The 70,230-nt window shown below is 32.4% G+C and overlaps 4 protein-coding genes and 1 long non-coding RNA gene across 7 annotated transcripts in view; 3 read left to right on the top strand and 2 right to left on the bottom strand.

Annotated features, from left to right (window-relative positions):
• Positions 1–647: 647 nt before the first annotated feature.
• Positions 648–1,202, bottom strand: LOC140179397 (probable arabinosyltransferase ARAD1). Its single transcript, XM_072218271.1, has one exon. It carries the CDS (start codon positions 1,200–1,202, stop codon positions 648–650), a length of 555 nt encoding a protein of 184 aa, XP_072074372.1.
• Positions 1,203–13,212: 12,010 nt separating this feature from the next.
• On the top strand, positions 13,213–17,056 carry LOC112751159 (uncharacterized). 3 transcript variants are annotated; one of them, XR_011872488.1, is made up of 9 exons: positions 13,213–13,430; positions 13,511–13,657; positions 13,930–14,013; positions 14,156–14,263; positions 15,280–15,450; positions 15,550–15,585; positions 15,680–15,936; positions 16,050–16,416; positions 16,718–17,056. It is a non-coding gene; the product is annotated as an uncharacterized lncRNA (long non-coding RNA). The 3 variants fall into 3 exon arrangements; XR_011872487.1 differs by having other exon boundaries at positions 15,269–15,450; XR_011872486.1 differs by having other exon boundaries at positions 15,263–15,450.
• Positions 17,057–48,590: 31,534 nt separating this feature from the next.
• Positions 48,591–51,600, top strand: LOC112747227 (cell number regulator 2). The gene is made up of 4 exons (XM_025795195.3): positions 48,591–48,793; positions 49,350–49,421; positions 50,252–50,461; positions 51,227–51,600. Exons 1-4 carry the CDS (start codon positions 48,691–48,693, stop codon positions 51,301–51,303), a joined length of 462 nt encoding a protein of 153 aa, XP_025650980.1. The 5' UTR covers positions 48,591–48,690; the 3' UTR covers positions 51,304–51,600.
• Positions 51,601–58,360: 6,760 nt separating this feature from the next.
• On the bottom strand, positions 58,361–58,945 carry LOC140179396 (uncharacterized). The gene has a single exon (XM_072218270.1). It carries the CDS (start codon positions 58,943–58,945, stop codon positions 58,361–58,363), a length of 585 nt encoding a protein of 194 aa, XP_072074371.1.
• A 5,362-nt stretch (positions 58,946–64,307) lies between these two features.
• Positions 64,308–70,230, top strand: part of LOC112751156 (protein CASP) — a 9,668-nt gene continuing 3,745 nt past the window's right edge. Inside the window, exons 1-11 of the mRNA XM_025800212.3 lie at positions 64,308–64,709; positions 65,021–65,131; positions 65,326–65,504; positions 66,025–66,174; positions 66,998–67,086; positions 67,616–67,725; positions 67,927–68,021; positions 68,774–68,829; positions 69,199–69,364; positions 69,819–69,911; positions 70,021–70,149. Coding sequence (XP_025655997.1) covers positions 64,625–64,709; positions 65,021–65,131; positions 65,326–65,504; positions 66,025–66,174; positions 66,998–67,086; positions 67,616–67,725; positions 67,927–68,021; positions 68,774–68,829; positions 69,199–69,364; positions 69,819–69,911; positions 70,021–70,149 — 1,263 coding nt within the window. The 5' untranslated portion in view covers positions 64,308–64,624. The remainder of the gene's footprint in view (positions 64,710–65,020; positions 65,132–65,325; positions 65,505–66,024; positions 66,175–66,997; positions 67,087–67,615; positions 67,726–67,926; positions 68,022–68,773; positions 68,830–69,198; positions 69,365–69,818; positions 69,912–70,020; positions 70,150–70,230) is intronic.

Genomic DNA, 70,230 nt, shown 5'->3' with positions numbered 1-70,230 from the left:
ACCACTTGCATGGCAAAGTTTTTTCTTCTAAATTTTCACATAAATGTATATCTAAAATTCAAGTCTACTAGTTAGTACCACTCTGATCTGTTGTCAACTGAGCTTTTGATAATAACATTAATTTAAGGTGATTGCTACGGTACGATAATAAATTCATACGTATCGATACGTTTAAAATATGGACAAATAACAATAAGATATGTGGAATTTATTTTCCATGTCAGCATTTTTTTTTAAATATATAGTATATCTCCACTTTTACTAAAACACCCTTTTAATTAAATAAAAATAAAAAATATTTATTTATTTAATTTTATAAAAAAATTTAAACATCTTTTTTTTATTTGATTAGACAAAAATACCCTTTTAAATTAATCAAATTTTAGAATTCAATTAATCCTAATTTTATAATTTCAAATAATTGAAACAACAAAACAAAAACATATTAAAAAAACAAAAAATCAAAATTGTTCTTCATTTGTGTTAAACATATTAAAAAAACAAAAAACTAAAATTATTCTTCATCTGAATTTAAAAACCCTCTCGTTCACCACATCCTATGAGGGTAAGGAACCACCACATCCTTCACCAGAGAACCCTGATCCCTGTCAACCTCCCAAACCCAACCACAAGAAGCACACTATTCTTCACCTTATCCACACATGCAACAGCGACTTGGGGTCCGCCGCCGTGAACACGTGGTCCCTCCCTCCATTCCTCTGCCAGTACTTCTGCCCCTCCAGCCACTCCACCAGCGCTTCCTGCGTCTCCTCGTCACTGTATGCCGCCTCCGACCCATCGCCTTGTTGGCTCGTCGACACCAACTGGCTCAGCGACGAGAAGAACGGCAGGTAGAACAGCTCCGCTTCTTCCGGGTCCATCACCCGGGTCACCGGTGACCCTATCCGATCTGACTCTGGACGGTTCATGTCCAGGAACAGAAACCACTCTCCCATGTGCTGGTGTCCAGGGTAGCTCAGCGAGGTTAGATTCTCTGGCGTGCCGCCGCCTCGGGAGGCGGATCGGGTGGCGATGACACCGTAGGTGAATCGAATGGGAAGGTCATACATGTAGACCTTAATGGCGGAGGACGAGGAATCTGCAGTGGCTATGGCGGCGGTGTCGGAGCAGGGTTGACTGGCGGAGGCAAAATTTACTGTCATGTCAAAGGCGGAGTTGTCGTCGGATTCAGATTCTGGCATGGTGGTGTGGCGGTTCGGGAAGGCGTTGAAGAGTGCGCAAGTGACGAAGATTACGAAAAAGATTTTGCGTTTAGGAATAAAAGAAGAATGTTTAAGTCTTTTTATAAAATTAAATAAATAATTTTTTTATTTTTATTTAATTAAAAGGGTATTTTAGTAAAAGTGGTGATATACTATATATTTAAAAAAGAAAAAATTAAATGCTGATGTGGAAAATAAATTCCACATATCTTATTGTTATTTGTCTATATTTTAAACGTATCGGTACGTATGAATTTATCATCGTACCGTAGCAAACACCTTAATTTAATGGTTAATTAATAAATGATATGGTCAACATATTCCAGGTTAGATTTTTATGCTAAAATTGGTAACTCTAGCTACGTGCGTTTGCTACATATCATATAGTAGTTAAGTAGCTTCTAAATTCCTTGACCAAAATGCCCTAGTTTGGAATTTACTTATGAAACATAATCATGTAATTGTTCTATCATACTTAGATTGTTGTATTAGGAGAAGGATTGGTATGTGTTCACAAGTCCAGATTTAAACATTAAATTTGTTAATATTGGTTCATGGATTTTATACTAATAATAATAATTTTGAAATATATACTTTTCTGTTGTTCATCATCAGGGATCTTTAATTGCAAGTACTTATCCTTCTGGTGGAGTGTCCTCCTATAAAGCAAAGGTATGATAATATATATATAATGGTGGAGATCACAATACATCTTCATCCCAATAATGATTATATTTAAGTAGAGAAACAAATCTTGATCCGTTTCCTATATATTTCCTATTAAGAAGCTTGCACTACAATTATGAAATTTAATTATAAAATAATTTAACATATATTTTTTTCTTTTTCTTTTTTTATTTTTTATTTGATTTGTGAAATAGGCCTACAGGAAAAAATCGACACCATTTGAGTAAGTGTATCCTCCTTTATTTTACCTCTACATTTTTGCTTAGAAAATCAAGCAATGCAAGAAGAAGCTAAGTTTCGGATATATTTAGATGTAGATGATGATCTTAATATTATCATATTTAATTTACAATTTGCCATCCCATCACCTATCGGCTAGGCGTATTTCAATAAAATTGTAGCAAAATTAGAATATGCCAATGACCCACACAACTTAGGTGTCAAATAATTACGAATAAAATAATAAAAAATAATATTTACATAATTTTTTCTCATTTCTTATAAATCATTTTTAATACTAAACATAACTATATAAAAAAATTATACAAAATTAGTGTATATGATATAACTCTAAAACAATTATATATATGTAGGGTGCTACTTTTTATTTGCTCCTCTTAATTTTTCAGGCTTACTGTTCAGTGGAAGACCAAGATTTTCATAAGCAACTATATACCACAGAGGAATGTTGAACATACAAAGAGGTGATTTTAATGGCAAAATATTGCTCATTATGAGATAAACATTTTTTTTTAGTTTGTTTATTAATGTATCCTTGTATGATATGGAAAAAATGTTACTCACGTACTGCACAATGTGCCTCCTAACTCACACATACATGACAATATATTAATTGAACCTTTTTTAAATAATCAATTAACATTTTTGGGAACCCATATGTATTATTTAGCATTATTCTTTATAGGGATTTCTTATATTATATATATTCACATGCATTTGAAAAGCAGAGTATTGAAATTGAAGCCAGATTCTGTGTTCTTCCATGTATCCGAGTACAACAATCTTGACTTATATAGTCTTCTAATTGGCAGAAAAGTGGTGAGTTGCACACATAAATTAAAATTAACTCATTAGCTTCTCTTCAATATTTTTTTTTATTTTTTTATATATATAATTCTTATATATATATTCTTTTGCAGTATGCCAAAATTGATTTACCGTCACAAATATTGATGATAAGCCCAACAGATAATGTATTTTTATATGAGGGAATAGTTTTTCCTGGGGTGAGTGAAATTTCAATATTGATTATATATTTCACATTGTTATTATCCTCTTTTTTTTTCTTTTTTTTTTTTTTATCTTTCTTTCAAGTAACCATGCATCATTTTAAATAATTGAGCAACAGTTGCTGAAATTTCGTTGCTTTTTTTTTTTAGTTTTCATTATTTTAATTTGATTTTAATTAATTTCGATTGGTGGTCTATGAATTGCAGGATACTTACTTTATTGAGCCACCTTACTTTTATTAGTCGTCATCATTCATGCATTATCTATCCGATCCAATCAAGAGGGAGCAATGCAAAATCATGAACAAAAATGATGCTGAATTATATATTATGGATCATAAGGTGCAGAATAATGTAAAGATTCATGGATTCCCTGAACATATGAATTTCACCATGGAAACTTCCTCTAATAATTACCAACTGCTTAGTGGGAGAACTTATTAGTGAAATATATCACCTTAAAATACATTTAATATATATATATATATATATATATATATATATATATATAGTATAAATCTTACTAAATGAAGTTTGGTTTTAATTTGGATATGCTGGTTAGTAATTAATTGGATTGATTAGTTAGTTTTTAAACTTTCTGATGATGATAATAGTTAAACTTAATGGAAGGTTTAAGTAGTACAAATTTTGTGGTGAAAGATAAACAGAAGTTTAACCAACTTGGGTTGGTCGTCGAGTAGTAGTCAACTTACTCGTTTATTTAGGTAATTATTGGGAGCTTATTTCTGCGACAGATTAATCCTTAATTTGTCGAGTTAAGAAATATCATGGGCAATAAAAAAAATAGGCCAAACTTTATTGATGGGTGAAAAAAATTACAAATAGGTTCTATAGAACAACAAGCATGTAAAACTTTGAAGAAGAATATGAATTTCAAAGTGCACTGTTATTAGAGAGGTAGCTAGGCAATATATATGAAATCTCATAAGAGGGAGGGAGAGAATTAAACACTATTAGGAATTCTTGCATCATTAGAAGTGTCAACTGAAGAGGTGAATTGCTCTTAAAGACCTTGTAAAATAGATAGCTAGTGTTCTTTAATAATATAATCTCCAATAACTTTGATTTGCAAGGAGTGCTAGCTAGGTTCATTGCTTTGATGAGGTCTTTGATGGTGAGACCTCCTTCGGATTTAGCTTATTGGCAGCAAAATTCACTTGACATTCTACGCAACTCTTCAATCAAGGAGTTAGAAAATTTAAAACAAGAGAAAGAGTAAATAAATAGGAATTACTTTACGTACGGATTTTATCAGAATCAAAAATACTATTTATAGATTAAAATTAGTCATCAAAATTAATTGCTATATATATAAAAAAGTAAAATATATTTAATTTTTTATCTTTAAAATTTGTCAAAAATTTTAAAATATCTCTAAATTTTATTTTATTTCAATTTTTTTTTAAGTTTTTGATTTACATCAAATATAATTCTAACAGCTAAATTTTTAAAAAGTTTAAGACTAATCCAATAATAATGCATGACAATAATATCTGTTTTACTTATGTTAAAGGTTGTTCTTGTAAAATTGTTGTTGAATTAATTTTAAATTTTTTGAAAAATTAGCTGTTAGAAATATATTTGATACAAATAAAAAAATTTTAGAACAAAAATTAAAATAAAATAAAATTTAAGAATATTTTTAAAATTTTTAATAAATTTTAAATACAAAAAAATATATTTTATTCTGTATAAAATTATAAATATATGTATAATTTAATTTATTTTTAATATATATATATATATATATATATATATATATATATATATATATATATATATATATATTCTACCTTTATAACTCATTTTAGTGTATATGCAGTATAAGTGAGTCAAATCTTCTCTGCCGCCCATTAATTCCAACCTGGGACTTTTCTGAGCCACTTTCGCGCATTGATAAAAAAAAGTTTTTGCATTCGTCGATCCGTGACCTAAGCACTATGGATGGGAGTGTTGGATTTTTATGAAACTTTGTGGAGTGTTGGATTTTTATGAAACTTTGTGGAGTGTTGGAGCTGAAAAATATCACTAATTTGTTTAAATTGATCTCTTTGTCCATTATTCCTTTCAATTTCATATGTGCTTATAATGTTTTTTCGTTTTTTGGTGAGTGGATTGGACAACCCAATTTTAAGTATCCAATAAATTAGACAATCTACAATCTTAGATACACAACACACCCACACATTCCTCACACATTTATTACATTTTTCCCCTCAAATGCATCCTCTAAACCTTAGTGGTGGGAAGGGGTGAAACGCCACCTGAACTAAGACTCTTGGGCTGCTCATAATGTTTAAGATGTGTCTGATCCTCTACAAAAAAAATAATTGAGTTATTCGCAGATAGTAAATGTTTTTTTTGTTTTTTTTTGGGTCATGCAAATAGTAAATGGTTAACAATAAGGTTCTTCTTATGGGCTAATTTTCAATTCTCATATACGATCTTGTTTGCTTTGTGAAGAAGGAAAAAAACTTTCGCACATAGTAGGAACAGATGTGACGATAGCTAGAGGGTCTTGTAAGGATGTTTCTATTCGATTTGGAGAAACTACATGAGGTTAACTATCTTTCCATAACCAGATAATAACAAAACTAATGAGAGACATCCATTCCATTATATTCAACATGTTCATGTGTCACTAAATATTATTCAAGTTTTTTCATAAAAAATTCTAAATAATTCATCTCATCTAAAATTATCAAAAATAAAAATAAAATTATTATTTTTCTAATATAACTTTCATCTAAGTATATATGATTATTAGAATAATAATTTATATTATTAAATAATATTTATATAATTACTATAATCATCATGGCATAATTTTACTAGAGTTTACCTATATATGTATGGGCAGTGCTACGATACTGAAGGCTTTTTTTTTCTATACATGATGAAAATATGTAGCTGAAATTATTTTTATACATATGGTTTCTATGCTGAGTGTAGTAGAAACAATTACTGAATCAAAGACAGAAATATGATGAGCTTGTCACTTCAGGTGTTATAATTAGCAGAAGTTAATGCTAATGTTAACGGTGTAATTTGTAGACCATTTTTGGTGGGCCTAAAAATTTTGTACAAAGTGGTTATGGATCTTTTTTTTCCTTTTAAATTTAAAAATAAAAGTGTTATGGGTAGTTTTTTTAATTCAAGAAAGAGGATTATGGATAGCAAAAAGTAAAGAAAAAGAAAATCTATTGCTGAAAAATAAAACAAAAAACACTTGTTCTTGTCCCAAAAAAAAAAAAAAACCATGATGATGGACGTAACAGTGATGACATGAGCTGAAAAAAAGTGGCAATTATAGGAAGAGTAACACTAGCAATAATAATAATAATAATAATAATAATAATAATAATAATAATAATAATTAGAGAATTATGTTTAAGATTTAATAAACATCACAAATTGTTCGACTTTTTGATTTAGGATTTAGAGTATGTTTTGAGTGTGATAATTTTTGTGGAAGAACAAATTTTTGTTAGATGATTTTAGAAAAAAAGTAAATGAATATTGTTAGGCAGAGATAATAATAATTTATTTACTCCGTTAAATTATTGAATTTGATCCCATAATAATTTGTTATTCAACTTTTGATATTTAATAGTCAATTTAAGAATTTTATATTAGATGTCTATTAAAATGATCAATTCTCAGTTTAAATGAATTGGTGTTGTTTGTTAGAAATTAATTCGAAAGAATATTATTTATCTTCTTTTGAAATTAGCTTGAGCTTTTCCGGTAGTAACTGCATTAATTTAAAGAACTTTTTCAATTATGAATATTAGTAAGAGTTAGCTTCTAATTATATGAGAAATAAATTTCTAAATAATTATTTACTAATATGCATAGAAAAAGAGACATTTTGATTGAATTGTTAAAAAAAGATTACTCAATTTTTTCAAAATATAAAATCTAAAAAATAAAATTCTAAAATATATGTTATTATTTAAATCCTAAATAAAAAATTTGTTCTTCCACAAAAATTACCACACTCAAAACACACTCTAAATCCTAAATCAAAAAGTCAAATAATTTGTGATGTTTATTAAATCTTAAACATAATTCTCTAATTATTATTATTATTATTATTATTATTATTATTATTATTATTATTATTGCTAGTGTTACTCTTCTTATAATTGCTACTTTTTTTCAACTCATCTCATCACTTTTATGTTCGTTATCATGTTTTTTTTTTTTTTTTTTTGGGACAAGAACAAGTGTTTTTTGTTTTATTTTTTAGGAATAGATTTTTTTTTCTTTATTTTTTGCTATCCATAATCCTCTTTTTTGGATTAAAAAAACTACCCATAACACTTCTATTTTTGAATTTAAAAGAAAAAAAGAGACCCATAATCACTTTATACAAAACTTTTAGGTCCACCAAAAATAGCCTACAAATTACAATGTTAACATTAGCATTAACTTTTACTAATTATAACACCTGAAGTGACAAGTTTATCATGCTTCTGTCTTCGATTCAGTAATTGTTTCCACTGGACTCAACATATAAACCACGTGTATAGAAGCAATTTCAGCCACGTATTTTCATCACGTACAGAAAAAAGCCTTCAGCACCGTAGCACTGCCCTTAATATCTGCTTTTTCAATTTTTTTCTCATATTGTTAGTTAGATAGTTAGCTTGCTAATTATAGAGATTAGTTTATCATAGTCAAATTAGTAAAATTAGTTATTCACACATACATATATGTATATATATGTGACAGCAGAATTTGTAATGGTTAAATGAAATGTATAAAAAATATACTGAACGCAGTTTTACTCCCAATCTCCTCTCTCTCGAACTGTCTCCCTCTTACCTTCTACAATCTCCTTCTTCTTTCAATCAACGATTGATTCAGTCATGGATGCAGAACACAACAATTTTAACATAGTGCGATGAGTGTTCCATGGATTGAATTCTTCATTTCTTTTCTATACTCTCTTTGTCTCTATGTACTCTCTATACTCTCCTACCCCTAGCTTTCTTCCTTTTCCTTAAACCTACACCATAGAGTTTGATCAGAGTTCCTCACTCCACGATCTTATGATTTCGCTGCGGTGAGAACTCCAATCAACGGTACTAAGGGAAGAAGATTCTAAATCGGTCATTTACTAGATTCATTGATCAAAGATTTCAATTCCTGCTCCAATGGATTCCAATCACACCCCGAATCTTGGAAACATTCATCTCCAACTTTTGGCCCAAATTGTGGCGCAAATCACTAGTATGCAATCCGCATTGACGAAATTAACTGTGAGCCCTCATCTTGATTTGGCTCATCCAGCAGACAGTCCATGTAACCCTTTGATTTCTAGGATTCTCAATCATCAAAATTATCATAGTTGGTCACACTATATGCTATTAGCGCTTAAATCAAAGAATAAACTGACCTTTATTGATGGTACTCTTTCAAAGCCACCCGTAGATGACCCGTTGTTTGAGGTTTGGGATCGTTGCAATACTTTTGTTGTCTCCTGGATCGATCCATCTTTCTCTGAGCAGTGACATTGCTCAAAGTGTAATGGAGAATGGTATAGGCAAGGATCTATGGCAAGAACTCAAGAATCTATTTTATCAAGGGGATGTCTTCAAGATTGTTGAGTTCCAAGAGAAGTTGTTCTCAATTAAGCAAGGTGATCTCTCTCTGTCACTCATTATTTCACCAAACTCAAAGGAATTTGGGAAGATTTGGAAACTTTCAAACTCCTCCCACAGTGCAATTGCACACCAAAATGCACCTGTGTCTTTGACACAGTTAGCAACTATCGAAAGGATACTTTTGTGGTGCAATTCTTGAGGGGCCTCAATAAACAATTTGGAGGTGCTCAATCAAACATTATGCTCATGAACCCTCTTCCCTCCATTGATTCTTCCTATTCAATGATGTTGCAATAGAAACGGCAACTCTTAGGAACTGACATTGCTGAGCCGAGCCCTTTGTTGAACACTGCTTCATCTAACACTTTTCAATCTCGAGGCAGGAGAGGAGGTCAAGAATGCGGTCCAGGTGGCAGAGAAAATTTTAAGCTCTGTGCTTGCTGTGGTAAAACTGGACATCTCATCGACACTTGCTACCACAAGCATGGCATGCCTCCACATCTCAAGAAACAGAACCAAATCAATAATCTCACTGCTGAGGATGATGATCGCAGTGAACCAATTAGCTTGTATGAGAATCAGGAGGAATCTTCACATGCAAAGTTTACTCCAGAGCAAAAGGATGCACTACTGGCCCTTTTGTAGCATCATGGAGCCAAGGTCAATCATAATATGAATCAAGTTGCTCCAGCCAATGACCCCACTCCTGGTGAGCATCACTATGTTGTCATGTCAATTTGTTCACAGCACAATGACTCTTGGGTCATTGACACTGGAGCCATGATACATGTGACATATAAGTTAGATGCATTTGATTCGTACCATAAAATCAAGCCAGTAAAATTTAGATTACTAAACAACCAAATCATCATTGCATCTATTGCGGGTCGTGTCATTTTCTCAAAATCTTTATACCTTACAAATGTCTTATACATTCCATCTTTTGCATACAGTTTAATTTCTGTTTCACAACTCATTGCATCACTTGACTGCCAATTTGTTTTTAACAAATTTGGTTGTGAGATACAAGACCTTCCAACATGGAAGATGATTGGAGCAACTGATTACTTTAATGGCTTGTATACACTAAACACCAGCACCACCATACACAATACACTTCAATGCAGCTCACATGACACCACAATGCACAACACTAAACTATGGCACCTCAAATTGGGCCATGTTCCTTTCAATAAATTGCAACTCTTACATGATTTGTTTCCTTTAATTTCTAGTTCAAACTTTAATAAAACTGTGGCTACAAAGCCGTGCGATTCTTGTCAATTTGCTAAACAAAAGAGACTCTCTTTTCTTACTAGTCATAGCATTGTACACATTGATATCTACGGTCCTTTGAATGTTCTTTCTACTGATGGTAATTAGTATTTTCTCACTATAGTAGATGAGTACAGAAGATACACTTGGATATTTTTTATTAAATTAAAATCTGAGGCAGAAAGACTGATTAAAAACTTTGTAACCCTCATTGAAAATCAATTTCACAAGACTATAAAGTGCATTCGGGAAGGAGTTCTTAATGCATGACTTTTATGCAGCCAAAGGCATATTGCATCAAAGGTCATTTGTGGCAACTCCATAACAAAATGGAATAGTAGAACACAAGCACCAGCACATACTGAAGGTGGCTCGATCCATTCTATTCCACTCTGCTATCCCTAATTGCTATTGGGACTTAGCCGTCACCCATGTTATCCATTTGATTAATAGATTGCCAAGCTCCATCTTAGAAAATAAAACACCTTTTGAAATGATTTTTAACACCAAACCAGATTTTAAACATTTAAAAGTTTTCTGTTGCCTCCCTTATATCTCGACACTTGCAGCTAGTAGGATGAAACTTGATAAACGGGCCAGGAAGTGTATTTTTTTGGGATATAAAGAAGGGACCAAAGGTAACATTGTTTTAGATATACAGAGCAACCAATTGTTTGTGTCAAGAGACGTCGTGTTTTTTGAGTCAAGTCTGCCTTTCACTGAGGCAGCACCTCCCACAGCTCCTATATCTTACACAATATGTGCTAAGCCCGTTGACCCATTTCTATACACTGAGGCTTATGATACCACACCACAACATCACTATAATCACAATTCACCCAATATTTCATCACAAATGTCTCTCATTTCACAAAATTTATGTCATCAGATCACTCACATACCACTGAGGACTCACACAAAGGCTCTCACACAACCTCCTACGTTAACTCCAGTACTCCACTTAGGATGTCCTCAAGGATCCATAAAACACCATGCCACCTAGCTGATATTCAATGCATGCAAACCTCTAAACTTCTTATTGCACAATCATCATCTTCCTTGTATTCTCTTTTACATTGCATATCATACCATAAACTTTCATCCACCCACAAGGCACTGTCATGAGCTATTTCAAATGTATCTGAACCTTCATCTTATGAAGCTGTAACTCACCCCTCTTCCTCATGGCAAGTCTAAAATTGGTAATAAATGGGTTTTTAAAATGAAATTGAGGCCTAATGGATCCGTTGAGCATCATAAGGCCTGGTTAGTTATAAAAGGTTAATCCCAAACTCCTGGTTTTGATTTTTTTGACACATACAATCCCGTTACAAAGATGGCAACCCTTCGGACTCTCTTGGTAGTTTTAGCAGCTAAGAACTGGTATTTGCAACAACTCGATGTCAATACGGTATTTTTACATGGCAATCTAGATGAGGAGGTTTATATGCGAACCCCTAAAGGCCTTCATCTACCAAGACCAGACCTAGTCTACAAACTCAGAAAGTTTCTTTATGGCTTAAAACAAGCCAGCAGGCAATGGAACGTGAAACTGACTTCAATGTTAGTTAGTTTGGGGTACAAGCAATCCATCAATGATTACTCTCTCTTCACTAAACAATATGTCCAGTCTTTTACTGTTGTTTTGGTTTATATGGACGATTTAATACTGACAGGGGATGACCAAGATGAAATAAGAAAAACAAAGATGGCTCTAGATAAAGTATTTAGCATCAACGACATAGATGATCTCAAATATTTCTTAGGCTTGGAAATATCTAGGAGCAACAAAGGTATCTCTGTTTGTCAAAGAAAATATGTCACTGATTTGTTGAAGGACTATGACTTGAATGATGCCAAACCAGTTAGCACTCCCATAGAGTATACATCAAAACTATCCAGATCAACTGCACCTCTATATAACAATATTTCGGCATATCGCAGATGGGTTGGGAGATTGGTGTATTTGACCACGACAAGGCCAGATATTTGTTAAGCAGTTGGCAAGTTAAGTCAGTGTTTGGATTTTCCCACAACAGCTCACTATCAAGCAGCAATTTGTGTGTTGAAATACCTTAAGCATTCCCCTGCTATTGGCCTTCTATTCCCTACCTCTTACAACTTTTGTCTAAAAGGCTTCACTGATGCTGATTGGGCATCTTGTCCAGATATCAGGAGGTCAATTTCTGGGTATTGCTTCTTTTTGGGTGATGCTTTGGTCTCTTGAAAAAGTAAAAAGCAACCTACTGTAGCGAGGTCATCCTCCAAAGCTGAGTATAAAGCCATGGCAGCTGGTGTGTGTGAGGTTCAATGGTTGTCCTATCTTCTACATGATCTTAATATTTCTATTACTTAGCCTATTCCCTTTTATTGTGATAACCAGTCTACCCTTTATATTACTGCGAATCCCGTGTTTTATGAGAGGATTAAATACATTGAAGTAGATTGCCATGTGGTGCGAGAAAGAGTCGTGTCTAGATTAGTTAAATTGCTACCTATCTCAAGCAAAAATCAAATAGTGGATATTTTCACGAAGGCCTTAGCACCTGGTCCTTTTTAGAACTGTTTTAGCAAGCTAGGCCTGTTCAATGTGTATGCTCCTCCATTGAGGGGGAATGGTACCAGTGATTTTGTTACTTGATGATTAACATCTTCTCTTACTGCAAGTTAGTGATATGGAATTCTCTATTTTTCCAACTTAAGGGGGAATGTTAGTTAGTTAGATGGCATCATAGTTAGACTACAGTTTTTACTCCAAGTTAAATTATGACAGTATGCATAACTATCAACTTGAGGGAGAACGTTAGTTGGATAGTTAGCTTGCAAATTATACAAATTAGTTTGTCATAGCCAGGTTAGGAAAATTAGTTATTCATACATACATGTATGTATATATATGTGACAACAAAATTTGTAATGGTTAAGTGAAATGTATCAATAATGTATTAATTACTGAAGGCAGTTTTGTCTCCAATCTCCCCTCTCTCGAACTGTCTCTCTCTCACACTACTAGAATTTAGACATTTACTAACACTTTTTATCTAACAATTTTAAAAATGTTAGTAATACTAATAAAATTTTATTTTTAGTAACATTTGTAAAATAAATGTTACAAAATATATTTTTCTTAAAAGAAAAAAAATTAGATTTAAATGTTACTAAATGTGTAAACATGTGAAAATTATACTGAGATGTTATCTTTTAATCTCTTTCACGTTCTTCACAGCAGAGAAAACCACTTCCAAGTTCTAAGTTCCAAGTTCCATGGCATTCGCATCTCCTTCCTCTGCACTTCATCTTCTTCCTCGATCTCAATCGCAATCTGAATCATTCTTCAGATTTGGATTCTCCTCTCAATTTTGGTAAGCATTTTCTCTCTTCTTTAACTTTTTTCTATTCACTCAGTTTTTCAATTTCTCATCTCTTACTGATTTTGATCCAGATCTGAATCATGCATATGTAATTTCTCGCCTCTGGTTCATCCTTTCGTCGCCTACACTGTCGTTGTGTCGTTCTCTTCTCGCCTGTGCCATCGTCTTCTCCGCAGTCGTCTTCTCGCCGGTTCCATCGTTGCTCATCCCACGACTTGGTGAGTTCCAGATCTCTTGTTTAGTTATCTTCTTGCTCCTTCAATCCTCTTTAATCTTTACTAGATGATTAATCTGTAATTAATTTGATGTATAATTATTAGTTAATTTAGGTTTTTAATTGGTTATTTAGTAGTTAGGTTTTGAATTTAGGTTTTAATTAAGTTTTTTATTTGAATTTAGGTTTTAAATTTAGGTATAAATGAGTTTAGTTACACTGTCTTTTTAATTATTATTCATTCTGTTTTGCCAATTTCTTGCTTATATTATCTAGCTGTCCGATGCCAACTGACCAGAAGCAACTATTTCTTGCAAGTGTAACATAATAAAGGAGCAGAACAAGCTTAAGCTCTACAAGGTAAAAAGTTTATGATTTGATTAGTTGATTAGAAGATGTTAGCAAAACGTGTTACACTTGCTTTTTTTCATTTCCATCTTTCAGTATATTTGATCCCTTTTTCATCCTCATGTTGAAAATTAAATATCACTTGTAATTGTAGGTCGAACTAAATTATGTTCGCCACATGGTCAAAGATGTGTCCTGTCCTGCTAAGAACCTTGATCTCAGACTAATGCTATGCACCAAAAGAATTATAGCAGCTCCAAAAGTAGGTGTCGTTTTTATTCACTTCTAAAGATTACATCGCGCCAATGTTTTCGTGTAGAGATTTTGGTTATATAGTTTTCACAATCCTTCTGTTTACTTTATTTTTATTACATGTCAAATTGAATTGCTAAAGCATAGTTTTTATCCATTTCTTAAATAGAAAAAAAGAACATAGACAATGCAATTGAACTTACTGTATGTGCTCCTATCCCAGGATGATGAAATTTAATGCATTTAAAAGTTGATTGATTCTGTAGTTCTAGATGAAACAAAGTCATGTAAATAATGCAAAAAAATTAAGGAAATGAAACCATTTTGCTACAAACAAGCTGCCATCAGAGAGAAAATGACTATAATTTTTAAGAGCTATTCTTTAAGAATTATTCTTTCCTAATAAAGACATGATGGACTTTAATTTCTTCACCACATGTGGTAAATACGCCATTCAGTTCACAACATATTCTCTTTCTTCAAATATCTTGGCTGCTTCGTTGTTCATAATATATATCACTTTAACATTTTTGTATGAATTGAAGAGTGTGCTCATGAGTTACAAAAGAAAGAAATAGAAGGTTTAAGATCTTAATTTCTTTTTACGAGTTTAAAATAAACAACAGAAATTTAAAAATTTTGTTATATACTTTTATAATTTTATCATTTACCAAAATATTTTAGATAAATGGTAAATAATAATAAATAGGAATATAGTAATTTATTGGAATAAAGAGGTAATTAATTTATCAATTGTTCCCTATTATTCACTTTGATACTCTGCATTCTACAATGTTTGAGTGATCAATTCATCAAGCATGTGCTGTGCACTCACCTTACCTCATCTTCACAACTCTACACTTAAAATCAAAATCATTCATTCCCTGTTTGCAGCTTCTTGTAACTAATAAAAATTATTACTACATCCAGATTAATTGATAAATTTATTATCTAATATTTGCTCAACCTATTTAATTTTGGTTACTCCTTTCAATTTTTGCCACATAAGTTTCAGATTTTACACAGATTCTATTTCTGAATTACCAAGTCCAGAGAGAGATGGACTGACGAAGAACACGACAAGTTTTAGTTTCTCAAAATACGCTGAGTTTGGCTATGCATTGGCTCTTAAGTTCACAATGATTCTTCAACACACACACACATGCACAGATTGGGATCAACACACTCTAAGAAATGGTGAAATTGCACTTTTATAAGATTAGATTGAATGAATAGATGAATGTCTTTTAGAAATTCTCTCCTCTCTGTTCTAAACTTTCTCATTCTTGATAATAGGACCAGCTTTAGCACCCCAAGCTAATGATAATGATAGTAAGTAATCATGTTTTATGTTTAGTTTAATACTAATAATAAATGTGTAGTATTTTTCGTATAATTGTCTTTTATTTATTGATTCCCATAACAGGACCAGCAACTAAGAGAAAAGGGGTCTGACAAAGGGTCATTCAAATTTCAGTGGGCTTTATGATATTCTTCTCAATGTTAGATGAGTAGTAAACTGTGGGGCAACATTAGTCTTAACTAAATTTACTTTGACAGTTTATTTCATGATTTTTTCTTAAAAAGCACAATATACCTCTTCAGAAAAATTTGGAGCTTTCTTTCCATCAATACCCTTACCTATTTTTTCAGCTGCACACTGCATTCTATTTGGTCTTGTAGGTGAGTATAAGCTACAACCGTTTAATTCATTTCACCTTCAATTTCATTGGAGCCTATCTATGCTTCAATCGTCTATATATCTTTTGATGACAATTGCTCTTTGCATGTTTCAGCTTCTGTGGGACTATCATTTCTGCAGTTCACTAACATGAACTCATTGAGGAACATCCAAACATTGTAGTAACTATTATAAGAGAAGTAATTCTTTGTTGTTAAGTGCTTTTTCAGGTGTTACTTGCATCAAATGTGGGAACTCGATGAACAAAGAACTGAAGATAATGGTGAATGATTCCAGTAGTGAAGTTACTCATCATCATGAGGATGGAGCATTTGTTAAAGGAGAAGCCATGTACTTGATTTTTGATGATTTGAAAGTGCTTTAAAGCTCTCCTAGAATCTTTGTGAAGGAACTTGTCCAGCTTGGCTACAAAGATTTCAACAATTTGACAAAAATTTATCAAAAATGTTGGTTTGAAGGAGGTAACTTTGCTTCTTTTTTTTTTATGAGTAAAATCATAAGTATATTTTGCATCCGTTAAATTTTCATCATCCTATTTTTATTATCGATCTAACCAAAGACTGAAAAGCATATGTAATGATTGATGAAGGTGCTAAAAACCTTTCGATCAATTTCTTCTATGATGATTTTTTCCCTTTATTGGCATTGTCTCTTTAGATTTTGGAGTTACTAAAGCAAGCATTAACTTGGAACACGTTTTGTGACATAACTACCTGACTTTATGCTCTTGCAATTTATGATTGTTTCTCAAATTATTTTCAGGCATTGCTTAACAAGTGGTCACCAAGATCCTATCTATGTCTGAGATTGTCACATAAAGTCAGTGACTCAACATCTTTTATGTCGCATAAAGCTCTGCACATGAAAATGGGTCTACATAGAGGGAAGCAAGTTCTGTTCTTGTCGAGTCTTCAAGTTTTCATTAATTTTTTTCATCGTTTTATTTTGTGATTTGTATGTTGATATTGAATGAGGAGTGAACCAAGACATGTTTGATAAATACATTTTTCTAGGATTAGTATAATAACCAAGTTTTTTATGTACTATGTATCACTTTTTTTTTTCTTTTTTATATGGAATGTTCATAGAGTTTAAGTGGTATAAGTATTTTTTTTCTTTTCTCATTTTATTTGCATCATAAAGCAAACTTGTACAATGATTATTGATTAATGAAAGAAGCTATAAAATTTTATTTTATGAATTTAATGAAATATTTCATGTTGTAGTAATTAATTTTAGTATATTTATATTATGGATAATATAAAATAAAAAATAGTATAATATAACTAAAAAAATGTTACTAAAGATCTTTTGTAATATTTTTTAAGTATTACAAAAAAATATCTATGGTAACATTTTTTTAAGTATTACATAAAATATCTATTGTAATATTTTTTGAGTGTTACAAAAAATATCTATAGTAATATTTTTCTAAGTGTTACAAAATATATCTATTGTAACATTTCTTTATGTTATCAAAAAAGGTCTATTGTAATATTTCTCATAATATTACTATAGAAGATCTATTGCAATATTTTTATTAATTATTATTAAATCTTTAAAAAAATGTTAGTAAAACTCTTTAGTAATATAGAATATATTTAACATTTGTTAAAATGTTACTAATTAATATATATATATATATATATATATATATATAAATAACATTTTAATATGATTTAGTAATATTTTTTAAATGTTAGTAAAAATTAAGTATATAGTAGTATCACTATCTACACTTTTCTTTTTCTTTCAATCAACAATTGATTCAGTCATGGATGTACACATTTCAATTCCATCTATTCTACTCACCAGTTGAAATTTTGACTGAAAATAAAATATATTTTAAATTTTTCTTATACTTCATCTCCTTCCTTTAATGGTTTTTAATTTTTTATGTCTTCTTTGCTTAACATGGTATATTTGATTCTAGAATCATAGAATGCTACAAAAGGACACGGATTACTATACTATTATGTAAAACAAAGTAATATGTAAAGTTATAACAAATTCATTTATTACAGTTTTGACTTTAGACTTAATTGTAAATTTGTGATATATAGCGTATTTTACGATAGATAGAGAAAAGAAAATATCCCAAAAAAATATTAATTTTTAGTATATTTATTTAAAATGAATAGCAGAAGAAAAATTGGATAAAAGAAAGATACAAAAGGAAAAATTTTATTCAATATAATATTGGCATTTTACACCAAGTGTTACACTATATATGATATAGTTGACTACTTCGGTCACTCTCAAACACGAGTTAAGTCACTTTTATCCATGAGATTGGCAAGTTGCATTGATTTGGTCCTTGACTTTTTAATTGTTACAATTTAGTTTTTTAGATTTTAAAAAATGCACTAATATAGTCCCTCTTCAACGCCATTAGTAAGATAGCTCAAATCTTGCCATATTAGACATATTAAAACAACGTTTTATACATTTTGATACTAAAAGAGCACTAAATGATGTCATTTTAGAATTTGAACAATATTAAAAAGGAGGGGTATAACGTTTTAGTATTGTTCAAACCCTCAAACGACGTCGTTTAGTGCCTTCTTTAGTGCCAAAACGCATACCATGTCGTTTTAATATGTCTAGCATGACAAGACTTGAGCTACGTCACTAACGGTGTTGAATTCTAGCGACGGAAGATATATAAAGGATTACATTGGTGCACTTTTTTTAATCTGGAGGACCAAATTGTGACAATTAAAAAGTTAAGGACCAAATCAGTATAACTCGTCAATCTCAGGACCAAAATAGGGTTTAACTCTCTCAAACACTTACACTGTATTTATTAAATTACTCACCCTCGTATTATTACTTTTGAATGCATATTATACCATTTTGTCATTTTGAATTTCAAATTAAACATTTATTGAGGAGAAAGAAAGTAACAAGTAGTCTTCAAACATGGCATTAATTAAGAACTTTCATCTTAACTAATTAGTATTTCTCATTAAGACAACACTACTATATGCCTTTAATTAATTCTTATATTGACATAAGACTTTTATTAAAAGATTGTAGAATTCTTTTTTTTTCTTGGATAGCACAACAAATGGATACAAATAATAATTTTTTGTAGTGATTGCTACGGTACGATGATAAATTCATACGTACCGATACGTTTAAAATATAGACAAATAACAATAAGACATGTAGAATTTATTTTTCACGTCAGCATTTAATTTTTTCTTTTTTAAATATATAGTATATCACCACTTTTACTAAAACACCCTTTTAATTAAATAAAAATAAAAAATATTTATTTATTCCTTTATTTGATTAGACAAAAATACCCTTTTAAATTAATCAAATTTTAGAATTCAATTAATCCTAATTTTATAGTTTCAAATAATTGAAACAACAAAACAAAAATATATTAAAAAAATAAAAAATCAAAATTGTTCTTCATCTGTGTTAAACATATTAAAAAACAAAAAACCAAAATTGTTCTTCATCTGGGTTCAGAAACCCTCTCGTTCACGCCTCTAAAGGTTTCAGTCTTCTTCATCTTTTTCTCTCCTCTTCCTATCCTCTCTCTCTGTCTCTTAACCTTTTCCAGAAATCTCCTTCTCTGGAATCCGTCCATCGAAAAGTTCAGAAACTTGCCGTCGTTGGAAAATCAACGCTTCTCCATCGTTACCTCGAGGTTCGACTCTAGGGTTCATACTTTGGGATCTGATTCATGGAGAAGGATTCAGCACTTTCCCTCCCCTCTGAAGCACACCAAAACGGAAAAATCCTAGCAATAATTGACTGCATTGATCTCGGTAGCTAGCCACCCACGGAATTTAAGGAGCCTAAAGGAGAATGAAGGCTAAATCGCTCAACTGGGCAAACGATGCGTCTTTCTCCTCTATGGAAGTTCTTTGAATGCCCCTTCGCCCTCCATCGTCGAGCCCCGTCCAGCCGCCATCGTCCAGCACCTCTCCCTTTCTGGCAGCCACCGCGTCTTCCTCCACTCCTCCCTGCACTCTGCCACTCTCTGTCTGCATCATCAAGAATGGAGTCTCTGACTTAGGTTGGTTCTTGATTTGTTTTGGTCTGATTTTTCACTACTTCTATTTGTTTTTTTGTTCTGTTCTTGAGTTAATTCTAGTTTGTTCCTAAGTATTGTAGTACTTGATTTTAGTTATGATTTTTAAATTTCTTGATTCTTGGTTGGCATATTTTCTGCAGTTCTCTAGTATTCTCTTGGTTGCTATTCTTGATTCTTGATTTTTGTTATGATTTTTTAATGCTTCTATTTTTTCTTGTCTGTACTTGAGTTGATTCTGTTCTTTGATTTTTGATTCTTGATTTTTCACTGCATCTATTATGATTCACCATAGCACGCTATTTGATGTTATTTCATATACGAGTGTTTCATTTATATCATAATTAGTAATACAACTCTAAATCTTTGAAGTTTGGCTAATTATAATTCATAGAGCATGTTACAAATCATTTTTATAAAACTCAGAAGAAAATTGAAAAGCTGCATGCCTATTGAAAGTTGAAACCAAATTAATAGTACTGTTTTAACTCTTTCCTAGTAGTCAATAGCAGAAATAAGCATTTGGTTTAAATATGCATGTAATGTTACAAAGAATTTGATCCTTGTTACTTATCTAGCTTAAATTTGAATTGTTTTTACCTTCTTGACTAAACAGATTTTTGTCTCTCTTAATGACTCTTAGTTTATCACTGTAAAATTGATGAGCAAACCAGAGAGTTTTAAGGAACTAAGACAGCGATGAAAGAAAGAAATACTTGCTATTTAATTCTTTGTTGATTGTCATTATCAATCTTATATTTGGTTTAATATTTCTTCAATGGCATAGAACTAATTTTATTTTTTGTGCCTTAAAATACTAGTGAAGTCACTATCATAGTACTAAATATGCTTCAGGGATTTGTAAGGCTACTAGGGTGCTGCATTCAAGCTGGGGAAAGATTGTTGATTTATGAATTTATGAGCAACAAAAGCTTGGACTTCTTCATATTTGGTTTGACTCCTGCTGAACCATACTCTTCTTTTCATTTAAGAATGATTATGCAACTCTTAAAACCTTATCAGAATATTAGTCCAACTCATTTTCTTTAAAATAGATTGTGAGAAGGGAAAGCTACTAGATTGGCCAAAGCATTTTCATATCATCAATGGGATTGCCAGAGGTCTTCTTTATCTTCATCAAGATTCAAGACATAGAATAGTTCATAGAGATCTCAAGGCTGGGAATGTTTTGTTAGATGATGAATTGGATCCTAAAATCTCAGACTTTGGAATAGTAAGAAGCTTTGTAGAAAATGAAAGCGAAGCAAATACAAGACATATTGTTGGAACTTAGTAAGTGGCTAAGTAAGCATTTATATGACATGTTGATAGGAATGAATAAGATCATTTTTTCTTGATTTGAAATTGTATGTTGATATTTTGTGCAGTGGCTATCTATCACCAGAGTACATAGTTGGTGGGCTGTACTCAACAAAATCTGATGTCTATAGCTTTGGTGTACTAATATTAGAAATAGTTAGTGGGAAGCGAAATAAAGGATTCATCGATATTGACCACTACTTTAATCTTCTTGCCGATGTAAGAATTAATTTTTCATTTGCCCCTAATTTTTATTTACATTTCTAATCAAGTAGCATCATCTATCTAGTCAAATTATTCTCATTAGACAAGATCTAATTGTTGTTATCACAATATCTAAATATCTGAATGAATATATATATATAAGGCATGGACACTTTTAGCCAAAGGCAAGTGCTTAGAAATAGTTGATGTATCGATCAGAGACTCAATTAATTTGCCAAAAGTCATAAGAACAATTCATGTCGGTTTACTATGTGTGCAACAAAATCAAGAAGATCGACCAAGCATGTCATATGTGCTTATGATGCTGAGTAGTGAATGGGAACTATCTCAGCCAAAGAAGCCAGGGTTCTTTATTGAGAGAGATGTGGTTGGTGACCATTCTACATTAAGCAACAATGAACTCATGGTTACTCAGGTCCATGCGCGTTAGAATTTGATTAAAAATTTATTCTGCAGGATCTCAACATTAAGCTCAAGGATGATATTGATAATTGGCCAATTCAACTTACAATAAATGACATTTCTCATAACAGTAGCAAAATGCTTCAAATGAAATTTGGTACTACTGTGAAGTGCTTGAATAGGAGTACTTGTAACTATGATTCAGGGATGGTGTGGAATGTTGATATTTTTTGGTTATGAGTCATGCCTATTTGGTTTATACTCTATGAACGGGGTTGAAGTTGAAAAGAAGTGCACACAAAAATATGAAAAGTACCCAAAAATGAATTCAGAGGAAGGAACAAAGTAAAAGAAGGAAGCGTAAGAAAAAGATCCCTTTGGTGGATCCTGAATCTAAATAGAAATGAAACTATATAATAGACAAGAAAGTGCACTCAATGAGGTATAGGTATAATTATAAGAACATGTATAATTATAAGTAAGAACATGTTGTAATGATATATACATTTAGAGTGAACGTTTTTCTTTTGCCTTAAAGTATGTTAAACTCTAAAATAAACTATCTAGCATCTAACAATGTCAGAAATTTTATTAGCTGAATTTACTGCACAATTCCCTGATGAAAAGCTAAACTGATGTGGATAAAAAGCAGGTCCCTTGGCCTTGGTAATGGTTTCTCACCATTCAGCATTAGAACTATGGCTGACATGTCTAGCCTATTCTCTGGTCTCTCTTGTACACATAAAAGCCCTATGTGAATGCATCTTAGCACTTCAGATTCTGCTGCAGCAACTGAGTCAGTTAATGATTCATCTATAAGCTCCAATGGCCTCTCTTCACACCACAGCCTCCATGCCTAGAGCACATGAAAATTGAACTTTTGAATTGTGAGATCACTTTGGAATCTGCAAACAAAAATACAGTGAGATTAAGTTGAATAACCTTTAGGCTTACATGCCCAAGAAGATCAAGATCATTATCATAAAAAAAATCCCTATTTTTGTTAGCAAAAGCTTCTACTAGCCACAGTCTGAAGGAGCATGTTAGAGATATTAGTCAAGTTAGAGAAAGTTAGTTAGAGGTTATGATAGCTGTCACTATACTTTTAAGAAGTAGTTATACATTTGTTTAGTTTGTTAGACACTAATCCTTGTATAAATACACACTCACCAACTTATATCAACTAGTTTTCATTCTTATCAAAAATAGCATTCCTTCACTCTCTTTGTTCTCTCTCTTCAATTCCTTTCACTCTCTGATACCTTCAAAAATAAACAGGATATTTGACCTACAATTTCTTTCACTCTCTGATACATCAGCAATTTTTCTACTCTTGTTGCAAATCCATGGCTATAATAAGTATTTCAAACTTCTGCTTTCTTCCATTGCACTCTTCAACTACCAAATATTAGTAATCTCAGTGTTAAGGAAGCTCCTAAAATAGAAGCCTTAGAACAAATAGAGAAAACCTGAACTAGTATATCTCCTATAAATAGCAAGTTGGTTTTATTCCGTTATTCAATATATCATCCTGGAATTTTTACACAGATTTTGTTCTTCTAATGTCTCATTTTTTCTTTAGTTGTTTTGCTTTATTAATTATCATCATAAATCATAAGTATATATTAATGTTTGCATTTAGTTCTTACATATGTCCAAAGAGAGAATAAATTGTTCTTTATAAATATATTCTGAATTTTCTTGAGTATATATCTCTACTAATCTCACAATCTATATAATCATTCACAACCTAAAGAATAAGTTTCCTCTAAAGAATAAGTTTCCTCTAATTTTCAAATTTTCATTCACAACCTAAAGAATATCCTATGTTGTAAATCTAGTGGTTGAAATAATGTAGCTGTCAGAGAAGACAAAATTGGATCCCAACCGTCTGCCACTTTTTATCACATATGTTTATTTGGGCAAAGTTGACTGCTTAAAAAGAGTAAGTTTATATCATTTTAAATTCATATTAGCAAATATTGGCATAAAATAATTTTAATAACTAAAATGACTTTCTCTTGATTAGGCCTTTATCCCTATATCTGAAACTACTGACGAAGGTCATGAACACTGGTACCTCGTAGTGATTGATCGTGTTAAAAGACAAATCATTTTGCTAGACCCATTACCCATTGAAAAACAGTTCAAGCGAAAGAGGACAGCCTTGAAATTAGTAACTATATTTTCTTTTTTTTTTGTTAATTATCTACATATATGACTAAAAAAGCAAACTCTAACATAGACATAAACAAGCCATTTATTTAGGCGATGTATTGGAAGATCGTTCATTCTATGACTTTGAGACCACTCCAAATCTGATTTCTTCACAATTTGAATTTGAAGAGCCAGAAGGCCTTCCAACCCTCGAAGCTGGATCGTAAGATCGTATAATTAGTAGTTATTGATATGAAATTTATGCAATTATATAATACTCTAATATAGCTTCCTCGATATGTAGGAGTGATGCCGGTGTGTGGGTTGCAAGTTGGATGATAGCTTGTTTTGAAGATGATCATTTTAACATAAAGGTAATGTTATGCACTAATCTTTTCCTTCGTTCTTTCTTTTATATTTAGGTAGTTAAGCCTAATGTGTAATTATTCAAATTTTATTAGGTGGATGATGGGGTTCGCATGAAGATTGCAGTCTCACTCGTGTTAAAGAATCATAATATGATCAGCTATAGGGTAAAAAAAATGCCATTGAAAATCTTAATAAACTGTATGATAATCACCATCATGATGATTATGAATTTCCACAAGATTAGATTTACAACATAGGATATTTTTTATTATTTTTGTTTTTATTATTTTCTTGTGGGCATATGAACCGTCTAGTGACATACGACATTATATTTTGTTTACGTTTGTGTTGGTATTTGTTTGTCGGATTATTTAATGTCTCCATTTGACTATGTATGAATTTATACTCTTTTGGTGATTGAAATTTTGTTCTTTTATACTCTTTTAGTTCAGTGGCATCGTCTTTCTTGAAAGCATGTTTCTCTTGCGGGGATGACCCTACTCTTTTATAATCATGAGAGTCCGTCTATTCTAAAGTTATCCTTGAGGCTTCAAGTTCTTTCACTATGCTGTGCTGGATCTAAGGCTATCAATGATCCAAAAGGTTAGTTAATATGATCTTGATATCTTGAGCAGAAACTGTTGTAATTATCATTATTGTTGTTGTTGTTGTTGTTATTATTATTATTATCATCAATGCTTTTTATAGGAAAACTCTAGTTACTAATGCTTTTTATATGAAAACTCTATTCCCCCTTATGAAAAGTGCCCGTCTTTTTGAGATTTTGGGTTGTTTGGTTATGGAAATTATATCTGGAGTCATTTGAAAGATTAAATTTGTTAAACTGTTAGTTGGGATGTTTTTAAGCTGTTCTTTTTCCTTGGTGTCTATAGGGCATGAGAGTCATGGAGTTCATCTCTGTCACAAATGTGGATGGCCTTTCCCGAATCCACATCCAAGTGCCAAGCACAGGCGTGCTCACAAGAAGATCTATGGAACCATTGAAGGTTACAAGCTGTGTTCCTCCGAGGAACAATCTCGCTCAAACAGCTCAGATGATGGACATGGTTTTGATGATGATAAAAAATCTCCAGGTGATTTTTTCTTCTTTTTCCAGAGTGTAAATATGCAGTGTCTAATGTAGTGTGTTGACTTGGTGAGAATATATGGTTTTTTATGAATAAATGGTCTTTGATATTAGTGTTATGTTCTAAAATGGCTAGGTTGTTTTATGTTTGTGCTGATATTCTGTTTATTCGGTTATGTCAGGTCCAGAGGTCTTGAATATAGGCAACAAGGAGAAGGATGATAGTGGAATTGGAGATAAAATAAATAGATCAGAAGATGAGGTGTTTTCAAATGCAGTTGCAGATGTTTCAGATAGTCAAGGAGTTACGGAATCTCTGCAGGAAGGTAGTTTGGACTCAAGTACCAGTTTAGAACGGGACGGCAAAGATGATCCAAAATTTTCAGGGTCTTCCAAGGACAGTGATTTTAATGGTAAGAACTAAGATGATAGGTTTAAATCACATGTTCTCTTAGTTTTATGGCTCAGTAAAATACTTGTGCCTGAAAATTTGAAAATTAGAGGAAACTTATTCTTTAGATTTTGAATGATTATATAGATTGTGAGATTAGTGGAATGAATTTTATTCACTTCATCTGTGCACATTGAATTGGATTTGTTCAACTTAGTACTAGTCATTAGAACTTTTATAGAAAGGTTTCAGACTTTCAGCCCTACAATTTTGTCTTAATTTGTCACTTAGTATTTTTATTCTGTGGCTCAATAGTGTGTGATAATTCATTTCACAGATGCGGTTGAGAGTCAGTTAACTATTGAGTCAAGGGATGGCTGTCAAAATCAGCACACTAAAATTTTGCAAGGTGAAAGGGTTGAAGAGGAAAACTTACCAGAATTGCAAGATCAATTGTCAGGATCCACTGCGACATCATTATCTGATTCCATTGCAGATTTACGAGCCAAAGAATCAGCTGTTGTCCATAGTAAAGATATCTTTGGCTTGTCAACTGAATCACATCCCAGCAAACCTGAAGCCGTGCCGGATTTGTTGCCTAAAAATACAGTCAATGCCGGTGAAAATGTGACAGATTGCAATATGAGATCTGTTGTATTGGATACTATTTCGGAAGGAAAGGATGAGGTTAACCTCACAGTTAGTGATTCTACTACCTTTGGTTGGTCATTCGAATCACGTCCTGAAAAAGCTAAAGCCATGCTAGATGTATTGCTTGAAAATTATATCCAAGCTGGTGAAAATGTAACAGATTTCAGTCTGACATCTGCTGCATTGGATACTAATTCGAAAGGGAAGGACAAGATTAGGTCTGATCAGGATAAAGATGAAATTATAACCCCTTCTGATGCTGTTGTGGGTGAAACATGTGAAGGGGAGTCTAAAATGGCAGTTAAGGATGCAATGAATGTTGGCTTGTCAACTGTATCAGATCCCCATAAAGCTGAAGTGATGCCCGATGTATTGCCTGAAAATAAGATATATGCTGATGAAAATATGAGAGATTGCATTTTTACATCTGAACTGGGGACTAGTTTGAAGGGAAAGGATGAGATCAAAACAGATGTTGAAGAAGTTGAAATTATAGTCCCTTTGGATACTGGTGTTGGTGAAAATGAAGTTGACAGGCCTTTCAGTTGAGGAAGCTATTGGAAAGGATTTACTTATACTGGTTGAGGATTTTTTAGCAGAGATAGTCAAGAAGATGCTGGACATGGCACTGCAGGGTATGTCTTTTTTCTATTCACCATTTTATCCTTTTTTTTTCAATTATTTTGGAACAGGCCAAGAAGATTACAATAGATTAAGACCTTTAAGCTATCGAGGAGCTGATGTATTCCTGCTAGCATTCTCTCTTATAAGCAGGGCTAGCTATGAAAATGTTGCCAAGAAAGTAAGATTGGTATATACTTATTATTATTATTGTTCTTTTTTCTCTCTACTCTGGACTAATTTTTTCTTTTCCTCCTTTTCCAGTGGATTCCTGAGTTGAGGCATTATGCTCCTGGTGTTCCAATTATTCTTGTTGGAACAAAACTTGGTTAGATTCTTGTTCTTTCTTTACCTTCTTGATGTTTGATGCCCTTGTTATCTACCTGATAACCTTCAGCATGATAGTAGTTCCGTGATCCTGTGAAGTTTCATCTTATTATCATACTAATTGCTGTCTTTTACTCATACTGTGTTTCTTTCATTATTAGAAAGTTGGGGAATAGATTCTGGATTCCAATGTCATTGCTGTTATTTTTTTCCCTTTGATTGCTTGTTATTCAGTAGTGGTTTAGAGAAGGAAGTTCATCCTCGAAGGTTACCTAATTCATGACTTTAATCAATAATTGATTCAGATATACCAAACCATTTCATGGAATGCTTTCTTAATTTTTCCCTTTACCTCCTTGTTTAACTAAAAGGCTAATGTAATGATTGTTTTAAAAACTAAATGGATGTTGATAAATCTTGAAAAAACCTTGATTTATGAACAGTATTAGGAAGTTTAAAGTGACAGAAGATTGCTACTACCTAACATGAGTAATTTGTCGTGGTAGAGCTGGTGTTTCCATAAGTTCTTTTCTTATTGACTCGTTAGAATTTCCATTTCTGATAGTCAATAACAAAAGTAGAATTTCTATTCTGAAAATTTTGTCTTTGGTCTCAATTTTTCATATAGTTTCTTTTGGAATTTTTGTTCTCTCATATATAGTGCTAACTTAATTATATGTATTTAATGCTTTCATTGTAAAGGTGTCATTATTAACTTGCTTGGGCATTTCTTGACAACCAATATGCGACTTGTGTAGATCTTTGGGATGATAAGCAGTTTTTTCAAGATCATCCTGGTGCAGCGCCTATCACCACAGTGCAGGTACTTCCTAGCTTTCATTGCTTCCATTACCAATATCCATTGCTATCGCTTTGTGTCTTATTTCATTGCCTTTTAGCCTTTAGTTGGTGTTCATAAGAGAGACCATCTGCTTACTTTATACATTAGTGATCTGATTTTCTCTCTTTGTTGAAGGGTGAGGAACTGAGAAAACTTATCGGTGCTCCAGTTTACATCGAATGTAGTTTAAAAACACAGTAGGTACATATATGTTCTCTACATCTATAAAAGTTCCAAAGGTTAGATAATATCACGTCCCTAACGATATCTGCCTTTGAATACAGAATGTGAAGGCTGTTTTTGATGCGGCCATCAAAGTAGTTCTCCAGCCTCCAAAGCAGAAGAAAAAGAAGAGAAAGGGTCAAAAAACCTGTTTCATATTGTGATCTTCTCAGTTCTAAATTGGTAGTTGGTAGAGGATGACATGACTATAGCCATTTCTTGGTAGTCTTTGCCATTCTATATCTTTGCAACATAACACATGATGGTGTTGGTGTTCCGGAAACATTACTGAACCAAATATTCGGACGAGAGGGACAAGAATCCGAGGAGGGTATTAGTCTGCCCATCAGCAGAAAGTTGTTGAAGCTGATGAATGGAGACGTGCGGTATCTGAGAGAAGCTGGCAAATCATCTTTCATCTTAACAGTTGAACTGGCTGCTTCCCAGAAATTGATTGCTTAAAGTTATAGGAAAATAAAGAAATACTTTGAGTTTTTGTACATCAGAAAAGCAAATGTGCAAGAAATCACTTTTCTTGTACAACATACCTTAAGAGTAAGAGTAACATAGTCTCAACTCTCAAGTCTTAACGCTTCTGTAACTCCTTGTACGGTACGTATGTATTAATCTTCACGTTATTCAGCTATTCATATAAATTATTATATATTTATATTACTTACTCTTCCTGCAATTTTAGATTATTTAAGAAGCACTTTTAATAATCAAACATTAAACAAGTCTCTGAAATTGCTATTATCCCGTCTTCACATGCTTAGTTGTAATATGATGAGGTGTGGTTTCTTTTTCTTCTTTTTCTGATGTGAAAGAAGCACTTTTAGTAATTAAACATTAAACATTAAGCATATTGGTCTCACAATCCCTTGCAGCGAGGATGCATTCCTGAACCTCACTTGTCAATTGAGTGGGCAGTAAATTGTGCTCATAGAGACTGACATAGATTAGTTGAGATAAATTTTGTACATAAAGCTCTTTCTTTTCATTTTGAAGATTGTCCATTTTGGTCTTTTCCTTGTATCATTCCTTTGAAAGTGTAAAAATAGTACATGAATGAAAGAAAGTTATTGCATCTCATTTGTTAACTAATTTATTTTTTATTGGCTTTATTGAATCTAAATCATCTTTTATATCTTTATGCAGCAAATCAAAATTAAGTTCAACATTGTTTTGAAGAAATTCACTGAAGTTGATGATCCATTTCATTTAAATTAGAATTTTGAATGGCGGTTGAAACTACAATTGTAAATCTGTTATGAACTCACGGTTTTCTTATATTAGAAGTAAAAGGAAGAGACATTTCATGTCATTATAAATAGTAACACAAGCTGGAGACATTCCATGATTGAGTGTCACGAACTTCAATTTTCACAGTGATTCTAGTTTTACAGAGGGCTGTGTTATAGAACTGCAAATTCATATCTTAACCTTTAACATCTCCATTTGCATTCACATAGATTGCTCATAATTTCATAATGCAGGAAAAAAAAAGGTGAAGGAAACATTTAATTATCCAAACTTGAATGTAATTTTGATTTGCTGCATAAATAAGAGATGATTCAGAAAATTTAACCAAAAGTTAACCATATATTGAGTAAAATTGCAGTTGGCCTTGAATGAAAATAGAACTTAAATCAGTTAAATGTAAGACTGATCTTTGCTTTTCGAAAATGTTAAGGCATTGCTAAAACATCAATAAAGAAATAAGAGAACAGACATATATAAATAAATGGTGGATACTACAATGAAGATGGCAAAAATATCTTCTCATGAAGATGCTTTGGTTAAAAGTGTGGTTTATTTATTTAGCCACACTTTAAACAAAAACAACACTTTTATAAATATCAAAATCTAACCATACAATCCATCATCCAAAGGTCAAAAAGAAATATACTCATATGAAGACAATTATGCCATCTTCATTGTAGTATCCACCATAAGCCATACATCCCATGTTAGAAATTTCTTTAGCTATAAAGGAGATGTTATCAGTTGAAATTTATCCTTTGTTAGTCTAAACTTGCATTGGCAGGTGGTAGAATCAGCTTCTTGTGTATCATTGGTGCCATGAATTAAAGTTTTCTATAATTCTATCCCTTTTTTCTATATTAAAATCTTATAATTTTTTAGACTTGAGAATTAGTGCAACCTATGAGAACAAATGAACAATGAAGTATGGTTTATCTTACACCGGGCAGAATTGTTACAACTAGATACTGCATAGGGTTCCGTTTGAAGAGGTAAGATAAAATATTTAAAAAAAATGAAATACTAGAGTAATTGAATTCTTTCTTTGTCACTAAACCAAAAAACAGAGGAAACACTTTGAACTTGTCATAGTAATGGTCATTCTTCTTTCATTTACTTTTAAAAATGTGTAATCTTTACAAGTAACCTATTGTACAAAATGTGTGTACTAATCTATGTCAGTCTCCTGCAGCATGCGATTCATCGTCAATTCAAGTGAAAAGTGATGATTTGTTGGAAGACATCTTCACTGCATGGAATTGTTAGACCTCCCATAGGATGATCATATCCAAACTCTTCCTCAGCTTAGCTCATCAAGTCTTGGATTGAAGGTTGGTTCAAGTATGAAACGGGGATCAAAAACCGCTTCTGTTTCTCTCCGACATACACTGCTAGATGCCCCTTTGGGACTTCCACGGATTTTGAAGCTGCTTGGCTAGCTGAGAATGATGATGTCCTTCGAATAACAGGTAAACGGAAACCCATTTTTTTCTAGTATGTATGTAATAATAACTGCAAGGGAAACTTCCCAAGTTTAAAAGAAGAATGTGCTTTTAAGTGTTTGACACTTAAGATTGTCAATGAGTTGTGTTGTTTTTGAAGGCAAGAGCAACTGTATTTAAGCATATTCTTCTCACCACACCCTTTTTCTTGTAGTACCCCTTCTCTGCCAAGGCCTTGCTCATAACCTTAACAATGATTCCCTCACGCAACCAATAGTCCTTCCTGTTGATTTTCTCCTTTTTCTTCTCCTCTTCCCTTATCAATTCTTCCAAGGTTGACTTTCCTCCATCGCCACTCTCTTTTCTCTTCAAACTATTTTCCGGATTCCTTTCCTTGTATTTATCTTCCTCATCCTCATCAAACACAGCCTTCTTTGATGAATTATTAGAATCATTAACAATGGAGTAATTCACAGTAAAAATAGTAAGATTCACATATTAATTAACACTTATTCAACCCATAACAAGTTCACAAATTAACTAACAACAATTATTCAATAATTGTTATAAAAAAATAACTAGAAGCTTGAAGCCCTAGAATAGAGCAGAGCAGATCCTGAGCAAGAGCGGGACAAGGGCACGACCGAAGGGATGATAGGTGGAACAGAGATAGCGCCGGCGACGATGGAATCGAGCTGCGCGACGGTGCTTTCAAAGCTGAAACAGTAGCTGCACGATGGTGGAACAGAGCTGCACGATAACGACGGTGGCTTCGAAGCTCCTTTCGGCGACGGCGGCGGGAGATGGACGGAGGTGAGGGAGTGAGATCAATGACGGAGAGAGGAAGGAGGAGCTCGAGGGTGATGGGAGGGATGTGTTCGCGTTTAGCCGTTGTGTGGAGCTAAGGTTGCTGGGTTGGGTAATTGGCTAGGGCATCCCAGCAAAACGATGGCGTCTTGCGTGCGACACAGAGACAGATGAGAGAGATCGAGGAGCAGAGAGAGGCAGACAGAGAGGATAGGAAGAGGAGAGAAGAAGATGAAGAAGACTGAACCTTCAGAGGCGTGAACGAAAGGTTTCTGAACCCAGATGAAGAACAATTTTGGTTCCTTGTTTTTTTAATATGTTTAACACAGATGAAGAACAATTTTGATTTTTTGTTTTTTTAATGTGTTTTTGTTTTGTTGTTTCAATTATTTGAAACTATAAAATTAGAATTAATTGAATTCTAAAATTTGATTAATTTAAAAAGGTATTTTGTCTAATCAAATAAAGGAAGGATGTTTAAGTCTTTTTATTTAATTAAAAGGGTGTTTTAGTAAAAGTGGTGATATACTATATATTTAAAAAAGAAAAAATTAAATGCTGACGTGAAAAATAAATTCCACATATCTTATTGTTATTTGTTTATATTTTAAACGTATCGGTACGTATGAATTTATTATCGTACCGTAGCAAACACATTTTTTTTTTTTGAAATAAGTGACATAATCAAATAAGTCAGCAAAATCAGATGTATACTATAATAATAATAGATTTATATTTTTTAAATTTTAAATTTTATTTTAAAAAATAAAATATGATCTATCATCATTTATTTTATAAGTAAAAATTAAAAAAATATAAAAAAAATATTTATAATAAAAAAATTTATTTTATTTTTTAAAATAAAAATCTAAAATTTAGAGGATTCAAATTCAATAATAATATTCAGGTTGCTCATAATGTATACAACCTGAGAATGATAACTACTTAAGTAGATCAACTTAAAATTTTTTCCTTTTGTCACATCATAATATACAAATAACATAATAAAATATTTTAAATCCTCTTACACTCCAAATTAAGTCCTGATTATAATTTCGCTTGTTATGGTTACCATTTGAAAGGAGTAAGAATACTTTTTATTCAGAAGCTAAATAAAAAGATGTTAATTATTATTACAACAATATATATCCTTTTTCATCTGTTGATAGTACGAACAAATTAGTATAACGTAATACTTCTTATAAAACTATAAAGATAAAAATTTAAAATCGTAAACCTTAAAATTTTAAGAGATACACTAAAAAAAATGCATAATCTCTGAAAAAAAAAACATAATATTGTTGTGATATGAATATTTATAGATGGCTGAATTTTTTAAGTTGAGAGGTTCATAGAGATCGCATTTAATAAAGTTTGAAAAGAATATTTATTGTGAGTGTATAAATAAAGTAGTATAGTGTGAAGCAAGACACACAACAACAATATATAAAAAACACCTCTATCTCTCTCTTTCTTGTTATATATATGCTGCAACATATATTAGTAAATATATATGAATTATCTCTATTATATTAAAATAATAATATTAGTAAGGGTAAAGTATATTTTTTGTTCCTGAAGTTTGGCAAAAGTTTCAAAAATACTCCTAAGTTTTATTTTGTTTCAATTTTGTTCCAAAAGTTTTCGATTTGCATCAAATATACCCTCGACGGCTAAATTTTCAAAAAATTTAAAACTAATTTAACAATAATACATAGAAATTATGCTTGATTTGCTTATATTGAGGGTTGTTCTTATGAAATTGTTATTGAATTGGTCTTAAATTTTTTAAAAAGTTAGCCGTCAGGGGTATATTTGATGCAAATCGAAAACTTTGGGATAAAATTGAAATAAAATAAAACTTAGGGGTATTTTTGAAACTTTTGTCAAACTTTAGGGACAAAAAGTATACTTTACCCTAAAAATATTAATACTAGAGACTTCTATTTATATTTTTTATTTTATATTTATTTTCTCTTATTTATTTATTTATTTTACAGCACGTTATCAGCACGAGACTCTAATCAAAATTTAGGAAAACTTGTGTAATAACTTTTTATTATGTCGAAACTTTCTCATCTTAAATATAATGTTCTTGATATATCTGAAAACAACTACTTATCATAGATATTTGATGTCGAAATTCATCTTGATTTAATGGATCTTGAAAATACTATTAAGACTGAAAATAAAGTATCACAGAAGGATAAAGGCAAAGTCATGATCTTCCTTCGTCGTCATTTTGACGAAGAATTGAAAAATGAATATTTCACACTAAAAAATCCTGTAGATCTGTGGAAGAATCTTGAAAAAATGTATAATCATCAAAAGACATACAGTGATATTTTCTCAAGCCCGATATGAGTGGACACACTTGCGTCTACAGGATTTTAAATCCATAAATGAATACAATTCAGCAATGTTCCGAATTATCTCACGAATGAAATTATGTGGAGAAAAGATAACTGATAATGACATGTTAGAGAAAGCTTTCTTGACCTTTCATGTCTCAAATGTACTCCTGCAGCAGCAGTAGTATCGAGAAAAATAATTTAAAAATATTCTAAACTAATTTATTGCCTTCTTGTTACTGAACGTAACAATTAATTGCTTTTAAGAAATCATGAGCATGTCCAACTAGTGCCACCCCATTTTCTGAAGCAAATGCAGCAAATTATAACCCAGAATGAAGAGGTGAATGGCAAGGTTTTGGTAACAAAAAAAATTAAGAAAAAAAATTATGTTCACAGAAAGGATCTCACTAAAAGTGGGATAAAGAAAGAAATAATTGACAAAATAAATCAACAAAGGATCAATATTTTCGTTGTGGTGGAAAGGGTCATTGATCTTGTACCTGACATACTCCAGGGCACTTAGTTGATCTTTATCAAGTATTCTTGAAAAAGGATGACAAATGAAAGGAGACAAATTTTGTTTGCAAAGATGTTGCTGAAAATTATACCACTCACTATGAAGTATCTGATTTCTTTGAAGATCCTGAAGAAAATATTGATCATTTAATCAATGATGGAAAAGTTTAATATTTGGGTTTGTGAAGTACTTATGTAAATAAATAATGAAAAAAAAATTTGGTAAGTTTTATTTTCTATACATTTGAATTTCAAATATAATGTATATAAATAATGTTTAATAAAATGTTTATGTTTATGTTTAAGAATTTCGAAATCACTAAATGTGTCAAGTTCTAAAATAATAATAATAATAATAATAATAATAATAAAATTTTTAGTATATGACACTATTTTTATGTACTATCCTTCTTAAAAAATAATTTCAATCAGGAATATAATTTTATTGCACATGTACTCTTACTCATTTTATTATTATTATTATTATTATTATTATTATTATTATTATTATTATTATCTTTGAAAAAAATATCAAAGACATATAATGAAGATGTTTGTCTTACGGATAGTACAAGTTCGCATACCATTCTCAAAAGTAATATATATTTTACTCATCTTGTACCAAAAGAAGAATATGTTAATACCATTATTGCCTTAGGCAATGTGATAGAAGGCTCCAGAAGAGCTATAATTTTGTTTCCTGATGAAACAAAATTCATAATAAATAATGCATTATTGTCAACTAAATCTCAAAGAAACTTGTTAAGTTTTAAAGATATTCGCCGAAATGGCTATCATATTAAAACAATGAATGAGAAAAATCATGAGTATTTATGTATCACAGCTCATGATTTAAATAAAAAGGTTATATTATAAAAGTTACCTTCATTTTCTTCTGGGTTATATTATATTAAAATCAGTGCAATTGAATCATATGTCATTGTAAACAAAAAATTTACTAACCTAAATAAATTCATACTTTGACATGATTGATTGAGGCATCGTGGAACAACCATAATGCAGCGAGTTATTGAAAACTCCCATGGATATTCACTAAAGAATCAGAAGATTTTTAAATCTAGTGAATTTTGTTGTGCTACATGTTCTCAGGAAAAGCTAATTTTAAGGCCATCACCAATAAAGATTGGATTTGAGTCTCCTGAATTTCTAGAAAGGATTCAAGGCGATCTATGTGGACCTATTCATCTACCATGTAGATCTCTTAGATATTTTATAGTCTTATTAGATGCATCTTCGAGATATCACATATGTGCTTATTACATGTCTTCTCGCAACCTGGCATTTGCGAGATTACTTGCTCAAATTATTCGATTAAAAGAATAGTTTTCAGAAAATCCAATCAAAATAATCCGTCTTGATAATACTAGTGAATTCACCTCTCAGGCTTTCGATGCTTATTGTATGGCCAATGGTATAAGTGTTAAAAATCTAATAGCTCATATTCATTCACAAAATGAACTAGTAGAATCACTTATTAAATGGCTCCAATTGATTGCTAGACCTTTACTTATGAGAACAAATCTTCTAACCTCTGGTTGGGGCATGCCATTTTATATGTTGCAGTACTTATTCGCTTAAGACCAATATGTTACCATCAATTCTTTCTTCTGCAATTAGCTTTTTGGCCAACAGTCAAATGTTTCCCATTTGAGAATATTCGGGTGTGCGATATATGTTCCAATTGTCCCATCTTCTCGCACCAAAATGGGACAAAAAAATTTTGAAATTTATGTGGAATATGATTTTTCCTCTATAGTGAGGTATCTTGAGATACAAATTGGAGATGTATTTAAAGCCCGATTTACAGATTGTTATTTTGATGAATCAAAATTTTTAACATTAAGAGGAGAGAATAAGCTTCTTGAAAAGGAATTTAATTGGAAATGCATCATCCATGATGCATTTAGATCCTCGATCAGAGTAATGTGAACTAGAAGTTCAAAAGATTATACATTTGCAAAGAATAGCAAATGAATTGCCTAATACATTTTCTGATACGAAAAGGATAACCAAATTCTACATACTAGCTGAAAATATCCCAATTCGAATTGATGTTCTAGTTGGACAAATAGCTACTGAAACGAGTACACGCCAGAAACATGGTAGACCAATTGGTTCCAAAAATAAAGATTCTCAAAAAAGAAGAGAGGCATTTGATATTACCAAGACAAATGGTACTCCTGTTGAAAAAGATAAAGACATAGAAGAGATATCAGGAAGTGTCCAAAATTCTGATATAGTATTGACGCTAGAAGATGTTCAGGTACCTGAAAATTCTAAAAATTGGAAAAATGATGAGATCTCGATTAATTATGTCTTTACAGGAGAAAAATAGAACCAAAATAAAATAATTATCAATGAAATATTTGCATATAATGTGACATTACACATCATGCATGAAAGTAAGGATCTTGAGCCAAGAACAGTCGAAGAATATCAACAAAGGAATGATTGGCCAAAATGGGAAGAAGCTATGAAGTCTGAATTAGACTCACTTACAAAGCCTGGAGTCTTTGGACCTGTTGGATACAGGTGGGTATTTGTGAGAAAACAAAATGAGAAAAATGAAGTTGTACGCTACAAAACTCAACTTGTGGCACAAGGTTTTTCACAAAGGCTCGATATAGATTATGAAAAAACATATTCTCCTGTAGCAGATACAATAATATTGTGTTATTTGGTCAGTTTATCCGCATACCATAAACTACATATGCATCTAATGGATGTGATGACAACTTATTTATACGGATCATTAGATCGTGATATCTATATCAAAATTCCTGAAAGACGAAAGATATCTAAACCATCCAATAAATATTCGCAGGGGTTATACTCAGTTAAATTGCAAAGATCTTTATATGGTCTAAAGCAATCTAGACGAATGTGGTATAGTCGTCTTATTGAGTATCTGACCAAAAACGGATTCAAGAATGATGATATCTGCCCATGTATTTTCATAAAGAAATCTCCATATGGATTCATTATAATTATTGTGTACATTAATGATTTAAATACCACTGGAACCCCTAAAGAGATTCTAACAATTATAAAATCTCTAAAAAAAGAGAGATGAAAGATCTTGAAAAGAATAAATTTGTCTTGGCTTGCAAATCAAGCATACAAAAAATGGTATCATTTTTCAACAAACAACATACTCAGAAAAGATCTTGAAGAGATTTTATATGGATAAGTCACATCCATTAAGTACCCCAATGATTGTAAGGTCTTTGGATGTGGAAAAGGATCAATTCCATCCTAAAGAAGAAAATTAAGATATCATTGGTCCTGAAGTACCATATCTCAATGCCACTGAAATATTACTGTATATTACTAATAATACACGACATGATATATCATTTTCTATAAATTTACTAACAATGTATAATTCCACTCTAACCATAAGACATTGGAATGGAATCATACAAATCTTTCAATATCTTCATGGAATAGTTGATATAGGACTGTTTTATCTATATGAATCTAAGTCACAATTAGTTCGCTATGCAGATACAGGATATTTGTCTGATCCACACAAAAAAAGATCTCAAATAGGATACCTATTCACATATGGTGATACAGTTATATCTTGGAGGTCCACGAAACAGACGATAGCAGCAACATCCTCTAATCATGCTGAAATACTAGCAATACATGAAGCAAGTCGCGAGTGTTTTTGGCTCAGGAGTTTAATCCAATATATTCTATCATCATGTAGATTGACTGATAGAAAAATAGCTCCAACTGTTCTATTTGAAGATAATACAGCATGCATTGCTCAACTTAAGGGTGGATACATTAAAGGTGATAGAACAAAGCATATTTCTCCCAAATTTTTCTTCACTCGTGACCTTCAAAGTCAAGGAATAATTGATGTCTAATAGATCCACTCAAGCGATAATCTGGTAGATCTATTTAGAAAGTCACTTTCAAAATCCTCCTTTAAAAGATTGGTACATCATATTGGGATGCGCCGATTTCGAGATATTAAATAATGTTGACAAGAGGGGAAGGTTGTACTCTTTTTCTTAGTCAGGTTTTTGTTCCTATTGGATTTTTCTTGACAAGTTTTAACGAGGCAGTCCCCATATCACAAAGGATATTGTACTTTTTTTCATTCACTAAAATTTTTTTCCATTGGATTTTTCTTTAGTAAGGTTTTAATGAGGCATAATCCTAAATGGACATCTAAGAGAGAGTGTTGTGATATGGATATCCATGGGCGGTTGAATTTTTCAAGGTTGGGAGGCTCATATTATCAAGAGAGATTGCATTTAATGAAGTTTGAAAAGAATGTCCATTGTGAATGTATAAATAGAATAGTATAGTATGAGACAAGACACACAACAACAACATATAAAAAATACTCCTCTCTCTTTATATATACGCTGTAACATATATTAGTAAATATATATGAATCATCTTTATTATATTAAGATAATAATATTAAAGAATATTAATACTAGAGTCCTCCATTTATATTTTTTAGGGTAAAGTATACTTTTTGTCCTTAAAATTTGACAAAAGTTTTAAAAATACCCCTAAGTTTTATTTTGTTTCAATTTTGTCCAAGAAGTTTTCGATTCCAATGGTCGTGTCAATTTTGTAAATTTCATTGTCGCTTTCTCTAAATACACTTGGATTGACCTAATCAAATCTCGATCTCAACTCAAATTAATGTTTAATCATTTTCAACAAATGGTAGAACTGCAACTAGACATAAAACTAAAGATGTTTCAAAGTAATAATGCAGCTGAATATCTTAGTTTGTCAAAGCATTTACAGAATATTAAAGTGATTCACAGTTTTCATGTCCCTACATTCATCAGCAAAATGAAAATGCTGAACAAAAGCACAGGCATTTAGTGGAGATGGAACTGACATTCATAGTTGAGGCTACAATGCCAACAAAGTTCTAGGGTGAAGCCTTCCAAACTGTTGTTCATCTAATCAATGCACTACTAACTCCTACATTGCAGAATTAATCGCCTATGAAAGTACTTTTTGGCAAGGCACCTGCATATGAGGCCTTGAAAATCTTTGGTTGTCCGTGCTACCCACATATGTGGCCTTACAATCACAACAAATTGCAATACATGTCTGAACCAGCAGTGTTCATTGGTTATGGGAGCTCTTATAAGGGTTACAAATGCCTACTACCATCAGAAAAAGTGGCGATCACTAGAAATGTGATCTTCAATGAGAAGAGATTTTCCTTCAAAGAGAGCCTAACTCACTCTTTAAATCCTCAACCCAAATCACCAGCCTCTCTGATCCTTCAATGCCTACAATCCCCATCCTACCTCCAACTACACCTCCCCAACAAAATCCTATCCCAAACACCATACCAACCCTACATCAATCTCCCCCAACCTATACCGGAACCAATACGGCAACACATACTACTCAACCAAATTTATCCACTTCTATGCAATATCAACCCTCACCTCCTGTCCTACACTCTTCTTCTCCATCTCATCTCAACTCATTGCCTAACTCAAATTCTCTCTCTACCACTTTATTAGATGCACTTTCTGCTAGACAATTCCAATTCCTATTCATTCTCTTGAAAATTTTCTACCCTTCTCTTCAAGCTCAATTTCTCAGAATTGTCATCCTATGGTTACCAGAAGCAAATTAGGCATTTCCAAACCAAAGGCACTTTAGGTGCAGGTTGACTGGTTGAGCCCAAATCTATGAAGCAGGCTTTGTCAAATCCTAAATGGAGGGCTGCTATGGATTCTTAGTATTCTACTCTCATGCAAAACAATACATGGAAGCTAGTAAAATTGCCACCAACTAGAGAACTAATTGGTAGCAAGTGGGTGTTTCAAATCAAGTACAAAGTTGATGCTCCATTGACAAGTACAAAGCTAGACTTGTTGCCCAGAATTTTCATCAACGACCAGGTTTGGATTATAAAGAAACATTCAGTCCTGTAGTTAATCTAGCTTCAATTTGCATCATTCTGTCACTTGTACTTGCAAATTCCTAGACATTGAAGCAACTTGACGTCAACAATGTATTCTTGCATGGTGACTTAGCTGAAGATGTGTACATGCATAAACCACAGGGATATGAGCATGGAGATGGTACTATAGTTTGTAAGCTGACTAAGGCTCTTTATGGTCTTAAACAAGCTCCCAGAACTTAGTATGTGAAGCTGTTGGGAGCATTCAAAGGCCTTGGCTTCACCCCCACCAAATCAGACACCTCCCTCTTCACAAGGATTACTCCTAAGTCTAGACTTTATGCACTTGTCTATATAGATGACATTCTCTTAACTGGTGACTCTGATTCTGAAATTGCACATGTCATTTAGCAACTCAATCGGCGTTTGACCCTCAAAGACATGGGTAAATTACATTTTTTTTTTAGTGTGCAAGTGACAAAGAATATGTTTATACATGCGAATAACTAACACAAAGAATTTATTTATACATGCGAAAAAATATGTTTTTTTTAGATGTAGTATGCAAGTGATATCTTCTAATATGTCCTCCAATTCATTCATTTTTTAAGCACTAAATCAATTGTTATTTCTGTTAAAAAATTATTATCTATTATTTTCAAATGGGTATAATATAATATATAATAATTTGACCGAAATAATAGAAAAATTTTGATTTATGTTATATTTTTTATTTTTTTCTTTGATGCATGAATGATCTGGTGGAAGGATTTTTTTATTTTTTATTTTTTATTTTATTGTTGATTTTATAAAAAAAATGTGTGATTTAATTTCGATAGTGTAGATGAGTCCACTGTAGTTAATATAGATGAGAGTGTAGCTTATAATATAGTTAAAAGCAGGGAGTTATGTTGTTATGCTTAGTCAGCAATAGGTAGTTATGCTCAGTTACTATATATGTCGCAAACTGTAATTACATTCAGTGAGTTGGTTAATCATAATTCACAATTCTCTCTCTCACTGCTTTCTCTCCATTCTCTCAACAATTTAATGAGATACATGACTGATACCTTTCAGATTGAAAGAGAAAACGAGCTAAATATGGCAAATGAACTATCTTAATTATGCTATTAATCAACAACTCTAAGAAATAATAAACCAACTTTTTCGTTTACTAAGATTACTTGTTTACTATATATTGAACCTAATCTTTAAACATGTTTAGTGTTTGTTTTTTGGATAATTCTCGAACTCACAAAACTCCCAAAGAGGAATGTGAGAACTTACAACAGTTATAGACATCCATAATAAATCCAACAACCTTAAAACTAGCATAACATATCATAACAATACATCAAGACAACATCAAAAGATAAAAAACAAAAAACACTGTGAACTATCAGCCTATACAGGATAAAACACCATAATCAACTAATGGACGGCTAGAATATCTCATTGCTTGAGATTATCTTTGCCAAATATATCTCTCCTCCCTATGCTCTTTTTTTTCGAGACCCTTGGATCCCTTTGTCTCCCCATTTTGAAGTTGCGACTATCTTGCTACGCGTGGTCCTTAATTCATAACTTCTTCATTCCTTTGTCCGATTTCCACGTGTTTCCCACCATATGATGAACATGGTTTGTTGAAGTGCATGGCCCATAACCAGGAGGGTAGGGACATGATCCGCCTGATAACTCCTCAACCTTTTCAACCCAATTAGGCCCAACATTGCCCTCATATAGATTATTGTTATATTGAGTCAAGCCACCATTAAGCCCATCGTTCCCAAACATCAGCATCTTCATATTAGGATTTGGCTCCTAATTCATTCTTCGTTCAAGTAAGATTTCACAATTGTTTCCGTAATAGTCATTCTCAAAAAAATAGTTGTGGCCCCACCATGCACTATAACCAATCACCTCATTCACTCCATTCATCCATTTTGCCATTAAATTTCATACAAGTCGGTCCCATGTTTCTCTTGAACTTCCATCTTCTTTTGTGAATAATGGGAATGGATTTTTTCAATTTTTTTAACAATTGAAAAAATAAAGTGTCTCTTACTATTAATTTATAAATGAGATAAAAAATAAATATAAGAGAAAACAATAAAAAATTAGAGGTCACATTTTACACCTTTAAATTTTTTTAACAATTGAGAAGATTTATTCCGTAAATAATAGCCTCTTGTATTTCCGAAGCCATTGATAAGTTCTTTGAAGTTTCAATAGTTGCACATTATGATGATTATCGTTGTCATGGATTACTCTTGTTCCAGTGTCCTCGTTAGCATTACCTTCACAATTTGAACTCCTTGGATGAACCTAAGCGCTGCAAATTTTCCTTCCAAACTCTAACAAAGGCTTCAAATTATATGTTCTTATCTTTCATTGTGATCCATTCTTGAATAGGCTCTCATTGATATAAATCTATTAAAATTCTTGCAGTACAATAGGAACAATTACTCTCTGTTAAATCATCTAACATAAATTTTAGATGTGTTTGATAAAATATTTAAAGTGAATTTTTATAGTTTTAGACATATATTTGAGTTTAATTTTTTTTTTTGTGTATGTAATTTAAAATCATAATGTCAATAATTTAGATGTGTCAATATATAATTTTAGATGTGTTTACGTTGTTTATTTAATTTTAGATGTGTCTTTGACATGAAATTTGAATATTTTGAATAAGAAAAAAAATAATTAAAGTGAGTTTAATTTATTTTAAAAATTTCAGTGCACAAAAAGTTGTTACAAATTTTATGATTTGGTTTGCAAAAAGTTAATTCATTGCAAGTTGTTATAAATTTTACAGTGATAAATATAATAATAAATTACATAAAAATAAAAGTGATTTCTTAAAAATAGAAAATATGATTAATTAAAAAATTAAAATAATAAAATATTAAATTTAAAAAAATAAAGGATAATATTTAAAAGATGAGTAATATTTTTTAGAAAATAATGTAAAAAATAATTTAAGAAATTTAAAAAAAATTAATAGAGTCAATTATAAATTTAATAATTGGATAATATTGTTAAAAAAATCATCTTTTATAGTAACAAATTTATAATAATAGTTTTAATTTTTTTAGTTAATTTTATCAATATTTAAATTTTTAATGATTAAAAATAATTATTCATTCTTTATATAATATTAGAAAGGAAAGATGCCTATAATTAATTTTAAGCAAGAAGATTAAAGTAATTTGAGATTTTTTTAATTTATTTAAGTAAAAAATCTTTAAAATAATCTAAATACAATATTTAAAAAAATAGCTAGGAATAAAGAAAATATTTATTTTAATTTTTTATTTAAAAATATTAAAATTTATTATTTTTATTATTAATTTAATTTTTTAATTTAATAATTTAATAAAATAATATAATTTATCTTATATTTTTAAATATGAGTAAAGTGACAATTAGATCTTCGAAGATATTGATCTTGGATTAATTAGTCCTTGAAGAAAGAAAAGTACCAATTAAGTCTTCTAAGATAGTAAACGGTGAATATTTATGTCCTTCTGTTAATGAATAATACAAAACGAAATCGAATTGTCTATGTATTTCGTTATTTACAGTGGTACATGTTTTGTTATTGTCACATGAATAGAAAAATGATGTAGTTTTGGACAGTAAAACATTTATTATCTTTTGAGTTTTTATATACCCTTTATTAACTGCTCTCTATTTATCACAAATCCTATCAAAACAAGTGAAGTTTTGTTCTAAAAATTGTTATCTACATGATTATCTTTCATAAATAAACATATCTCTATTTATCACAAATTCTATCAAAACAAGTGAAGTTTCGTTTGAAAGATTGTTATCTACATAACTATCTTTCATAGATAAACATGTTAGATATATAGTGAATAAATTAAGAATTGAACTCACAACCTCTCTCATGTAATATCTTGCAATAAATAAACAATTACTAAACTAGTTAGTTAATTTAGTAATTTAGAACATTTATTAATATGTATAAAATTTGGAATGATTGAATTTTATATTTACTTTGAAAAAATTTGATATTTTTGTGGATAGAATAGGATAAAATTTAAAACTTTAGGATGCGAATAAAATTAAGGTCGAGAACCACAAGTAGAATAAATTAAAATTTTAATAAAATTTTTAACTCAAAATTAAAATTAGATAGGTACAAATCCTACTCTACCCTACCTAAATAACTATTGCAGGCCCTAGCTAACGGTAATAAACAATAAATTCATCTTTTCGTTCCTTTTAGAAAAGAGTTCCAGGTGAAGTGCGCGCGAAACACAACAGAGTCAACGCTCCCAAATAATAGTACGTTCAAGTCACATTCACAATTGTGATTGTGTGAAGTGTTGTCATTCCAATCGCAGAAGGTTACTCAGTCCTACATCCTCTCTGTCTTCGCCTTCTTCACTCTTCTCCTTCCTTCTCTCACGTGGATCTTCTCAAGTTCCTCTTCTAACTCGCATTTATTTCAATTTCACTCCGCCTATTTCCACATGTTGGATTTTTCTCAATGAATCTTGCTTTTTACATTTCCGACAAACAATTAGATATTTTGATCCAGTTTTTTCAAAGTTCTTTGGTGAATGGATATTCTGCTTGTGGTAGGGAGTGGGCAAATGATGATTAGTTTAGGGTTTAACAAATATCTATATGGTATGGATTAACTTATTCAATTGTTAGTTAGTTACCATGCTTTACATTTCTTTACATTTCTGGAACATTTTTTAATTAGTTAAAATTCTTGTTTTATTTTCAATTCATTCTTCTGGACTTCATCTTTTGCATTTGGCTAATTTGTAACAAAACAGCAAGTGGCCAAAAAAAAAGAATAGAAAGAGCAATGCATCTAAGTCAAATTTCTTTATTATATGATGATATAGTACATGAAAGCGTTGACCCTTTTAGAATTTCAAAGTGGTATGTTTTTGAAAGAAAATTAGAAGATGCAGGTCCTTGAATTTCATGCAATCCTTTAATTCTCAAATCAAAGTACAATATGATGTCAGAAGTGTCACATTTCTATCTAGTAATTTGTAAATAAATTCCAATCTGAATTCACCTTACTTGGCCTATCTTTTGGTGATATTGAATTGCACATACTTTGGTGGTAGAACTATGTTATTATAATTTGACCAGGTTGAATAAATATACAATTATTTTACTTTCACATGCTTTTTTGTTTTTTGGGTGACTAAACATTTTCAAGTTATTAGTTAACAGTGTTCCATTTTGTTGAGTTAGGAGTTAGGAAACGTTTTAAGAATTGTGTCATTTGATTCTCTTAAACTACGTATGTCTACAGTAAAAGTCCTATTGACTTATTGTTAGACACTAGAATTTAATCTTAACATAGTGTTATTTTAAGTAAAAATGGTTCTGTTATATGGTGTTGTTTCACAAGGCACGCATATTATTTGAATTGTCAGTTTCAAGGGATCTATTTTATAATATAAAAAATATATTCTCTAAGTTTCAATAATAGAGAGGATTTGAAATTAGCTTAACTTACATGCAGTATTGCACTTTGATACAAAGGAAAAATAGATAGACATTTTCACATCCCCTACCTAGCTAGATCGGCGGCGGCAATCAACATAATAGATTTATTAGGGTTCTTTTAGCACTTTCTTAGATGTTGTGATGTTGAATCTTTCTCAGGGATAGCGCCAAGTGAGATGAGGAGAAGATGCAGTACCTTGTATTTTTATTCTTAACCTCTTAAGTTGGCCTGTTATGCTTAATAGTTAAGCACAATTTACAGTACATGCTATTAAGTTATTAATTATATAAATTTTTTGAATTAATAATCTGGTGTCAAATCCTTGAGATTCTACTCGAATATCCATGACTGAAACATCTTTTGAAGTATTAGATTATAGGCGGATCAGTGGGTAATTTTGTTTAAATATTGAAGGCTTCATATGGAGTATGGTTCTTTTCGAAAGTAAGGATATTATGGGTTATTGCCATATTGAAAAATATAGCAGGCCTACGGTGAAAATCTCTACTTAATAGGAGAAGGTTTTATTGTTGTGGTTGTCTATGGCGAAGATCTCCAGGTTGCCTTTTAAATTTTAATGCCAAAAGTCACGCTCATCGGAATGGAATGAGTTTGGTTATTTATTGGTTGCAACTTGCAAAATACAATCCTCACGACTTATGTGAAAAAAGTGAATCTTTGACCGGTGAAAATGCCATCATGAGATTTATTCATCACATCTTGTTTGTGGTTTATGCTTTTGTTATCTCTCAGTTTCCTGTTTTTTTTAGAAACAAAGGAGAACAATACAATAAGATAGAGCACATAAGAAAGAAAACCAAAAGAAAATAAAATGGACAAAGTTACTTCTATAATTCTTTGGTTACATCAATGTCATTTTACTCATTTATAATCCAATCACTATATAAGTCATCATCTATCTCAAGAATAAGTTTTAAATTCTAAATTATTTTACTATTTTAACATATTTCTCATACTATAAGCGTCATAGCATCATTTATAGGTATCCACTCAAATTTCTCTGGAAGGCCAAAATATATTTAGTCTTTAAAATAGAAGAACGAAGCTTAATCCCTTCAAGAGCCCAGATATACATCATCGGACAAGATTACGACGCAAGAACTTCTATATGAAACTTGTTACACTATGTGCCAATGAAAAATCAAAGTCAAATAATGGCAAAATATATCCTTACTCGTTGGTAACTTCTTAGCAAAAACACAAGTGATAATATAAAAAAAAATACTCACATATTACTATATGACCGGGTCATGCTAATCATTTCCTCAAACTTTCTATATATTTTTATTGCAACGGGTCATTTAATTAATTTGAGTTAATCAGTTAACAATGGAATAAACTTGTCAATCCACCGTATTTGTCATTATATCTTGTGGCACATTCTTAATTGGTTGACAAAGAATTCATTGGTAAGTAATGCTAATATTGTATACAATCTCTCATGCACAACTGTGTATTAAGTTGATGTGACCACGTCCCCATGTTTATATATCTTTCAAATTTGACCATTACAGCTAGAGCTAAGCTAACCATAAAATTTAGTGCTAAAAAAATATGTGCATCCAATGATAATAGATCAGAGTATGGAATTGAATTGTGCTTATTTAATAATTTGGTAGAAGTTAAGGCGAACTGACCTCTAAGCAATTTGGTATACATTTTTTTTTAATGTTTTCTATTTTTAAGATTTATAGAAAAAAATAGTTATAGAAAATAAAAACCAGAATACAAGATCTTATTTTTTTTTGGGTTTTTTTAACTTTTATTTTATTTTTACAGAATTCTGAAAAGTAGAAAATAATAACTCATAAAGATACACTAAGAAATTAGTTACAGCATATGTTTGGTGGACACTTTCATATATACTCAAGCCATGTGAAATAATCAAACTTGCTTGCATGATTTAAGGGAAGGGAAGTAGTGGACTTCTTTTGGTCCAGCCTTGCACTTTGAATAGTGAACAAAAATTTAAATATATATCAATCAAAGACAACTTGTCCTAGCAAAACCAATGACTTGGTAGTTGTTGTTTAATTAGGAATAAAATGAAATTAAAAAAGGAACATATGAAGTCAATGTCAAATTTGTTAACCTGAGCCTTTTCCAAGTGAGATATATATGCTAGAAGTCTAGAACTACATGCATATAGCTGCATACATAAACCTTTTAAAGTTTTAATATCTCCATATATAAACACACATATTCTCTTAGTCTTTGTTGTTTAGCTAAAATGTATAATGGTGAAGGAAAGACAGCACAATCACCATTCAGCTCTGCATCCACCGGAGCATGGACAACAGGGTTATGTGGTTGCTTTGAAGACCCTGGAAATTGTAAGCTAGTAGCTCTTTAATTTTACCAACTCACAATATTGTTACTTGGCACAGTTTTAAGTTAAATTTATTATATTGTATTATTGCATTTATCATCATTTGAAGCCACTTAATTTTAAGCATGATTCATTTGCTTTTGTGAAATGGAGCTAACATATATTAATTATAGAGGATATTAATTGGAAAATAATGTTATTTACACTTAATGCATATGTAGTTATGTACATACACTAATGAAGTTGGAGACAATTTTCAGCATAATTATACTAAGTGTATATCAAAATTAACTATCAATGTAAATTATATATTGAAATACAAAATATACAATAAAAATGTATTAAAATATACATGTATATACATAAATATAACTGATTTTGGTGACTGATTTTTAGTGTGCAAATAATATTTTTATTTTCGATATACTCTCATGAAAGGCTAAATAATCTTCTTGACATTATTTTCAATAATTTAATTTACTTCGGGCTAGCTATATTTTGCTGGATTTTACTAACTATATATTTAATGTTTTTCCCACTCTGTTATGAATATTATGAAGGCTGTATGACCTGCTGCTGTCCATGTGTCACCTTTGGTCAGAATGCTGAAGTTGTAGACAAAGGAAGATCATGTGAGTAAACATATTAACAAAAGTAATGTTTTTAATGATTAATTAGCAAGCAGTTTTGAATTTAATTACACCATCTTCAATTAGCACATGATAGTATGTGACTATACTTGAATTGCTGTGCTACTCTCTTGCAAGCTTTTCATATCAAAGTCAATACTTTTTTTTTACTATTATATTAGATAAGATAAGATGTAATAAATTCATTTTTTTATAGTGGTTTTATATTTTGTGAATGTTTAGATGTTATTAAATTGTAATTTTTTTAATTCTTTAGTATGTTTGAAAAATCTTTTGAAATAAAAGTAAGAAATTAGTAAAAAAAATTCTTTTTTAGATGTGTTTTAATGTAATAAACAAATGAAAAATTAAAAAATCATTTTAGTATGACAATGCTACTGCGACTATCGACTATGGTAGTTATGGTGTTTTAAAAACTGTTGCTAAAATTAAAGTAATATTTTTTTATTGTTAAACAACGCTTTTTAAAAAGTATTGCTTAAAAAAATATTACCAAAATATAAAAAAATATGACTTTAATTTTAACAATACTTACATATTTACTGGCGTAACATAATTATACTAATTACTAGAATCCATTAAAACAAAAATATTATGTGCACACACAAAAAAACCACTAAATCAGTCACTATATATTTATATATAAATATATGTGTTATTTAATTAATTTTTAATATATATCACTTAATTTGTGAGATAAAAAATATTTTTATATTATTATTATACTTAAACTTAAATATATTTAGTAAAATTCGTTTTTTTTTTTTTTTTTTTTTTTTGCTTTTGGATTAAATTAACCAATTTATTTACAGCTTGTGCATTTGCTGGAATGATCTTCTATCTGCTTTCATACGTGGGATGTGGATGCATATATTCTTACACATACAGAAGCAAGCTAAGAGGACTCTACTCTTTGCCAGAAGAACCATGCATGGACTTTTTTGTTCACTGCTTTTGTGGTTCTTGTGCTATTTGCCAAGAGTATAGAGAACTCAAAAACCGTGGACTTGACCCTTCATTAGGTATATATCAATCAGTATAACTTTTCTTATTTTTATATTTTTACTTTATATCACCTATATATGCTATTTATTAGAATGAGATATAATTCTTGATATATCACCTTAAATTTTTTAAAAAAGAAGTATCATGATATCATAACTTTTATAATTTAAAAGTTTAGAATTTGATTTTTAATAATTTAAAAAAAAATTAGTATAATACAAATAAAAAATATATATAATTTTTTTTTTGCAAATTCCAAAAATAAGCTCTTGCATTAAAGACGTACTAAAGTAAGATTTAACTATTTATGTGTCTATTTTTATTTGCTTAAATTTTAGAAAAAATAGTATCATAACCCTATTTAAACATTGTAAAATTGTCTAATAGATTTGGATTGCACTAACTAAATGTATGGATTGAAAGCTTTAATTAGTTCAATATGAAGTTGTTGTCAAATAACTTTGAAGCGTTGAGAGAACATTTCTCATTATCATTTGATCATTATATTATATAGTTTGGTATATTATACTTTATAAAGATACACATGAATATTGGTCTAATATTTTTTATGGGGAATGCTAGGGGATAATGACTTTGTTGAACAATATGAACAACCACCAATCAAATAAAAATACACTATACCTCCAAATTAATCCTCTAAATTTAATATTAAAATAACCATCCGTACACTAGTAAAATAAACATTCGATATATCTATTGTTTACATTATTTAATATTTTGATTGTTTACCTGTACTTTTCTTTTTTGTATATACTGCATAGGTTGGACAGCCAATGAGGAAAGAATGAACAGAGGCAACCAAGTGGCTCCACATGTTCATCCCGCCATGACTCGTTAAATGGAATTGTTTGTGGTCTTGGATTCCCTCTATTTTAGAACATCTTACTTACTTGTGTTTAATTGTTTGTTTACTATGTTGGATTTATTTTTATTTAGTTTCGTTGCTTTGTATTATTGTTTTCCCTTTAGAAAAATTCAATAACAAGGCGGATTTATTTTTATTTAATTTCGTTGATTTGTATTTCCGTTCTTATTATATAATGTTTATCTGTAATTTTAATCGATGAATATGAACAAAATAAATGTAATTTTTCCTTTTTTTTTATCTAAATATAAGATATTAATAGTTTTATTAGTAGGAGACCATCTTTATTTTTTGAATTAGTTTTTGAACTAAAACATGGCTATTTAATTTTTTAAAAATTCAACAATAAAGTGTAGAAGAATTTATACACATAAAATGAAATATAACACATTGACACATAATAAATTAATACTTAAAAACAATTTTTTTAATTTTTAATTAACCCAAATTATATTCAAAGTATAACTCAAGTTGGTCTTTTTTATTTTTGTTTACATCGAGATATCCATCAAACGGAAGTCTAATGGGTACTGCAAAGACACAAAATAAAACAAACAAACTCCATTTTTATTTTTTAATAAATATCGAACTCGAAAAAAATGATTAAAAATATACAGATCCTCATCCATGTGACTTGCGTTGGTCTCAAATTAGCCCTTTTGTTCAACTCCTTCATCGAAGATGGATCCATCTTCACTAAACGGCCCATATTCTATTTGTTGAACCCCCTTGAAATTTTGGTTGCCAGAATAACAACTCTAATATGACATCTGGGGAAAGAGCATTTCGTGTTCACCTGATGCTATACGAATTAGGTACACGTAACATAAGTTCATAATATATAAGGAGATAGAAAAAGGTAAAAGGAAAAATAAAGAATGAGTAATTAAAACTGGCACTTTAGTCATTTTTATCATTCATGATTTAACTATGACATTACAACTTTCCGTATCACTCAAATTGGGGTAGTTGAAAACATGCATTCCTCCATTGCTAACTCTTCCTAGCATGGATTCACGATGTTCCTGTGTCATGTTCATCCTCCTCAAACTTGAACATGAAAATAGTATGTTCATCACCATTTTTGTCCTTGTTGAAGAGTCTACTGTACACTATTCATGATATATGAACCGGAATGCCGTCGATTTCAGCTCTTTATTGTCCCTAAACTTCCACTACTTCAAGCACTTTATCTGTAGCATCCGGTTTCCATTAACGGAGAAAGAGAGCTTGGAGGAGGCAAAGTTGTTATTTCTGGAGGAGTCGTAGTCGATTTGAATATGGTGGGTGATACGAACATATAATATACCAATTAGGAAATAATTAGCTATTAGAGAGTCATAAGTATTCGTAAATATTAGTGATGAGAAAAGGGGCCTGCTACACATGCAAGTAAAAAGACCGTACAAGTTTTACAAGTTATCAGCCCAAACTTCATTAACACGCGCATTAACTCATTTTGAATGGAGCGTAACTACACGCGCCCCACTCAAACGGTTCCTCTTCGTCTTCTTCTTCTTCTTCTCTTCTTCTTCGTCTTCGTCTTCTTCCTCTTCCTCTTCCTCTTCCTCTTCCTCTTCGTTTTTTTTTTTCGATTTTCATGGTTTCTGAAATTCTTCTTCTTCTTCTTGCTGCACGTTCTTCTTCCTCTTACTCTTCTTCTTCTCCTTTTCTTTCGTTTCTGCACGTTCTTCTTCTTCTTCTTCATTTACGTCTTTTCTCTCTGTTTTCTCTTTTTTTTTTCGATTTTTCATGGTAAAATCGTTTTTGAAGAAGAAGAAGCAGCAGAAGATGAGGAGGAGAAAGAGAAAGAGTTCTGAATTTTCTTAAATCCTTTGGGTGTATTTTCTTAAATCCTTTGGGTGTATTCCTATAATCGTTTGGGTGAATTCTTGTAACCGTTTGAGTGTATTTTCTGTAATCCTTTGGGTGTATTTCTGTAATCATTTGGGTATATTTGAGTGATATCTAACTGATATCTATGGGTGTATCTGACTCATATCTATGGGTGTATCTTACTGATATCTATGGGTGTATTTTTCATTTCAGAAAAAATAGCAAGTATTACAGAAATACACCCAAACGATTACATAAAATACACCCAAGAGATTACAGAAATACACCCAAACGATTACATAAAATACACCCAAGAGATTACAGAAATACACCCAAACGGTTACAGAAATTCACCCAAACGATTATAGAAATACACCCAAAAGATTACAGAAAATACACCCAAAATCATGCATAATTCAGAACTCTTTCTCTTTCTCCTCCTCATCTTCTGCTACTTCTTCTTCAAAAACGATTTCAGAGCTTGATGTCAAAAAACAATAGAAATCAATAATAACGAAAAAAGAAGAAGAAGAAGAAGGTGCAGCAAGAAGAAGAAAAAAGAAAGAAGAAGAACGTGCAGAAGAAGAAGAAGAAAAAAAAGAAAAGAAAGTGTAATGAAGAAGAAGAGGAAGAGGAAGAGGAAGAAGAAGAAGAAGAGGAAGAGGAAGAAGAACGTACAGCAAGAAGAAGAAGAAGGTGCAATGAAAACGTGCCATAACAGTATGTGGAGGAACTAACGTCAACGACGAAGAACAAACCAGTGAGAAAGGGGGAGAAAAGAACGATCGAAAAAGAAGGAGAAGAAGAAGGGATGTAGCGCGTGTAAAGAATGTAGCACTTACAGCGAATTTTGGGGATTAGAGTTTAATTGACTTGTAATACTTACAAGCCCTAATTGCTTGTACGCAGAGCTCTCATTTAGAGTTTCATCCTCAATTCAAAGGAGAAAATTACTGTATTATTTCTTTATCTCAATACTCATACTTATATATTTTTCATTTTCATTTTTTCAATTTAGTTCATATGACTACTTTATTGGTATACTTGATTGTTTACAACTTATAAATTTTAATTCTAACATTGGTACTTTCATTGAGAGTTGAACTCAAGTTGTTGAAAATATCCTTCCTATATTCAATGGAATCAATGGCTTCGAATGGCCCATCTTAGCCGAACGATTTGGGATGTTCGTGCCAGAAGTCAAAGGTTGTTAGAAGTTTCGAGTGTTTTGAAAACATTTGATCTTACTTTTCTCATCAATTCCAACCTGTGCCCACTTTTGGCAGAAATTTGCTGAAACGGAGTAGAAGACTAGGAGATTAAGTGGGAAGAGATTAAAACCAGACTACTGCTATCAACAGAGCAAAAAATCACAACAACGGATCACAATAAGTCCCAGAGTATGAAATTGATGAAGGAGATGTAAAATTAAAAGAAAACTTAGATATGCATTTGGAGCATTCAGATATGGAAGTAACGGATCCGACTGAGAGTGAAGATGTAGCAACGGTACATCTGCGAGTCACAGTGGCATACAACGCACGACCAACAATGTGTTGGAAAATAAAAGAACAAGACACACACTCACGAAAAATATAAAATGAAGAGGAATGTATTGAATGTATTTGTGTGTTGTTATTTTAAAATGATTATTACATATGTATTTATACTTTTCTTTGACATCTAAATTTAATACATCCTAATAAATAAATGGTTTAAATTAAAACTAAATATAGACAATTTATTCAAATTGTGGTTTCTATTCATTCTTGAATTCTAACCATCAAGTTTATTTTTAACATCCTCTTTTAAACTTGATAATTTTCTGACTCCAATCATAATCCTTAACTTTTGAAAAGCATCATATTTCAGAGGTTTTGTGAAAATATCAGCAACTTGATCAAGTGATTTCACATACTCAACCTCCACATGCATGTTCTCAATACATTGTCGAATGAAATGATACTTTTTTTCTATGTGCTTGCTTCTGTCGTGAAACATTGGATTCTTTGTTAGGACAATCGCTGACTTATTGTCTATCATGACCTTGGTGGATTCAGCTTGCTCAAACTGAAGTTCCTTCAGTAGTATCTTTAGCCAAATTGCATGACATGCACATGCAGTGGCAGCAACATATTCAGCTTCACAAGTTGAAAGAGTGACTATAGGTTGTTTCTTTGAACACCAAAAAATTGCATTATTTCCTAAAAAGAAAACAAAGCCGGTAGTACACTTCCTGTCGTCAATATCCCCAGCATAATCACTATCACAATATCCCATTAATTTGAATTCATCTAAAACTGAATAAAACATGCCATACTCAAGAGTGCCTCTAAGATAGCGAAGAATTCTCTTGGCTGCCTTCATATGGGTTTCTGCTGGATTTTCCATGTAACGACTAACTAACCCAACTGAAAATAAAATGTTAGGTTTGGTACAGGTCAAATACCTTAAACTCCCAACGAGACTTCTGAATAATGTTTGATCAACTTTTCTTACTCCTTCTTCCTCTTTGGAAAGTTTGACTCCACACTCCATAGGTGTATTGGTAGGATTGCAGTCTAGCATGTTGAGTTTCTTCAATAGCTCTCTTGCATAAACCTCTTGTGAGATGAAAATTCCATCCTCCATTTGTTTCACTTCAATTCCCAGATAATAAGACATTAGTCCCATATCACTCATCTCAAATTCTTGAGCCATTACTTTCTTAAATTCTTCAAACATTATTTGATTGTTTCTTGTGAATATAAGATCATCCACATAGACACAAATAAATAACAAATTTTCTTTTTCCTCTTTCACATAGAGTGCATATTCATGAATGCACCTAGTGAAACCATTATCTTAAAAATACGTATCAAGACGATCATTCTAAGCTCTTGGAGCTTACTTCAGTCCATATAAGGCCTTTTTAAGCCTTAACACCTTATCTTCATAACCCTTAATAACAAAACCCAAAGGTTGTTCAATATAAACTTCTTCCAGAAGATTACCGTTTAGAAAAGCAGACTTCACATTCATTTGGTGGATTTTCCAGTTGTTCTGTGCTGCAAGTGACAACAATAGCCTTATCGTCTCCAAGCGAGAAACTGGAGCAAACACTTCATCATAATCTATTCCTTGCTTTTGTTTATACCCTTTTGCAACGAGTCTTGTCTTATACCTTTCTACATCACCTTTAGAGTTTTTCTTAACTCTATAAACCCATTTGACTCCAATAGCCTGATGACCACTTGGAAGTGATGTAAGTTTCCAAGTGTTGTTCTTCTCAATTGCTTGAATTTCTTCCTCCATAACTTGTATCTATTTCTCATCTTTGACAGCTTCTTTAAAACTTAAAGGCTCATCATTGGAGAGTGAACACAATAAATTTTCATCCTCTAGTATTTCTGTTTGCTTATAGAGATCAGGGAGATTTCGATATCTGTGAGGGTCTTCGCTTGAAATGGAGGATGGAGATGACGATGATGATGCTAGTGGGGTTAATGCTGGTGTTGAAGGATCGATTTCACCTTGCACTTCTTGCATCGGGGCTTCTTTTTCCTCAAAGTAAGACAGAAAATCATAAGTGACTTCATTTTGTGTACTCCAGTCCCAGTTTGCATTTTCTTCAAACTCAACATCTCTGCTTATTATTACTTTATTATTAATGGGATTGAAGAATTAGTAGCCTTTAGTATTCTTCTCATAACCAATAAATACAAGCTATTGGCTCCTATCATCAAGCTTCGATCTTTCTTGCTCAAAAATTTGGACATATGCAATAGATCCAAATACCCTTAAATGTGATACATTAGGCTTCAAACCACTCCATGCTTCTTGAGGTGTTATATTTCTCAAACTCTTGGTAGGTGAGCGGTTTGAGAGATAAACCGCACATGCAACTGCTTCTCCCCATAACTCTTTTGGTAATGACTTACTTTTTAACATCGTTCTTGCCATATTTAGAATTGTCTTATTCTTTCTTTCAGCAACTCCATTTTGTTGAGGCGATCTAGGAATAGTTAGGGGACGTCGAATACCATGATTTTCACAAAACATCTTGAATTCATTTGAAGTGAATTCTCCACCTCTGTCAGTTCTGAGAGCTTTTATCTCATAGCCACCTTCTTTTTCAACGAGGGCTTTAAACTTCTTGAATGCTTCAAATGCTTCGCTCTTTTGCTTCAAGAAATAAACCCATGTTTTTCTTGAATAATCATCAATGAAAAGCAAAAAATAAGCGCTCTTACCAAGTGACAAAGGCTTGATAGGTCCACAAACATCTGCGTGGATAAGCTGAAGTGGCTTGGTAGCTCTTGATTTGGACTGGTTTGGAAAACTCTTTCTTGAATGTTTTTCAAGTAAGCAAGCTTCACATAACTGATGAGGATGATCAATTGTTGGAATTTCTTTTACCTACCATCTTCTTTGTTCCTAATTCTTTGAGCCCATCAAAATTTAAATGTCCATATCTCATATGCCAAATCCATGGTGGATCTTCAATACATGACTTCAAACATATAGCTCCACCGCTTCTCATGTTTAACAAGAACATACGATTTCTTGTCATAGAAACCTTAGCAATAAGATTTTCATTTTTATCTCTAAGCCAAAGATAGCGATCTTCCATGACTATCTTACAACCATTCTCCATAAGTTGTCCAATACTCAAGATATTATTCTTCATCTTTGGAATGTAATAAACATTGGAAAGAACCTTATGACTTCCATTCTTCAGCTCGAATAGAATCGTCCCTTTGCCATCGATCTCTACTTTTGATTCATCACCAAAACGCATGTGTCCTTTTACGTTGGTGTCGAGTGCTACAAATTTACTCCTATCACCTGTCATATGGTTGCTAGCTCCATTGTCAAGATACCATGTACTATCTTCAGAATTTTGATCTTCCTTGAGCGTAAGGAATAATGTTGGTTCTTCAATATCTTCACTGTGCACAACAAGTTTATTTTTTTCTTCTTTGGATGTCTGACACTCCCAAGAATAATGTCCATTCTTTCCACATGAATAGCATTCAATGTGTGTTTTGTCAACTGTTCTTCCTCTTCCATGACCTCGAACAAAATTTTGATTTCTTTTCTCTTGATAATAATTTTTCTCATCTTTTCCTCTTCCGTAACCATGTCCTCGTCCTCTTCCACGGCCTCGACCTCGTCCTTGTCTACCACTTTCGTTGGTTTCTCCTCTACCATTCTACGAAAGTTTTGCCTGCAAGACATGCTCCACACGTTCTTGCTTGCCTTTATCCATTCTTTCTTCATGGGCCTGTAAGGAACTATTCAACTGATCAATGGACATCGTATCCAAATCTTTGGACTCCTCAATGGCTACCACCATATGGTAAAATTTTGAGTTGAGAGAACGAAGGATTTTCTCAACAACACGAACATTTTCTAATTTTTCTCCAATCCTTTTCATTTGGTGCATTACTGTCAAAACTTTGGTGAAATAATCCAAAATGGATTCAGTCTCCTTCATCATTAGAGACTCAAACTCAGCCCTTAGAGTTTGAAGACGAACCTTCTTCACCTTTTCAACTCCTATGACGGAATTTTCAAGAGTATCCCAAACTTTCTTTGCATTGGTTATATCAGCAATCTTCTCAAACATATCATCATCCAAGCTTTGATGAATGATAGTAAGTGCACATTGATCTTTCTTTCTTTTATTTTCTAATTCTTCTTTCTGAGCTTCTGTTAGCTTGTCCACATTCTCTGGTTCTACGTACCCTTTCTCAACCATCTTCCACACTCCTTGAGCACCGAAAATTACTTTCATTTGGGCTGCCCAATTGTCATAGTTGAGCTTAGATAATTGTGGGTATTGAAAAAATAAAGTAGTTCCTTTTGACGAAGACATTTTACAAGTGACTCTGATACCACTTTGTTGGAAAATAAAAAAACAAGGCACACACACTCACGAAGAATATAAAATGAAGAGGAATGTATTAAATGTATTTGTGTGTTGTTATTTTGAAATGATTATTACATATATATTTATATCTTTCTTTGACATCTAAATTTAATACATCCTAATAATAAATGGTTTAAATTAAAACTAAGAGGCCTGCTACATATACAAGTCTTTTTGGCTTACAAGTCTTACAAGTTAGCACAAGTCCAACAAAAAACACGCATTACACTCCCACATTCAAGAGTAAATAAACGCACGTTATTTAACCACTTCCTGTTTCTAAAGCGCGCTACTCACCATGCATTATAAACAACTCTTCTTCTTCTTCCTCCATGAAAACGAGTTTCTTGCCAAATTTGAAGATAATGGAACTTTAGAAATACACCCAAACGATTACAGAAATACACTCAAACGGTTACAGAAATACACCTAAACGATTATAGAAATACACTCAAAGGATTACAGAAATACACCCAAAAGATTACAAAAACTACACCCAAAGAATTTAAGAAATACACCCAAAATTCGTTGAAGTACACCTTATGCATAATTCAGAACTCTTTCTCTTTCTCCTCCTCATCTTCTGCTGCTTTTTCTTCTTCAAAAATGATTTCAGAGCTTGATGTCAAAAAACAATAGAAATTGAGAATAACGAAGAAAGAAAACAGAGAGAAAAGTACGTAAATGAAGAAGGAGAAAGAGAATGCAAGAAACGAAAGAAAAGAAGAAGAAGAAGAGGAAGAAGAACGTGCAGCAAGAAGAAGAAGAAGAAGAAGAAGAAGAAGAAGAAGAAGAAGAAGAAGAAGAAGAAGAAGAAGAAGAAGAAGAAGAAGAAGAAGGTGTAGTGAAAACGTGCAGTAACGGTTGAAGAAGGAGAAAGAGAAGGCAAGAAACGAAAGAAAAGAAGAAGGAGAAGAGGAAGAGGAAGAAGAACGTGCAACAACAAGAAGAAGAAGGTGCAGTGAAAACGTGCAGTAATGGTTGAAGAAGGAGAAATAGAAAGCAAGAAACGAAAGAAAAGAAGAAGAAGAAGAAGAGTTAGAGGAAGAAGAACGTGCGCAAGAAGAAGAAGAAGGTGCACTTGTAAAGACTTGTATAAAAAAACGCTTGTATGTGGAGAATTTCTCTAAAACTAAATATAGACAATTTATTCAAACTGTTGTTTCTATTCATTCTTGAATTCTAACCATCAAATTTATTTTTAACACAATGGTGCCGCGGTTGGCGCCGTCACGAAGGAGGAAGGAGACGATACTGTAAAGGAAGGCGGCGGCTAGGTCCAGAGTGGCAACGAGGACAGCATCGCGAGTGGTTCTGCGAGTGTGCTTAGCGGTGGCATTGTCGTAATGCGAGAAGGAGAACTGCGAGTGACAAACAGTCATGTGGTGGCAGCACTGAGTTCCAACGGAGATCTTCGCCGAGGTTGGCTCCGCCGTGCTTCTCCAATAGTGGCTAAACCACCGGCACTTATGGCGGCGACATTTCCATGGAATTGGGACCGTGAGATCACAACCACCAGGATACCACCACTCAACCAACACACCGAGGACAGGGCGGTGACCGTAGCAAAGGTGATGATTCTGAACTCTACGAAGATCATGATTGGCTACACGAAGGAAGGTCCACCGGCAGAGGCGCATGACCCGCCAATGTCACCGAGTGTGAATCCGGATGAGGTAAGGGTAGAAGTGTGCGATATGAAAGAAGCAGCGTCACTGTCAACAACAATTATTGAATTGAATCTGTAAGAGAGGAAGAAGTCGGTGTCGACATCATCCAAATTGGGTGGCACGTGAAATCGGATTGTGTCAAAAACAGGGAGGAGAAGTCGATCGTACCCCAATTGGTAGCGGTGGCAAGATGAAGGATCAAGGGGAAAGAGGCATACGGGCGGGGTAGTTTCTATCTCTGTAGAAAATGACGAGTTGGTTGGGCAAATGATTTCTGAGGCAATTGACAAAGTGAGACCAGAATATGTCTTATCCAATGAGTCTTTATCATCATTTGAGACTACCTTTTAAGTTGAAGAAAGAATGGAGATCGACAGAGGACATACCTCCTTTCAAGTTGTTACAAACCCTGAAAAGTCGATTATTGAATTCGAGAATAAAAGTCTTGATTACAAATCAGAAGAGTTCGACAATTAAAGATATAATTCTTCTATTGGAAAAAATAGCTTAAATGAGAGCTCCTTTATTTGTAATTGCTGAGGAAGTCATTGGTGAGGCTTTGGCTACCCTTGTTGTGAGTAAGTTGCAGGGTATTTTTCATGTTGCTGCCATCAAAACTCTTGGGTTTGGTGAGCATAGAAAGCCCCTACTTCAAGACCTTGCTATATTGGCGAGTGATGAGTTCCAAGTAATTGATTTGGGATTATTTGTTGAGAACATCTCAGTTGAACAATTTGGTATTGCTCGCAGAGTAACCATCTCCAAGAATTCCACAACTAGTATTGCTGATACTGCATCAAAAAATGAGTTACGAGCTAGGATTGCACAACATGAACTTCAGTGGGAAGATGAGAGCCACAATAAAGCTATTGATCCTCCATTTGACTATATTATTGGCACGGATGCTCCCTATGTTGAGTATCTATTGGAACCTCTATACAAACAATACTTGCTTTATATGAATCCAGGACTACAACTTTATTCAATGATCGTGATAATTTTAGAGTGGACAATGATCAGTTTATGGCAAGAAGCAAGAATTTATTTGATGGGACAACAAGAGGCTCAATTACTATGAAACAATTTCCACAGTTACATTTCAAGCAATGAGATCTTGGAAGATTATGTTTTGTAGACTATGGAATATCACTAGAAGTCACATATAATTTTAGGAGATCTATTTGATTGTTATTTTAATTTAAGTTGCAATGCCTTTTTCTGAAAATACCAACTTTGAGAACAAGATTGTTTTGAGGGGTGGATAGTTGATACGAACATATAATATACCAATTAGAAAATAATTAGCTATTAGAGATTCATAAGTATTAGTAAATACTAGTGATGAGAAAAATAGTATATATAGAGATATGCACTACACTATTGTGCAGAGAAATTTGGTTAGCTTAACTCTCGTTTGGAGTTTCACCCTCGACTCGAAGGAGGAATTACTGTATTTCTTCTTCATCTCAATATTCATACACATATTTTCTATTTTCATTTTTTCAATTCACATCTCATATGACTACTTTATTAGCATATTTTATTATTTACAATTCGTAAATTTTAATTCTAACAGTGGGTCTTGTAGTCGAAGATAGCGGTGGTGAAATAAAGGAGGTCGGCGAAAATGTGTTCTTTCTTGAGGAAAAAAGTTGGGGGAGGGAGGAGAGGAGGCGTTGTTAGTATGGATAGGAAGAGGAAGAGAGGGATGAAGAAGAAGAGGAAAAAAGAGAGGTATATAACGAGAGAGGAGAGAAAAAGAAAGAGGAAGAAAAAGAGTGAAGATTCTTTAAAAAATGAGAATTTAGGTGGGATTTTTATTTTTACTTCTAAATTTAAAAAAGAAGACCAAAAAAGGAATTCGGTGATACAATTAGATGAAAGGCAATTTGAGTCATATTTTAAAATTTTAGAATACAATTTGGATCAATTAAAAATTAAGAGGCCAAATTAAATTGGGGTCAAATTTAACTTGAGTTTTTATAATAATTTCTGTTATTCTGCTTTTGTTTTAGTCAAGTAAAATCTGATATTTTTGTAATGAAATTCATCCCATATTCTCTCTTTCCTTCTCTCAATCTTCTCTTTCAATTCCTTTCTCGGCACATCTTCAAACCTATGTGCTATTATTTAATCGCCATTCTCATGTTTATCAACATTAGTGCAAAGGGTTAAGTACTGAAATCGTCCCTAAGGTCTGAGGTGAAAATCAAAATCGTCCCCGACCTTTTTTTATTATTAAAATCATCCTCAAAGTTACAAAACGTTATAAAATCGTCTTTTTCTACTTTAATTTTATTTTTTTACCATATTACCCTTCATTATTAATAAAAATAATTAAAATTAAAAAAATATTAAAAAATTAAAACAAACCCCCCCACCCCACCCGTAACTCTCCCATCCCACTCCCTCACTCACCCTCCCGTAACTCCCTCACCGCCACTCCCTCACCCTCCCCTCTTCCCCTTCCTCTTCTCACTTTTTCCCAATCTCCTTCCTCTTCTCACTCTTCCTTTCTTCACCACCATCACCACTGCCACCATAGTCATTCATTACTCATAACAAAACAAAACAAATTAACAGCAACATTTACAAAACAAAATAAATCAACAGCAAAATAATTCAATAAACAATTTTAATAATCACAACAATTTGAATAAACAATAATTCAATAATCATCAATTACAATTTCAGTTTTCAGATCCAAAAACAGCAAAACAACATAAACAGATGACCACAGAAATTCAAGCAGAAGCAGGGCAAAAGCAGAAGAAGAAGCAAAACAAGCAGAAGCAGAAGTTCAAGCAGTCACAGAAGAAGAAGCAGGACAGTCACAGAAGAAGAAGCAGCGCCGGCGAGATCCCCCTTCCGATGACCACGCGGCGGCGGCGACGGCGGCGAACCCTAGAAACGAATAAGTAGAGCGGCGACGATGGTGAGAAGAAAAAGTGAAGTTGAAATTAGGATTGGAATTTTGAAAAAAGGGGCATGAGGAAGGAGATGGGGTTACGGGAGTGGAGTGAGGGGGGTAAGGGAAGTACGGGAGTCGAGAGTCAGAAATGGGGTGTGGGGTGAGGGGTGAAGGGTGAGGGGTGAGGGAGTGGGGGTGAGTGAAAGAGTGGGGTGAGGGGGTGAGTTACGGAGAGAGGGGAGGGGAGGGGGTGAGTTACGGAGGGAGGGGAGGGGAGGGGGTTAATATTATTTTTAATTTTAATTATTTTTATTAATAATGAAGGGTAATATGTTAAAAAAAATAAAATTAAAGTAGAAAAGAACGATTTTATAACGTTTTGTAACGTTGAGGATGATTTTAATAACAAAAAAAAGGTCGGGAACGATTTTGATTTTCACCTTAAACCTTAAGAACGATTTCAATACTTAACCCTTAGTGCAAATTATGTTTTTGTCTGAGTCGCACGTTTTTTTCCCCAACTTGTCAGTAATGAAGATTTGACATGGAAGCACCAAAAATATATTTTGGGCCAATTAGGCTAAATCGTAAACTCAAACTTCTTAAAGCCCAAGAAAGAAAAACCCGTACCAATCGTAATGCAATTATGCAAACGGATGTTGACAAATTAATAATGACCACTACGAAGAAAAAATTGAAAATGAAAAGGGAAACACATGGATTATGAAAGAAATTATAACGAATCGTAACGAATAGAAAACTAGAAAAACCCAGCTGAAAGGCTTAAACTCTATTTTCTTCAGAAACATTCAGATCCGTTTTTCTTCCGATCACGCATCACCGCCCAAACAGTTTTTCCCGTTCTGTTAATAAACCTGTTAGTTAGTTAGGTACATAAGGATAAATAATTTGAATCAGTTGACGAAAAAGAAATTGCCATTGCCGATCCAAGAGAGCTCGGAAATGGAGGCTCCGCAAGGTGGATCCGGATCTGACAGGGACAATCCCTCAGTTTCTCCGATCTCCGTTGTCTCCGCCTTCTGGAAAGGTATTTCAATCTCTATAGCAATTCACATTACAGTTTTTCCGTCGAATACTTCACTTGCACGCTTCACTTCAGCTCCATCGCTAAGCACCTACTATTTCCATCGATTTTCGCAGCTGCATATTAGTTTCTGTGTTTATATGTGTGCTTATTTTGCATTTTGAGCCTTAATTTTTGCTTGTTCGAGTAGATGTATATGATATTTGGTGCTTGTGGAAGACTTTTAAGGCATGTTTGGACAACTATTAATTAATAAGTCATTTTGGACTCGAATAAGTTATTTCAGCGAAGAATTTTTGCTTTTTGATTTTCAGAGTTTGAGCTGGAGAAGGAGAAATCAGTATTGGATGAGCAAGGGCTTCGCATTGCAGAGAACCAGGAGAACAGTCACAAAAATAGGCGCAAACTTGCTGAGAACACTCGAGGTATTTCAATTTGATGCTTTTGCTACTTTTATTCCTTTGCTTCTCCAAATTAAGGTATTGATGAAGATACACGAAATGGTTGCAACGTGCAATTACGCAAGTGTATAAATTTGGACATGTTTTAGTTTGATTTATGTGTTTATGGTAAAGGAATGAATGTGTCTGAGAAATCATAAAAATGTGCTGCTTTACAGACTTTAAGAAAGCTTCGCCTGAGGATAAGTTAAGTTTGTTTAATAGCTTGCTCAAGGGATACCAGGAAGAGGTTGATAATCTTACTAAGAGAGCGAAATTTGGAGAGAATGCTTTTCTCAACATCTACCAAAAGCTCTATGAAGCTCCAGATCCTTATCCAGCTCTTGCATCGATTGCTGTAAGTTTCTACTGTTTTAACTTAGCTGCACCCTGTTTTTTCATGTTTCATTCCCTCCTTTGCATGAACCTATTGAACTTCTGCAAATTAATTGTATATTTGTGCACGAGATGGAACAGCGGTTCTTTTCTTTGTTGGGGGGCGGTTGTGGACAGGATGCAGTTTTATGATATTCCTTCTTAGTTGAATCAACCCTAAATCTTTGAGACAAAACTTTTGCTTCTATGATGACTCTGGTTTTCTCCCCACTTTCCCACAGTTGTTTTTTAAGGGTGTCTCTAAGTATTGAATATAAGTGAAATTGGAAGCCCTGCTATGTTCTTTGTATGTATGATTTGATTGTAGACACCAATTTAGGCTTCGTTCAGTACTTAATTATACTTCTATGAAATTTTATTTCTCCTACCTTCTAATTTGTATTTATGAAACTTGTGTGCACTGTCATGTATCTACTTTTTTGTGTATGGAAGTCAATGCACTTATCATCATCTACCTGTTCTGATATATTTTCTTGGTACAGGAGCAAGATATCAAGTTATCTGAGTTAGAATCTGAGAACAGAAAAATGAAAGTTGAGCTCGAGGAATTCAGGACAGAGGCAACTCATTTGAAGAATCAGCAGGCTACAATACGAAGGCTTGAAGAGAGAAACCGGCAATTAGAGCAACAGGTGATTAATGCTTATAATATGACGTCTCTCAATTTTGGATGAAAATTCCTGTTGCTTCCCTTAAATGTTGCTTCCTATTTTGGTTTTATATGCATTTTTATAGTCGAGGATACATTATGATGATCTGTTTTGTCTTGTAGTCATCTTATACCATTTTTTCCTCTTCCAGTTTAATTTTATGACACTTTAAAGGAATGAATATAGTTTTGTTGGAATCACTAATACAGTGTCAACTAAGGGTGGCTTTACATATAAGCTTTTATCTAATATCCAGCACTATATAACGTAACTACTCTTGAATCTAATGTTGGGTATTACATAATGTCTTCCACTTCATATAAGAGGAGAACTATGTATTACCAGGTGTTGGTGTTCCGCTATAGTTCTGGTAAAAATGTTCCCAATGATTCACCAATTTTCAACTTTGAAATTACCAGCATGTGTTGCATGTTTCATGGTGCACGCTGTGCAAAGGAGTGAGTGTGTGGGCATGCACACGCCCAGGCAAAAGCCACTGAAAAACGTGTTTGTGGTAAATAGTTTTTTAGATTGTTGTGTCCACTTGCATTGTCTATGAATAAATTTTGGCACAACGGTTTTTGGTTTTTAACTATTGGCATTTCCGGTTTTACATGTCTAGTATTAGGGAATTTCTGTGGTGAAAAAGTTATTCTTTCCCATAATTATATTCGTATTTATCTTATGATGCATTTGCATGGTTATTAGAATTCTGTGAATCTCATACATCTTTAAAATTCGATTACCATTTAGAGCTTCCTGTTTTTTCTGGGCTTCAATTTGACATTTAACTTATGTGAGCTAGATGGAAGAGAAAGTGAAAGAATTTGTGGAAATTAAGCAACGCAGTTTGGCAGAAGAGAACCAGAAAACTCTGGAAGTTTTGAAAGAAAGGTGTCTTCTTATCTCCTGTTGTATATTTTTTGTTTGGTTCATTATGGGATATTGCCAAATTTAGGTGATCTTTTTTGTGTTAGCACTCCTAGTATTGCCAAAGTAGACTACAGGGAAAAAAAAGATCTTGTAGAAGTATGGGATTAACACCCCACGTGAGAATAGAAACAATATGACACCAAGCAACTATCTGCGCACATGGAAAAGTGGTGGGATGAAAGCAAAAAAATCTGTTATAGTCAAGTATAATTAGGAAAGCAAGGGAAAGGGAGAGAGCAAACAAGGATTGACTGTGGAATTGATTGTGATGAGAAAAATGATATGACTCGTGTGAGTGAGGGAAAGTCTATCTTTGCAAATGTGTTTTCTATAGTTGGGAGTTATTCTCACTTTTTCTATAATCAATTACCTGGCTTCCACTCAGTTTGTCCTTCTTTTCTGTACTTTAGCTGAACACCATTCTATTGAAACCATCTTTATCTGCCTTACCATTGTTTATCCAGACTGATAATCACTTTATTGTATGCAGGGAAGAAGCACTGCAGGAGCAGTTGCGGCATGCCAAAGAAAGTGTTTCGAACATGCAGAAATTACATGAACTTGCACAAAACCAATTATTTGAACTCCGTGCCCAATCCGGTAATAAAATATCTCCATTTAAACTTTTGGGCATACACTATTACACTCCCTTACTTAAACCTGTAACATCAATCATTTACATTGCTATACAATCTGATCTTGGCAGTTGGCACTATGCCTTCTTTCTGCATATTGAAGTTTTGATTCACTGAATATTGTTCTATATATATACAAATAATTCTCGTGTTTTCTCAAAATCAGAGGAAGAGAGGGCAGCTAAGCAATCAGAGGTCAATCTTCTGATGGATGAAGTTGAACGAGCACAAGCAATGCTTCATGGTTTGGAAAGAGAGAAGGTGCAATGTACAAACTTTTATTTTATTTTGAATTTTGATCTTGTAATCAAGTAGCAGGTGCATTCTACAAGTTTTGCTGCTTAGAAAAAGTATATCCTAATATTAGGTTTAGGAAAAAATTAGCTAACAAGCCTATTTCAATGGTGGCATCCAAAATACCTAATGATTATGGGCATTCATTATATCTAGTTCTTTCCATTTGTTTCAGAATCTATGCAATCTCATAATCCAATATTCTTAGCTTTATTCTCGTGTAGCTTTCAGATGTGAATGTTATGGTAGATGATCCAACATACAAGAGAATAATATAAATGAATGCATTTGGGATTAAATTGGAGTAGCACCTATTGGGAAGTTAATAGCAACTTGACTGAGGTTGTTTGGTCATGTACCAGTGTATTTCTAATGAGGAAAGTGGATGATGGAATATAGTCTGAATAACAAGGAATCAAAGATAATGAAGGGGAAAACTTTAGGTGAACTTTGAGAAAGCAGTAGCTTTAAATGTTTTTTTATTTTTTTATATAAAAAAATAATTAGTTTGTCATAGAATGCAATCATTGTTTCCAAGTTCCAAGCTTTCCTAATGAGATACAATTTCAGTGTTGTACTGTTTTTTTCTCCATGTTAGGTTCCCTTTTCCAAGAAACAATTTATTGTTTCTGCCTAACTAGTAATTTTGTTACTGCTGCAATCAGTTCAAGTTCTGCCAGACTTCTGTTTGTTATATTGATCTATCTTTGTCTGTGCAGGGGGTCCTCCGGTCTCAGTTACAAACAGCTAACGAAGCAAGTGAAATTAAGAAAAGGTATGGTGGTCATTATCTTAGTTTATTTGGAAAAGTAATATTCTGTTCCTGAAGAAACAATAGTAATTGATGTACGCATTTACACATATTTTGCTATCTAAATGGATAACATCCGTGTTTAACTATTTCTACACAATGGAATACTTTTCTTTGGGATATAAGATGGTTTATCATAACCTTGTTATCCATCATACAGAAACTTATTCAGTACACATATAATTGTTATCCTCTTCCATCTATCTGTCTCTCTATATATGCATTCTCATTCCTCAGTACTGCTCAAATGTTTTTATTTTTCTTATTTTTAAATCATTTCTTTTTTAGTTTCGAACAATATTTTTCAGATTACTGTTTGCTTTTATTTTGCAGTGACAATTTAGACTCAAATAGTGTGCTTGAAAATTCTTTAAATGCTAAGGAGAAGCAAATCTCGGAACTGAACATGGAGCTGCACAATATTGAAACAACCTTATCAAATGAAAGAGAAGAACATATGAATGATGTCAAGAAACTTACTGCAATGCTCAACGAAAAGGTTATTTTCAGTAGGCCAAAGTCTTCTAAATACAGATTTGTTCATGTTATCTCATAAGTGATTGTGAATACCCAAAGATTTTGGTTCCACATTTTTGGATTGTAAGTAACTTAGTCCTCATCAGATGCATTACTAGTTGAAATACCAGCAATTATACAGAACTCCAAATCCAGTTACATGACACATGAATTAGGACTAATAGATGTTTAACCTCTCAAACTCGTTGAGAGATTGAAAAGTTATGCTTCATTGATATATATTTTTGTCTATTCTTTCTTTAGCTTGTTTTCCTTCCATCTTTTTTGAAAAAAAATAAAAATAGAAATAAAAATAAAATCTGTATAATTGTTCTCGAAGTACTCTCTTTAATTATATTATGGGCCATATGCTGTATTTTATTTCCTTTTTCCCGACCTTAAGCTCTTGGTTTTTTTTTGTGCTCCACTTAATATAGGAGGCTGCTCTTGAAGCGATGAAGAAAGAGCTTCTAGCAAGGCCAACAGAAAAAATGGTAGATGACTTGCGTAAGAAAGTGAAGATTTTGCAGGTAGATTTATTTTTCTCTGGTTTTGCTAATGTGCATTTTGGTGACCTCTCTGTTTTGGGTGTCACTGTCTATCGATCTATCTATCTAACCTTTTGTTAGCTACATGCAGGCTGTGGGATATAATTCAATTGAGGCTGAAGACTGGGAAGTGGCTACAAGTGGGGAGGAGATGAGCAGGATGGAGTCTCTTCTGCTTGATAAGAACCGTAAAATGGAGCATGAGCTGACACAGTTGAAGGTATGAATGGTTTGTTTCGCAATGGGACATACATTCGTGCCCCCACCCTCACCCTCCAAAATAAAAAGTATTTTGCAAAAG

The sequence above is a fragment of the Arachis hypogaea genome, chromosome 15, assembly GCF_003086295.3.
Source record: "Arachis hypogaea cultivar Tifrunner chromosome 15, arahy.Tifrunner.gnm2.J5K5, whole genome shotgun sequence".
In the NCBI taxonomy this organism is placed as follows: domain Eukaryota; kingdom Viridiplantae; phylum Streptophyta; class Magnoliopsida; order Fabales; family Fabaceae; genus Arachis; species Arachis hypogaea.
Note: the sequence above shows the minus strand (reverse complement) of the source record. Positions and strands in the feature narration are given on the sequence as shown.

Bases quoted from the DNA above. Each gene is read 5' to 3' on its own strand.
- LOC112747227 (XM_025795195.3), top strand. From the start codon at position 48,691: ATGTATAATGGTGAAGGAAAGACAGCACAATCACCATTCAGCTCTGCA. The intron at 48,794-49,349 runs GTAAGCTAGTAG...AATATTATGAAG, and splicing joins CTTTGAAGACCCTGGAAATT to GCTGTATGACCTGCTGCTGT. The intron at 50,462-51,226 runs GTATATATCAAT...TATACTGCATAG, and splicing joins TGGACTTGACCCTTCATTAG to GTTGGACAGCCAATGAGGAA.
- LOC140179397 (XM_072218271.1), bottom strand. From the start codon at position 1,202: ATGCCAGAATCTGAATCCGACGACAACTCCGCCTTTGACATGACAGTA.
- LOC140179396 (XM_072218270.1), bottom strand. From the start codon at position 58,945: ATGAAAGTAATTTTCGGTGCTCAAGGAGTGTGGAAGATGGTTGAGAAA.